Below are 68191 nucleotides of genomic sequence, written 5' to 3'. Positions count from 1 at the left end.
AGCACTCGATCCCCCACCCATACCCTCAGGTGTGTGCGCAGAGCAGGTGCATGAACACAGTGAAAACAAAATGACTGTTTATTCAAGTCTCCATTATCACCCAAACTTAGGCACACCATCAGATATTGTAGATCAAGGACTCTGATCAAACACCTCACAACAGGGGCTGGGGATATGGCCTAGTTGTGAGAGAGCTTGCCTCGTATACATGAGGCCAAGGGTTCGATTCCCCAGCACCACATATACAGAAAATGGCCAGAAGTGGCGCTGTGGCTCAAGTGGCAGAGTGCTAGCCTTGAGCAAAAAGGAAGCCAGGGACAGTGCTCAGGCCCTGAGTCCAAGGCCCAGGACTGGCAAAAAAAAAAAAAACCTCACAACAGCTGAAGGCCATCGTAGTGGCTTGACACACACTCTAATCCATGAGCATTTAACTCAAACATAAAATGTCTGGAGAAAACAAGACAAGAGAAAGAGGGGAGGGGAGGAAGTGGAGGAGGTGGGGGTGAAGGAGGCAGGGGCAGATGAGGGGGGAGCGGCAGCAGAGAAGAGAGGAGAGAATAAAGTTTTCAAATGAAATAGGGAATGAAATCCCATTCTATTTAAATCTTCTAATTAAGTCTTGGTACTACAACAGAACTAAAAAAGCGCCTTTTTAGTACCTTTTAGATAATAAAATTGAGCCAGGCAAGGTGGCAAATTCAGGTAAGCCCCAGAGTTGGTAGGATGAGACAGGAAGACTGAGAGTCCTGGTATAATGTAGAAATACAATATCTAGAGGAAAGAGAAAAGACAGAAAAGAGAAGGATGGGAAGGCAGGGGGAGGAGGACAAACCGAGGAGGGGGAGGAGAGGGGTAGAGGAATGGAGGGGAATAGGCGAGCAGGGAAGGTAGGAAAAGAGCTGACAGAAGAGAGGCAGTTTTCAAGTGAAAAAGTGAATGTGATGTGTTATGATGTCACGTGATGTAAGGATGTGTTGTGAAGATGTGACTTGTTATGACGTGATGTGATGTCATGATGATGTGATTGAGTCCTGTGACTTGGTGACGAGACTTGATGTGACGTGATCTAGTTATGTGAAGTGATGGTGTGATGTGATAATGTGGTGTGATTATGTGACATGTGTAATTGTATGATGTGATATTGTGTTGTGAAGCAGTGCGTTGTGTGGTGATGTGATGATGTGATGTGAGGATGCAATCTAATTTTCTAAAGCATAGCCAAAAATTGTAATTCCACCGAGTATCCTTAATAACACACAACCTAAACCCTAACCGTAACATCGACAACCCCATACCTGAACCTTAATCTCAATCATACAAACCCAGAAAACCCCAACCCACTCCATGACTTACTAGGCAGTGTTCTGTATCCCTGGAGTAGGTGGCCTTGTTCTCTCAAGCATGCTTAAGGAGTGTCCAAGTTTACACACAGAGACACAAAGCACTTGATTCCCCAACCCATACCCTGACATGTGTGGGCATAGCAGATACATGAACACAGTGAAAGCACAGCTAAACATTTACTGAAATCTCCATTGTCAGCCGAAATTAGGTACAGCGGGAGCACAGCATCAAACATGGTAAGTCAAGCACTCTGATCAAGCAACCCCATAACAGCTGAAGGCCATCAAAGTGGCCTGACAAACATTGTGAACCATACAGGTTTTGAATCATGAATACTAACAAGCACGTCAAATATAAAATGTCTGGACAAAACAGATGAGAGGAGAGGAGAGGGGGAGGGGAGGATAGGATAAAAGGACAGGAGAAGAGAAGGTGAAGAGAATAAAGTTTTCAAATGAAAACGGGAATTAAATCCCATACTATTTTATTCTATAGGTCTCTTGTTCCTAAAATAGAACTAAAGAAGTGCCTTTTCAAGAATTTTAGGTCATAAAATTAAACCAGGTAGGGTAGCACATTCAGGTGAGGTTAGCGTACTGTGATGATGTGGCGTGATCTAAGGATGTGATGTGATATGAGGATGTTATGTGGTCAGTTGATGAGATGATGTGATCTTTCTGGAGCATAACCAAAAAAACTTAATTGCAATTCACACCTGAGTATCCTTAACACCAAACCTTGACCCTATCCTTAATATCAACAATCCTACACCTGAACACTAATCTCAATCATACCAACCCTGAAAACAGTAGTCCTAAGAACTCCAACCGTTACCTCTTACCCCAAACACTAACAACCCAAGTACTTAAACTAAAGCCAAACCTACTCCATTGCTTAACAGTCTTCTGCATGCTTGGAGGTAGGTGGCCTTATTTTCTCAAACATGCTTAAGGGGTTTCCATGTTTACACACAGATACATAGCACTCAATCCCCCACCCATACCCTAACATGTGTATGCAGAGCAGGTGCATGAACACAGTGAAAGCACAGCTGACCATTTTTTCAAGTCTCCATTGTCACCCCACAGTTAGGCGCAGCAGGAGCACACCATCAGGCATTGTACGTCAAGGACTCTGATCAACAACCCCCACAACTCCACAACTGCTGATAGCCATCGGATTGGCCTGATACACATTGTAAACCACACGGACTTGGAATCATGAATGCAAACATGTACCACAAGCATAAAACGTCTGGAGAAAAGAAAGAGAAGGAGCGGTGGGGAGGAAGAGGAAAAGGAGTTGGAGGCGGAGGACAGAATACACTTTCCAAATAAAAATGAGAATGAAATCACATTCTATTTTATTCTATACGTAAGTCTCTTGCTACTAAAACAGAACTAAAAAAGTGCATTTTCAAGAACGTTTAAATCACAAATTGAGCCAGGTAGGGTAGCAAATTCAGGTAAGCTCCACAGTTGGTAGGCAGAGGCAGGAAGATTGATAATTCAAACCCCCCCCCCCCCGCCCCGGTCTAATGTAGAAATAGATCGTACGGAGGAAAAAGAAAATAAAGAGAAGATAGGAAAGAAAAGGATGGGAAAGGAGGAAGAGGAAAAATGGAGAAGGGGGAAAGGGGAGGAGGGGGGAAAGGACAGAGAGGAGACAGGGAGAGGAAGGGAGCAGAATGGGAGAGCAGGGGAGGGGAGGAGGGAGCAGAGAGGACAGAAGCAGTTTTCAAGTGACAAGGGGAATGATGTATTATGATGGAGGATATGATGTGATCTAATGTGATGGTGTGATGTGAGGTGACAAGATATGATGTATTATGAAGACGTGACGTATTGTGTTGTATCATGATTTGAGGATGTGATGTGATAGTGTGATGTTAAGATGTGACTTTATATGACGATGTTATGTGATGTCATATGATGTGAGGGAGTCCTGTGGCTTGGTCATCTGATGTGATGATGTGACGTGAGCTAATGAAATGGTGTGACATGATGTATGTGACGTGAAATGATGATGTGATGAGATGATGTGATATATTTTATGTGAGGATGTGACGTGTTGTAATGACAAGGTATGATGAGAAAAGGTGTGTTGAAGTGATGATTGCAGGTTGTGAAATGTGATGTGACATGACGTATATGATCTAATTTACTGCAACATGAATAAAAATTATAACTCACGAATATCCTTAAAAACACCCAACCTTAACACGATCCTTAACATCAACAGCCCTACACCTGAACCCTAATCTCAATCATACCAATCCTGAAAAAAGTAACTGTAAGACCTGAAACCCCTACCTCTAACAACAGACACCTAACAACCCAATTCATTACAAAAAGCCCAACCCCAACACACACCATGACTTAACAGTATTCTGCATCCTTGGACGTAGGTGGCCTTCTTTTGTCAAGCAGGCTTAAGGTGTGCCCAAATTTACACAGAGATACACAGCACTCGATCCCCCACCCATACCCTCACATTTATAGGCATAGCAGTTGCATGATCACAGTGAAAGCACAGCTGACAATTTAGTCAGGTCTCCATTGTCACCCAAAGTTGAGTGCAGTGGGAGCACAAGATCAAACATAGTAGGTCAAGCACTCTGATCAAGGAACCCCATAACTGCTGAAGGCCATGGGAGTGGCCTGACACACATTCTAAAACATGTGGGTTTGGAATCATTCAAACTAACATGTACCTCAGACATATAATGTCTGGAGAAAACAGAAGAGAGAAAACAGAGAAGAGAAGGAGAGGAGAGACAGAGGGGAGGGGAGAGGAGAGGACAAAAGGAAAGGAGAAGAGAAGGAGAAGAAGAGAGAATAGTTTTCAAATGAAAAGGGGAATTAAATCTGTAGCTACTAAAATGGAAATTAAAAAGTGCCTTTTCAAGAACTTTTAGATCATAAAATTGAGTCAGGTAGGGTGGCACATTCAGATAAGGTTGGCGTGATGTGATATGATAATGTGACATGAGGTGATGACTTGATGTGATGTATTTCTGCACCATAACTAAAAACTTAATTGTAATTCACACCCTGAGTATCCTAAACAACACCCAACTTAACCCTATCCTTAACATCGACAACCATACACCAAAACCCTAATCTCAACCATAACCCTGAAAACAGTAGCTCTAAGAACTATTAAACCCAGACACCTAAAAAACCAATACCTTAAAGAAGACAAAGTTTTCATATGAAAAGGGTACTGAAATCCCATTCCATTTTATTCTTCAGGTGTCTCTAGATACTAAAACATAACAAAAAAAAGTGCTATTTAAGGAACTTTTAGGTCAAAAAATTGAACCAGGTAGGGTAGCACATTCAGATAAGGTTGGCCTGATGTGATGATGTGGCGTGATCTGATGATGTGATGTGCTTTGAGGATGCGCCATGATGTGGCGATGTGATGGCATGATATGATCTGTTTTTCTGCAGCATAACCCCGAACTCTAACCACAGACACCTAACAACCCAATTCCTAAAAATAAAGCCCAACCAAACCCACTCCGTGACTTACCAGACAGTGCTCTGCATCCTTGGAGGTAGGTGGCCTTCTTTTGTCACGCATGCTTTAGGTGTGTCCAACATTACACACAGAGATACACAGCACTACATCCCCTACCCATATCCTCACGTGTGGGCATAGCAGGTCCATGAACACAGTGAAAGCACAGCTGAACACTTTTTCAAGTCGCCATTGGCACCCCAACTTAGACACAGCCAGAGCACACCATCAAGCACAGCAGGGCAAGGACTATGATCAAACAACCACACAACAACTGAAGACCATCAGAGTGGCCTGGCACACATTCTAAACCACATTCATTTGGAATCATGAATGCTAACATGTACCGGAAACATAAAATGTCTGCAAAAAAGAGAGAAGGAGCGGAGATGAAAAACTGGAGGAGGCCGGGGTGGAGGAGGTGGTGAGGAGAGAGCAAACTTTTCAAATGAAAAGGGGAATGAAATCAAATTCTATTTTACTCTACAAGTAAATCTCTTGCTACTAAAACAGAACTAAAAAAGCACCTTTTCAGAACATTTTAGATCATAAAATGAATACAGGTAGGCTGGCAAATTCATGTAAGCCCCACCGTTGATAGGCTGAGGATGGAAGATTAAGGGTTCAAAACTGGCCTGGTCTTATGTAGAAATACAATGTCTGGAGGAAAAAGAAAAGAGAAAAAATATAAAAGAAGAATGTGAGGGGAGGAAGAGGAATGGAGGCAGAGGAGGGGGAGGAGAGGGAGAGGAAAGGAAGGAACGGAGAGGAGAAAGGCAGTTTTCAAGTGAAAAGGGGAATGATGTGATGTGTTGTGATGATGTGACATGATGTGAATTGATCTGGTGATATGGTGTGATCTGGTGATATGATGGGATATGGTGATGTGAAGTGATGGTGTGATGTGAAGTGATGATGTGATGACGTGCTGTGATGTGAGGTGTAATTATGTGACATAATGCGGGGATGTAATCTACTTTTCTACAGCATAACTAAAAACTAGAATTCAAACGAAGTATCCTTGACATTGCCTTAACCCTATCCTGAACATTGACAACCCTATACCTGAACCCTATTCTCAATCATACCAATCCTGAAAACAGCCGTAAACCATGAAACCCCCACCTCTAACCCCAGACAACAACCCAATTCCTTAAACTAAAGCCCTACTCCAACGCATTCTGTGACTTACCAGACAATGTTCTGCATCCGTGGAGGTAGTTGGCCTTGTTTTCTCAAACGTGCTTAAGGGGTGTCCAAGTTTACACACCTAGAGACACAAAGCACTCGATTCCCCACCCATACCCTCGCATGTGTAGGCAAAGCAGGTACATGAACACAGTGAAAGCACACCTGACCATTTATTCAAATCTCCATTATCAAAGTTAGGCACAACACGAGCACACAATCAAGCGTGGTAGAGCAAGGACTCAGATCAAACAACACCACAACTGATGAATGCCATTGGAGTGGCCTGGCACACATTCTAAAACACATGGGTTTGGAATCATCAATAGTAACATGTACCGCAAACATATCTGGAGAAAACAGAGGAGAAAAAAAAAGAGAAGAGAAGGAGGGGAGGGGGTGGAGGAGGCAGGGACATAAGCGGAGAGGAGGAAAGGAGAGAATAAAGTATTAAAATGAAAAGGGGAATGAAATCCCATTCTACTTTGTCCTACAGGTAAATCTCTTGTTACTTAAAATTGAGCCAGGTAAGGTGGCAAATTCAGGTAAGCACCACAGTTGGTAGACTGAGGCAGGAAGATTGAGAGTTCAAAACAGGTCTGCCCTAGTGTGGAAATACAATCTGGAGGAAAAAGAAAAGAAAGAGAAAAGATACAAAATAGAAGGATGGGAAGATGTAGAAGAGGAAGAGAAGGATGAATGGAGGAGGAGGAGGAGGGGGAGGAGATGGGAGAGGAAGGGAGGAAGGAGAGGGGAGGAGGGGAAAGAGTAGAGGAGGAGAGAGAGGCGGAGAGGCAGGAGGAGAGGGGGAGAGGAAGGGTAGAGTGGGAAAGCAGGGGAGGGGAGGATGGAGCGGAGAGGAAAGAGGCAGTTTTCAAGTGACAAGTGGAATGATATCATGGGTTGTGATGATATGAAGTGACCGGATGTGGTGATGTGATGTGATGTGATGTGATGTGATGTGATGTGATGTGATGTAAAGTGACAAGATATGATGGTGTGATGTGATGATATGACATGATTTGAGGATGTGATGTGATAGTGTTATGTGAAGATGTGACTTGATATGAGAAGTGATGTCATGATGATGTGATGGAGTCCTGTGACTTGGTGACATGATGTGATGATGTGACGTAATCTGGTGATATGAAGTGATGGTATGACGTGATGTGATCATGGGATGTGATATGACATGGTGTGATGTGATGAGTGAGGGTGTGACATATCATATGACAAGATGATAAAACATGACATCTTAATGTGATGTGATGATGTGAAGTTATGTGATGTGATGTGAGGATGTACTGTAATTTTCTGAAGCATGACTAAAAATTGTAATTCACACCCTGAGTATCCTTAAAAACACCCAGCCTTACCCATATCCTTAACATCGACAACCCTATACCTGAACACTAATCTCAATCATACCAACCCTGAAAACAGTAGCTCTAAGAACTGAAAACACCTACCTACCACTAACCCCAGACAACTAACAACCCAATTCCTTAAACTAAAGCTTAACCCCAACCCACTCCGTGACTTACCAGAGAGTGTTCTGCATCCTTGGATGTAGGTGGCATTCTTTTGTCATGTATGATTAAGGGGTGTCCAAGTTTACACAGAGATACACAGCACTCGGTCCCTGGCTGAACACTCACATGTGTGTACAGAGGGAGCACACCATCAGCCATGATGAGCAAGCACTGATCAAATAACGCCCACAATAGCTGAAGGCTGTCAAGAGACACATTCTAAACCACACGGGTTTGAATAATGAATATTAACATGGGCCTCAAACATAAAATGTCTGGAGAAAACAGAGGAGTGGAGGGGAGGAGGAAGGGGCGAAAGCGGAAGCGGAGGAGGTGGGGGAGGGGAGGAGAAGGCGGAGGCAGAGATGAGAAGGACAAGACCCAACAATAAAGTTTTCAAAGGAAAAGGGGAATGAAATCACATGGTTTTATTCTAAAGCTAAGTCTCTAGCTACTAAAAAAGAACTAAAAAAATGCCATTTGAAGAACTTTTGGATCATAAAATTGAGCCAAATTCAGGTAAACCCCACAGTTGGTAGGCTGAGGCAAGAAGATTGAGATTTCAAAACTGGTCCGGTATAATGTAGAAATACAATGTCTGGAGAAAAAAAAGAGAAAAGACAGAAAATACGAGGATGGGAGGGGAGGAAGGAGCAGGGAAGGGAGGGAAGGGGAAGAGGAGCAGGAAAGGAGGAGGGGAGGGGAAGAGGAGGAGAGTTTTCAAATGAAAAGGGGAATGAAATCCCATTCTATTTTATTGTTCAGGTAAGTCTGTAGCTACTAAAACAAAACTAAAAAAGTACCTTTTCAAAAACTTTAAGATCATAAAATTGAGCCAGGAAGCGTGGCACATTTAGCTAAGGTTAGCGTGAAGTGATGTGATGATGTGACATAATCCAAGGATGTGATGTGATGTGAGGTGGTGATGTGATGGGAGGGTGGGATCTTTCTGCAGCGTAAATAAAAACTTAATTTTAGCTCCGACCCTGAGTATCCTTAACAACACCCAAAGTTAACCCTATCCTTACCATCGACAACACTACACCTAAACCCTAATCTCAATCATACCAGCACTGAAAAAAGTATCCCTAAGAACTCCAACCCTTACCTCTAACCAGACACCCAACAACCCAATTACTTAAACTAAGGCCCAACCCAAACCCACTCCATGACTCACTAGACAGTGTTCTGTATCCCTGGAGGCAGGTGGCCTTTTTCTCTCAAGCATGCTTAAGGAGTGTCAAAGTGTACACACAGAGATACACAGCACTCGATCCCCCAGGTGCATGAACAGTAAGAGCACAGCTGGCCATTTACTCAAGTCTCCATTGTCACCCAAAGTTATGTGCAGCTAGAGCACACAATTAAGCATGGTAGGTGAAGCACTCTGATCAAGCAACCCCCCAACAGCTGAAGGCCATCCGAGTGGCCTGACACACATTCTAAACCATACAGGCTTGGAAATCATGAATACTAACACGTACCTCAAACATAAAATCTCTGGAGAAAACAGAAAAGAGAGGAAACAGAGAAGGGAAGGAGAGGGGAGAGAATACCAAAAAAAAAAAAAAAAAAAAAGGAGAAGAGAAGGTAAAGAAGAGAGAATGAAGTTTTCAAATGAAAAAGACAATGAAATCCCACTGTATTTTATTCTACAGCTAAGTCACTTGCTACTAAAACAGAACTAAAAAAGAGCCATTTCTAGAACTTTTAGGTAATCAAATTGAGCCAGGTAGGGTATCAAATTCAGTTAAGCCCCACAGTTGGTAGGCTGAGGCAAGAAGAATGAGAGTTCAAAACTGGCTGGGTCTAATGTAGAAATACAAATACAATGTCTGGAGAAAAAAGGAATGAAAAAAACAGAAAAGAGGAGAATGGCAGGGCAGGGAGGAGCACAGAGGTGAGGGGGAAGGAGGAAGAGGAACAGGAGGAGGAGAGGGGGAGGCAAAAGGAAGGGCAAGGAGGAGGAGAAATGGAGGAGGGGGCGGGGCGGAGGTGTTTAGGAGGGGAGGATAAGAGGAAAGTTTTCAAATGAAAAGGGGAATGAGGGGCTGGGGATATGGCCTAGTGACAAGAGTGCTTGCCTTGTACACATGAGGCCCTGGGTTCGATTCCCCAGCACCACATATACAGAAAACGGCCAGAAGTGGCGCTGTGGCTCAAGTGGCAGAGTGCGAGCCTAGAGCAAAAAGAAGCCAGGGACAGTGCTCAGGCCCTGAGTTCAAGGCTCAGGACTGGCCAAAAAAAAATAGTGGGGGGGGGGGATGAAATCCCATTCTATTTTATTGTTCAGGTAAGTCTGCAGCTACTAAAACAGAACTAAAAAGTGCCTTTTTGAGAACTTTTAGATCATAAAATTGAGCCAGGTAGGGTGGGACATTCAGGTGAGGTTGGGTGATGTGATGGGATGATGTAACGTGCTATGATGATGTGATATGGTGTGAGGATATGCCATGATCTGGTGCTGTGATGTGATGATGTGATGTTTTTCTGCAGCATAACTAAAAACTTAATTGTAATTCACACCCTGAGTATCCTTAACAATGCTCAACCTTACCCTATCCTTAACATTGACAACCCTGCACCTGAACCCTAATCTCAATCATACCAACCCTGAAAACAGTAGCTCTAAAGCCTGAAAACCCTTCCTCTGACCCCAGACACCTAACAACCCAATTCCTTAAACTAAAGCCCAACCCCAACCCACTCTGTGACTTAACAGACAGTGTTCTGCATCCCTGGAGGTAGGTGGCCTTCTATTGTCAAGCATGCTTAAGGGGTGTCCAAGTTTACACACAGACACACAGCAGAAGATCTCCCACCCATACCCTAACATGTGTATGCAGAGCAGGTGCATGAACACAGTGAAAGCACAGCTGACCATTCTTTCAAGTCTCCATTGTCACCCAAAGTTAATCCCAGAAGGAGCACACCATCAGGGATGGAAGGTCAAGGACTCTGATAAACAACCCCCACAACTGCTGAAGGCCATCGGATTGGCCTGACACACATTCTAAACCACACGGGTTTGTAATCATAAATGCTAACATGTACCGCAAACATAAAACGTCTGGAGAGTAGAGAAGGAGCAGAGGAGAGGAAGAGGAGGAGGGGTCGGAGGCGGAGAGGAGAGAATACAGTTTGCAAATGAAAAGGGGAATGAAATCCCATTCTATTTTATTCTATACGTAAGTCTCTTGCTACTGAAACAGAAATAAAAAAAGTGCTTTTTCAAGAACTTTTAGATCATGAAATAGAGCCAGGTAGGGTGGGAAATTCAGGTAAGGTTGGTGTGAAGTAATGATGTGGTGTGATCTGAGGATGTGATGTGATTTGAGCACATGCCATGATGTGGTGATGTGATGGGATAATGTGATCAATTTTTCTGCAACAAAACTAAAAACTTACTTATAATTCACACCCTGAGTCTTCTTAACACCCAACCTTAAACCTATCCTTAACATTGACAACCCTACACCTGAACCCTAATCTAAATCATACCAATCCTGAAAACAGTAGCCCTAAGAACTCTAACCCTTCCCTGTAACCCCAGACACCTAACAACCCAATTCCTTAAACTAAAGCCCAACCCAACCACCTCTGTGACTTAGCAGTATTCTGCATCCTTGGAGGTAGGTGGCCTTGTTTTGTCAAACATGCTTAAGGGGTGTCCAACGTTTATACACAGAGATGCACAGCACTCGATTCCCCACCCATACCCTCACATGTGTGTGCAGAGCAGGTACATGAACACAGTGAAAGCACAGCTGACCATTTATTCAAGTCTCCATTGTCACCACAAGTTAGGCACAGTGAGAGCAGACCATCAAGCAAGGCAGGGCAAGAACTCTGATCAAACAACCCCACAACAGCTGAAGGCAATTTGAGGGGCCTAACAACCCAATTCCTTAAACTAAAGCCCACCCAACCCACTTGGTGACTTACCAGACAGTGCTCTGCATACTTGGAGGTAAGTGGCCTTCTTTTGTCAAACACGCTTAAGGGGTGTCCAAGTTTACACAGAGATACACAGCACTAGGTCCCTGCCCATACCATGTGTGTGCAACAGGAGCACACCATCAGGCATGGCAAGGCAAGGACTCTGATCAAATATGCCTAGGACTGCTGAAGGCCGTAGAAGACACATTCTAAACCACATGGGTTTTGAATCATGAATGCTAACATGTGCCTCAAACATAGAATGTTGGGAGAAAACAGAGAAAAGGAGGAGTGGAGAGGAGGAGGAGGAGACGGAAGCAGGGGCGGTAGAGGCAGGGGCGGGGCAGAGAGGAGAAGAAGAGGGGAGAATACTTTTCAAATGAAAAGGGAAATGAAATCACATTTTGTTGTATTCTACAGCTAAGTCTCTAACTACTAAAACAGAACTAAAAAAGTGCCATTTTAAGAACTTTTAGATCATAAAATTGAGCAAGGTAGGATGGCAAAATCACATAAGCCCTACAGTTAGTAGGATGATGAGAGGTCAAAACCGGCCGAATCTAAAGTAGAAATACAAAAACAATGTCTGGAGAAAAGGAAAAGAGAAAAGACAGAAAACAGGAGGATGGGAGGGGAAGGAGGAGCAGGGAGGGGAGTGGGGAGGAGAAAGAGGAGAAGCAGGAGAGGAGGAGGCAGGGAGGGGGAGGGGGAGGAGGAGAAATGGAGGAGGTGGGGCAGAGGTGGAGGAGGGGAGGAAAAAAGGAGAGTTTTCAAATGAAAAGGGGAATGAAATCTCATTCTATTTTATTCTTCAGGTAAGTCTGTAGCTACTAAAACAACTATAAAAGTGCCTTCTCAAGAACTTTCAGATCATAGAATTGCTTATGCTATTCATATGAGGAAATGCTGTATCAGGTGCTCCAATCATTAATGGGACTAATCAGTTTCCGAACCCTCCAATCATAATTGGTATAACTATAAAGAAAATTATAATAAATGCATGGTCGGTGACAGCTACATTGTAGATTTGATCATCCCCTAATGGAGCTCCTGGTTCACCAAGCTCAGCTCGGATGAGGATGCATAAACCTGCGCCTACTTTTCCGGCTCATGCTCCGAATATAAAGTATAGGGTTCCAATTTCTTTATTTGTTGAAAATAATCAATGATTAATGAACATAGTGCCTGGGGTAGACCCCTTTCTATCATAGTCCTGAGGTGAAATTTCATATTGAATTGCAAATTCAAATGAACACCTTCAATCCTTCCGGGACTTCTCCTGCCTTTTTTCTCGGGGGGGGGGAGTAGTAGATTGAAGCCAGATGATTTAGGGTATTTAGCTGTTAACTAATATTTTGTAGGTTTGATACCTATCAATCTAGTGAGGATTTAGCTTAAGAAAAGCGATTGGTTTGTTTCCAGAAGATGCACTATTCGTTCTGCAGTCCTTAGAGACAGAAATTAAACTTGAGTGTTTACTTAAGGTCTTTGGTTAACCTTAATTTCTAGAATATTGAGTACAATAATGGGGATAGGGGGAGTGAAATGAGGATAGAAAAAGAAGAGTTGGATGGGTCATAAGCTTTTGTATTTAGTCATCATATGAATTTCTTCTTTGGAAGGGGAAATAATGTAAGGGCAGATGAATAGATTCATCGAAGATAAAAGTAAAGGTTTAGTAGGGCTGATATGGCTATAAATATACTTGCTATAATATTTTTGTTTGACACTTTCTTTGATAATAAACCATTTAGGTAGAAATCCTGTTAGTAGGGTAGTCCTCCTAATGATATGTGTGACCAGCATAATTAAAGTAATTAATGGGCTAGAATCTCATGCTATGGTTAGAGATGTAGTGTTATTAGCTGATAGAAAGTCTAAGGAGATGAACATGTTAATTGTACATATGATGTAAATAAGTTAAGGGCTATTGCGGAGGGATTATAGATTGTTATTGCTGCTATCCATCCTACATGGGCGATGCATGAATATGCTAGGCTTTTTTGTATTTGACTGATTAAGAACTCCACAGCCCACAATAAGAATTGCTGATATAGCTATAAATATTATGTTTGTATTTAGGTTATTGGCCATTTGGTATATAATTGAGATTGGGGCCAGTTTTTGTCATGTTAGTAGGATTATACCAGAGAATAATGCCTTGAATGCCTTGAGTAACTTCTGGTACTCAAAGGTAGAATGGGGCTAATCCAAGTTTTATGGCTAGGGCAATTGGCAGTATACATAGGTATAGGTTGTCTTTAAGGTCAACTATGTTTCATTATCCAATCAAGGTTATTGAGGATATCGTATATAAGAACTATTGATGCTGTTGCTTGTGTTAGGAAATATTTTGTGGCGGCTTCTGTTGAACATGGGTTACTGTTGTAAATTATTATAGGAATAATTGCTAGTATGCTAATTTCAAGTCCTATTAATATGTATATCCAGTGTGAGGTTGTGAGAATTAATATGGATCCTATATAGTAAATATAACTAGTGAATATACAACAATATTAATTAGTATGGGAGGGGTTAAAACCAACATTTTCAGAGTATGGGCCCGAGACCTTTAATTAGCTGACCTTACTAGAATTTAGTGTAATAGGTAGCACGAAGAATTTTAGAGTTATGTTGGGTTCGAGTCCTATAATTCTAGAAATAAAAGGAATATAACCTTTATGTTTTACTATACCAAAATAACTCTTTAGTCAGACATATTTCTGTATTAGCGGTGGTATGCTCATCGTACATATAGGTAGTGAAATGTGCCACATACATAGGGCTAGGGTTAGGGGAAGGAAGTTTTTTCATATAAGACGCATAAGTTGGTCATATAGGAAACGTAGATATGATGCTCAGATCCATAGAAACGAAGAAATTAAAATTAATAACTTTACAACTAGGTTAGAAGTTATCATTTCTGTATTGAGTAGGTTGAAGCAAAAAATAAAGTAGCAGTTAGTGAATTTATTCGGATAATATTTATATATTCTGCCATAAAGAATAAGGCGAATGGTCCTGTGTCATATTCAACGTTGAAGCCTGAAACTAGTTCAGATTCACTTTCAGTTAGGTCAAAGGGAGCTGGGTTTGTTTCAGCTAGTATGGAGATAAATCACATTATAGCTAGGGGTCATGCTGGAACAATTATTCAGTTATATTCTTGAGACATTGATAGGGATAATATTGAGAATAGTCCAGATAGTAGTATTGTTGATAGGAGAATGATTGCTAGGCTTACTTCATATAAAATAGTTTGAGCTATAGCTCATAATGCTCCAAATATAGCGTATTTTGAATTGGATGCTCAGCCTGATCATAAAATTGAATATACTGATATGCTTGATGCTGCTAAGATGAATAAAAATCCTATGTTTATGTTAATTAGAGGATGTGGTATTGGAGGGGGAATTCATAGGGATAGGGCTAGTGATAATGCTACAATAGGGAAAATTGAAAATAGAATTAAGGATGAAGTGCCTGGGCATATAGGCTCTTTAATGAACACTTTTATAGCATTGGCGAATGGTTGAAAACCACTGTATGGACCTATGATGTTAGGACCTTTTCGTAATTGTATATAGCCTAGGATCTTGTGTTCTAGTAGGGTCAAGAAGGGTATTGCTGGGGCTGGGAATATGGCCTAGTGGCAAGAGTGCTTGCCTCCTACACATGAAGCTCTCAGTTCGATTTCCCAGCACCACATTTATGGAAAACAGCCAGAAGGGGCACTGTGGTTCAGTTGGCAGGGTGCTGCCCTTGAGCGGTACGAAGCCAGGGACGGTGCTCAGGCCCTGAGTCCAAGGCCCAGGACTGTCCAAAAAAAAAAAAGAAGGTTTTGCTAATAAAAGTGGAATAATAAATACAAGGAAATTTAAAATAAACATGCTGTTAAGAAGAGGAGTTGATGCTGGAGGGGGTGCGGAGAAAGAGGAACCCTTCTCCATTGTTGGTGGGAGTGCAAATTAGTACAACCACTTTGGAGAACAGTATGGAGGTTTCTCAAAAAGCTCATACCACTCCTAGGCATCTATCCTAAACAGCAAAATCCAAGATATCAAAAAGACATTTGTACTTCCATTTTTATCGCATCATAATTCACAATAGCCAAAATATGGAAACAATCCAGATGCCCCTCCACAGACGAATGGATCCAAAAAATATGGTACTTATACACAATGGAATACTACATAGCGATTAGGAATGGTGAAATATTGTTATTCGCAGGGAAATGGTCAGAACTCGAACAAATAATGTTGAGTGAGACAAGCCTAGAACACAGAAAACAAAGGGGCATGATCTCCCTGATATATGACTGTTAACAAAGGGAGACAGAGAGACAGTACAGACCAAGTCTGTGAATACTGAATATGTTCTTGATACATTGTATCTTGTATATATGTCTACCTGACCTAGAGAAGGGATAGAAAAACAGTACATAAGATATCACAAGAAATGTACACACTATGTAACTGTACTCTTTTTGCACAACACCTTGTCAAAAAATTTTTGTACAATTAATTAAAAAATTAAAAAAAGAAGAGGAGTTGAACCTTTGATTAATAAAGTATTAAATCTTATGCAATTACCGAGCTCTGCCATCTTAACAGTTCCTTATCCTGGAACTTATTTTGGGCATGCTAATTTATTTAAGAAATAAATAATTAAGCATTAAGGCGCTTTGGGAAAAGTTGGCCTTATTTCTCTGGTCCTTTCCTACTAGGAGAAATAGTAAATAGATAGAAACCGACAACGATTTCTCCAGTCTGAACTCAGATCACGTAGGACTTTAATCGTTGAACAAATGAACCTTTAATAGCTGCTGCACCTTTTGGATGTCCTGATCCAACATCGAGGTCGTAAACCTAATTATCGATATGGACTCTTTAATGAGATTGTGCTGTTATCCCTAGGGTAACTTGGTACCTTGATCAGAAATTCTGGATCAAAGATGATGTAGGTTAACTTCAACTTGTAAGTCCAGGACTAGGTCTTTCCGAGGATTATTTTTTCTCCAAGGTCACCCCAACGGAAATTTCCTTTCTAGCTTGTTACTGTTTACCTCTGTTAGAGTGAGTTTAAGTTTTTAGTAGAAAGTTAATTTAAGCTCCATAGGGTCTTCTCGTCTTATTATTTAATTTCTGCCTCTTCACAGAAAGGTCAATTTCATGGATTAAATGTTAGAGACAGTTAAGCCCTCATTATGCCGTTGATACAAGTCCCTAATAAAGGAACAAGTGATTATGCTACCTTTGCACCGTCAGGATCCCACGGCCGTTTAACGTTAGTCACTGGGCAGGCGGTGCTTCTAATAGTTGTAATGCTAGAGGTGATATTTTTGGCAAAAAGGTGGAGCTTGTGTTTGCCAAGTTCCTTTTACATTTTTAAATCTTTCCTTGATGACATACCTGTGTTGGATTAACATTGATTTGTATGGGTTTAAGATTAATATGGGGGGCTGGGGATATGGCCTAGTGGCAAGAGTGCCTGTCTCATATACATGAGGCCATGTGTTCGATTCCCCAGCACCACATATACAGAAAATGGCCAGAAGTGGCGCTGTGGCTCAAGTGGCAGAGTGCTAGCCTTGAGCAAAAAGAAGCCAGAGACAGTGCTCAGGCCCTGAGTCCAAGCCCCAGGACTGGCCAAAAAAAAAAAAAAAAAAAAAAAGATTAATATGGGGTTTTTTCAATGTTAATTATCAGTGATTTATTCGGGTGGATATACACTTATGTCAGGAGAAATTATTCTTATTACTTATACTAACATTGGTGCATCTAATGTAATTAAATTGGCCCAATGTATTTCTAGGAATTGTAATTAGGTTTTAGTAATATTTACATTTAACTCGTGTTGAGCTTGAACGCTTTCTTAATTGGTGGCTCCTTTAAGGCCAACTATGATTATTTATTCACTAGAAAAAGTTGAATCCTAATTCTGAAGAGCTGTACCTCTTTAGATTAACATTAAAATTTACATTTAATTTATTAATATTTTAGGTAAATTTTAAGTTTAACTAAAATTCTTTGACTGGGCAACCAGCTATCATCAGGCTCGGTAGGCTTTTCACCTCTACCTTTAAATTATCTATTTTGGGACATAGACGAGTTGGCTCTGGTTAGCTATTTAAACGTAGGCTCGTCTGATTTCAGGGTGTTTGGCTAAAACATTTCTTGTCAAATTTATTATAGTTAGTCCATTATGCAAAAGGTAGAAGGTTTTATCTTTGCTTTGTTATACTTTAATTATATCTTTCATCTATCTCTTGCAGTAATGTTTCTATAGCTCTAGTAATAAATTTTCTATCTCCTATACTAGTTTAGGGGTGAATGATTTTATACATTAAGAATAGTTTAGTTTATGGAAGGCTAGGCTAGCAATAGTTCAAAGTATTCAAGTATTTTGAAGTCTTCTGAGTGTAAGTCAGATGCTTTAAACTACACTTTGATTAACCAAAGCGCACTTTCTTGTACACTTACCTTGTTATGACTTATCTCCTCTTAATTCTTGTAGTTAAAAGTTATGTACTTATCTGTATCAAATATTAAGGAGGGTGACAGGCGGTGTGTGCATGCTTCATTCCTCTATTCAACTAAACACTAAAAATATTTAGTTCACTACTAAATCCTCCTTTATCTTGTCTAGTTCAGATAAGGTTTTGTATGTTCTAAAGCAGAAAATGTAGCCCATTACATCCATTTCATGAGTTACACCTCGACTTAACTTTTTTGTATAATATAATTAGGATTACATGTGAGCCTTTTTAGGGTTTCCTGAAGATGGCGGTATATAGACGGAATTAGCAAGAAATGCTGAGGTATATCAGGGTTTATCGATTACAGAATAGGCTCCTCTAGATGGATATAAAGCACCGCCAAGTCCTTGGAGTTTTAGGCTGTGGCTAGTAGTTCTCTGGTGAATAGGCTTGTTTTAAACCTATTTATGTTTACAACTATATGTAATGGGTTATCTAATCCCAGTTTGTGTTATAGTTTTAATGTTTAAATTAGATAAAATTTCTTTTGACACTTTTTCATAAAAGCTAGGACTTTGTACAGCTTAGCTGTACTTTAATTTTACTGAATATTTAATTCAACACTCTTTACGCCGAACTTTATTTACTTGGGCCATTCGTATGACCGCGGTGGCTGGCATGAGGTTTACCAACCCAATGTCATTATAACTTACTCAAACTTTCGTTCATAGCTTAATTTTTATCACTGCTGTAGCCCATGAGGGTGTGGTTAAACATGGGGTTATGAGCTTCAATTGTTATATTGAGAGCTTAAAACCTACTCCTTTTATTCTAACTTTAATTTTAGGGTAAAAGTCAGCGGCATACGGATATTTGCATGTATAATTTTAGTGACAGCAAATCAAAAGGCCAGGACCAAACCTTTGTGTTTATGGAATTAAACAATTCTTATAGGCATTTTCAGTGCCTTGCTTTGCTTATAAGCTACATTAACCCGGTGGGCTTAGGAGTTTGAGTGTCAACTAAGTTTTTAGTTATAGTTCAGATTAGGGCTATGTTGGTATTTGCATCTATTAATATTTAGGGAAATTATTGTTAATAAAGTGCTAATCTCCTAAGGGGGGAAGAATAAGTATTATTTCTGTGTATGCATTAGAGTACTATTTCAGTATAAAATGTTTTATGTCCTCGAGCATTAATATGTCAATGGCTTGATAATTATGGGGTCGTAGAATGTTAGTTAATAAGTCCAGCTACAGATCAATTGACTGCGTCCATGCCTTGACAACTTAGCTGAGTCACAGCATACCAAAAATTAAAAATACCAGGGTTATGACAGAGCAGTTATGTTGGTCATGGGCTGTAATCCATCAAAATGTCTTATTTAAGGGGAACATGTGGGTGATCTTAAATTTAAGGCCCTGCGCTAAGAACCAGATGTCAAGTATAGTTTCACAATAGCTACCCACAAGTTTTATGGGCCCTGAGCAAGAAGGGTAGGCAGAGTGGGCGGGTTGATGGTTTCACGGAGGATGGTAGATTGAGACAACAAGTTGTAGGAGATATCCATGTGTTCAAGGAATAACGAAATTTAATGGACTAATGTGGTTGTGGTATTATGGTTGACAAGCATTAACTTATTATACTGTACAATATTCATATTGGGGAGCATTTAATGTGGATATAACATAGGATATAAATGTACTTTATGGGGGTTATTACTTGCTTATAAACATGTATTAAATGTGGAATAAGCACTTAATGGTTTATGAATGATTAACCATAATATGCACGGTAATTTTTTTTTGGAGAGTTTAAGATTAAGCATGATGAAACAGTTTAAATTTACTAAATCTCCCAAGTACAAGGAATAGTTTAAGAATTCCAGCTTTGGGGGTTGGAGGTAGGATTGTACTTTCCCTGCATGCTTTAAGAAGATAAAATCTTCGTCTTAGGTTTACAAGACCTATATAATTCTTATACTATTAAAGCAGTCTTCATTTAAGTATTTTATTTTCAATTAATCTGGCAATTGGGAGAAAGAGAAGGATAACAGAAAAATAGAGAATGGATGAGATTTGTCCAATAATGATAAAGGCTGGTTCTACTTGTTGTCCTCCAATTCAGATTAGAATAAATAAATCTGAGACTAAAATTCAAAGGAGGATTTGGCTAATAGGTTGGAATATTAATCCACATTGGTTACATGTATGGAGGAGTAGGAATAGGGCAAGAATTAGGATTGACAGGATCAGGGCAAGTACTCCTAGTATATTTGGAATGGAGCGTAAAATACCATAGGCAAATAGGAAATATTCTGGTTTAATATGAGGTGGTGTATTAAGTGGGTTAGCTGGTATACAATTATCTGGGTCTCCTAAGGCATATGGGAAGAATAAAACGATCGTAAAGAAAAAGGCTAGCAATGCTACACCTCCTAAGATCTTTGAACAAGTAGTAAGGATGGAATGGAATTTTATCAGAATCAGATAGGATGCCTAGTGGATTATTAGATCCTGTTTCGTGAAGACATAAAAGATGAACTATTGCCATTGCTGCAATAATGAATGGTAAAATAAAATGGAATGCGAAGAAACGAGTTAAAGTAGCTTCATCAACTGAAAACACCCCTCAAATTCACTCTACTAGGTCTGAACCAATATAAGGGATTGCAGATAATATATTGGTAATTACGGTGAATCCTCAAAATGACATCTGTCCTCATGGAAGTACATCTCCTATAAAGGCTGTAGCTATTACTAGGAATAGAAGAATAATTCCAATATTTCAGGTTTCTTTGTGGAGGTAGGAGCCATAATAAATAAGTCATCCGATGTGCAGATAAAGGCAAATGAAGAATAATGATCCTCCATTAGCGTGTATATGTCGGATTAATCAACCATAGTTAACATCTCGGCAAATATGGGCAACTGAAAAAAATGCCGTGAGTGTATCAAATGTGTAGTGCACAGATAATAAGCCGATAGAAATTTGGATAATTAAGCATGCTCCAAGAAGGGATCCAAAGTAATCATCCTGAGATGTTAGAGGGAATTGGAAGGTCAATGAAAGCATGGTTTACTATTTTTATGAGAGGATGAGACTTTCGTATGATTGTCATTATAAACTGTTTTTATAGTTGAATTAACAATTTTTCATGTCATTGGTCATAGTTTAAGTCCATGCGAAAATTATGACAAATTTACTTAACTTTAATCTTAATGGTTTTAGTTTTTGTTGGTGTGGCTGTTAAACCTTCACCTATTTTTGCAGGTGTAGGATTGATAGTGGGGCTGTTGGGTGTGGTCTAATAATTCTAAATGATAGCTCTTATAATGGTATGATTGTATTTTTTATTTATTTAGGATGGATGTTAGTAGTATTTGGTTATACAACTGCTATATCAACTCATGAATATCATGAAACTTGAGGCTCAAATTTATGACTATGATTTTTACTATTATCAGGAATCTTACTAGAAGTTTTAGTAATTACTGTTCTGCATGTTGAGGAGTTAGAAGGTGTAGGTGAATTATATAATTTAGATGATATTTTAGCATTTGGTGAAGATGATTTATTAAAAGTTCGGGATGATTCACTTTGGGTGGCGGCTATTTACAGTTATGGCAGTTGAATTATAGTAGTTGGTGGTTGAACTCTATAGCTGTTTATCTTATAATTGAAATTACTTGTGGCGTTTAGTTAACAATAACGAGTAGAAGTAGGGTGGATAAGATGAATGATGAAAAATTAATAGGCCTTTATGATTTGACACAGAGCTAGAAGCAGATGTATTAATGGTAGCTAGGGTTTTAGGTATAATTTTTTCAGTTCATATAGACTCTATAGTTGATGTTGCTAATTTTTGGATAAATGTGAGACCTATATTAGGAACGAGTCGATGTATGATGGTTGGAGAAAATCCTAGCAGGTTAGAAAAGTTGAATGAATATGATTTTGGATATAATTTTAAATAAGATGATATAATGTTTAGCTCTATTGCAGTAATAAAACCTACGATAGTTACTGTTAGAGCTGTTAATTTGATTATAATAGGCATAGTTATAGTTTGGGTGTTGGTAGGATTAATAACGTTGGAAAATAGGAAACCAGCGAAGATGCTTCCTATTAGAAGGCTTTTGTTTTTGTTCTTTTTTTTTTTTTTTTTTTGGCCAGTCCTGGGCTTGAACACTGTCCCTGGCTTCTTTTTTTTGCTCAAGGCTAGCACTCTGCCACTTGAGCCACAGCGCCACTTCTGGCCATTTTCTGTATATGTGGTGCTGAGGAATCGAACCCAGGGCCTCATGTATACAAGGCAGGCACTCTTGCCACTAGGCCATATTCCCAGCCCCTATTGGAAGGCTTTTGATCAGATTAATTAGGCTTGGATTATTTTCATTGATGGAATTAATTGGTAAAATTCGGGGATGTCCTATGAATGGAAAGAAAATAATTTGTGAGCTGTAGATAGCTGTAAAAGATGTTGCAATTAGGGTGATTAGGGCCCAAGAATTAGTATATGATAGATTTATTGCTTCAATTATTAGGTCTTTTGAGTAAAATCATGTAAGGAAGGGTGTGCCAGTTAAAACTAGGCTACCTACAATTAGAGCAGATGTTGTAAATGGTAGACATGGGGCGATTCCTCCTCTTTTTCCAATGTCTTGTTCACCGTTTAAGTTGTGGATAATTGAGCCAGAACATATAAAGACAGCTTTGAAGTGTGTACAGATGTGAAGAAATGATAAATAAGGCTGATTAATGCCTAGAGTTACTATTATCAGACCTAGTTGGCTTGAGATACAGAATGCAATAATTTTTTTAATATCGTTTTGGGTCAGTACAAGATTGCTGTGAATAAGGTTGTAATGGCCCCAAAACAGTAACATAATATTTGGGTGATTGGCTATAAGGGGATAAAAACTAGTTAGCAGACACATTCCTACTACAAGTATATTACTTGAGTGTAGTAGAGCAGATACAGGTATAGGACCTTCTATGGCACATGGAAGCCGAATTGAGTTGACTTACCAGTAGCTGCTAGAATTAAACCCAGTAAGGGTAAGGCAGTTTCATTACTTAATAAAAAAAAAAAAAATTGTTGAAGTTCTCATGAACTACAATTATTTTAAAATCATGCTATAGATAAAGCCAATGTCTCCAATATGGTTACAGATAATAGCTTGTAGAGCTGCAGTGTTAGCATCTGTTCAACCATACCATTATCCGATTAATAGAAAGGATATAATTCCTACACCCTCCCACCCGATAAAGAGTTGGAACATATTATTAGCTGTGACTAGGATGATCATAGTGATAAGAAATATAAGGAGGTAGGTCATAAATCAGTTTAGGTTTGGATCTGAAAGTATATATCATGTAGAACATTCAATGATGGACCAAGTGACGAATAAGGGTGTAGATAAAAAAAAGCATAAATATCTAACGTAAAGCTTATGTGTAATTCTATGGAGTGAATAGTTATTCAGTGATAGAGATGACTGTCTCTTTATTTATATAGATGAATAGGAATAGTGGAATCAGACTAATAATTAAAGCTCATTTTATAGATTTACTAATTTGATCAGAATACGTTACTGTTGGTAGACCTATTAAAACTTTTGTTAGGGGTTTTAGGAGAATAGGTAATATGAATATAAATGATAGGGTAAGCATTATAGGCTACTTAATCTTGGATTTGCACCACATTTTTGGCTCCTAAGGACACTGGATTACTATTAGCCTAAAAAAGTTAATAAAAAAGCCATACTTTTATGTATGGGTGGAGGAGTTATAGCAGCTCCTCTTTACTTTTTCGGGTAATTAAAAGAACTATAATTCTTTGTTTCTAGATTCAAAGTCTAATGTGTTGTTTAAACTATAATTACAGCATGTAGGGCCAAGAATAGGGCTTGGGTAAATTGTAAGAAGAATGAGTGGCATTAAGTGAAGAAAAATTGAGGTATGTTCTCGTGTTAGCGATGAAGTGGAGGGAGGAAGAAGGCAGAGGAAGAAACAGAGGAGGTGGGGACACAGAGGAGATAAGAAGAGGAGAATAGGGGCTGAGGATACGGCCTAGTGGCAAGAGTGCTTGCCTGATGTACATGAGGCCCTGGGTTCAATTCCCCAGCACCACATATACAGAAAACGGCCAAAAGTGGCAGTGTGGCTCAAGTGGCAGAGTGCTAGCCTTGAGCAAAAAAGAAGACAGGGACAGTGCTCAGGCCCTGAGTCCAAGACCCAGGGCTGGCCAAAAAAAAAAAAAAGGAGAATGATGCTTTCAAATGAAAAGGGGAATGAAATCCCATTTTATTTTCTTCTACAGGTAAATCTGTTATTAAAACAAAACTAAAAGAGTGCTGGGGGGGGGGCAGTCTTTGGGCTTGGATTCAGGGATAGAGCACTGTCCCTGGGTTTTTACTCAAGGCTAGCACTCTACCACTTGAGCCACAGCACCACCTCTGACCCTTTATATATATATATGTGGTGCTGAGGAATCGAACCCAGGGCTTCATGTATAAGAGGCAAGCACTCTTGCCACTAGGCCATATTCCCAGTCCCTAAAAGAGTCCCTTTTCAGGAACTTTTAGATCGTAAAATTGAGCCAGGTAGGGTGGCAAATTCAGGTAACCCCACAGGTGATAGGATGAGGCAGGAAGATTGACAGTTCAAAATCAGCTTGTTCTAATGTAGAAATACAGTGTATGGAAGAAAGGGAAAAGAAGAAAAGAGAAGGGGGAGAGGTGGAAGGAGGAGGGAGGGGGAGAAGGAATGGAGGAGGAGGGGGAGGAAACAATAATATTGAGCCAGGTAGGGTGGTAAATGCAGGTAACAGCAGTTGGGAGGCTGAGGCAAGAAGACAAGTTCGAGACCCGCCTGGTCCAATGCAGCAATACAATGTCTAGAGAAAGAAAAAAGAGGAGAGGAGGGGAGGAGAGAAGGAGAGAAGAGAGGGAAAGGGGAGAGGAGAGAGCCACTTAAGTGAGCCATTACATTAGGTGGCACAAGTGCAGTTTTCTTCAGTGTACTAATTTGTAAAAGCTGCTAGTCTACAAGAATCCAACATCAACTGTATTTGCATGTTAACAACCCAACACTTAGTAAAATAAGGCCAATCATACAAATATCTAACCACCAAAACTGTCCCTAAGAATCACCATCAACACAAGGGATTTGCACATATGAATCTGAAAAAGAATTAACAGTCACGTGTGCCACTATTGAAAAATCAATCATATACAATTTATAGAGATTCAACAGTTACTTGCATCTCCTTCCGTGTTCACATGTTTGGACCATGTGTCTCTAGGATCATTCAGTGGTCTGTTCTTTTGTTGTTGTCAATCATGGGCTGTCCTTGAGCCAGTGCCACTTCTGGTTTTCTGGTACTTAATTGGAGGTAAGAATCTCAAGGACATTCCTTCCTGGGCCGGCTTTGAGCCATGATCCTCAGATGTCAGCCTCCTGAGTAGGTAGGATTACTGGTGTGAGGTACTGGTGCTCTGTTCTTGATTTATTGAACCTCTGTACTTGGGAATTAATGGGTTCTTTGACTCTGAAGAGTTTTGCTTGGAGCTTAAGTTTAGAATCTTAGGAGGTTAGTACAGATTTCCTTTAAAGGATTTCAATTTATCAGACATTTCTTTAATGGCTTGTGGATTTTGTGTCATCCACCATAGCGCCTACTAATCTCCAGGCTTCAGCCTTATCCAGGCCAAGCATCATGGTGGCCTTTCAGGCCTGAGTCTACAGTGCTCAGTATGTGCCTGGGACACCCCACTGTCTACCATCAGACAACCCTCGTGTTGATCAAGGGAGGCCCCTGCTTCTATTACTTCAAAGAGGACAGTGTCTGATCCTCAAATGTGCCTGAAGTGTCATCTCAAAACCCCAGACCTGGGCTGAGAATGTGGCTTATTGGTAGAGTGCTTGCCTAGCATGCATGAAGCCTGAGTTCGATTCCTCAGTACCACATAAACAGAAAACCCCAGAAATGGTGCTATGGTTAAAAGTGGTAGAGTGTTAGCATTAAGCAAAAAGAAGCTCAGGGACAGCTCCCAGGCCCAGAGTTGAAGTACCCGGAGTAAACAGCCAGTCCACATGTCATCCTTTATGGCTAAAATGTGTTTTCCCAAGTCTCATTGTGCATCCTTCCTCATAAAAGGAATTGAGGCCCCAAGTATCTGTGTGGCTACTTAGGTGGAGTGCCTGTCTGAAAATGCGCACTAATGAGCATAATGGATAGTTCCCAGGGTTTGAGAGACCATTTGCCTGGTGACACCATGGCACTACTTCAGCATAGCTTTCAAGTCCCTCCACCGCCCAGTACTACCTTGGCGCATGGCCAGCCAGGCTTCAGTCCCAGCAACACTGATTGCTGAGCTCCTAAACTAAACCCACTGGCCACCATTTCATACCAGGTCCTTGTCAGCTTCTCCCTGATGCCTCCTCATATGATTGTGATTCAATGATTAGAGGGTCTTACAACCTTGACCTACAGTGATGACAACCTCAGAATGTTTTTGAATGGGTGTCACTTCTTCAGGGGAGGGATGTCATTCAAGCCACTTTTCTACATTGGGTCATACTTACAGATACTACACTCAAAATCCCAAGTGTATGTTCTCCATGTTTTCTTCTGATATTAGACACATTTTGCACTCAAATTACTTACAGTCAGAAGAAATCAACAGGCAACAAAGGATGGGCATGCTGGAACTACTCCACAGGGAAGCAAAATCCTATATAGGCGACAGGGGAAGAACAAAACAGAAACTTACACTGAAGCTCCTTACTAGAAAACTGGAGTGACACCAGTCTAAAGGAACTGACTGGGCTATATTAAGTGGGTGAGGTTCAGTGTTGACTTGCTTGCCTAGGTTGTGGGAGGTCCTGAAACACAATAAATTTTAAATTCACCAAAAATAAATTTAAATGCCTTGATATGCTGAACAAAATGTGTGTAAGACACACGTAATAAAAATATGTATGTATGTAATAAAAATAAAATATTTTCCACACAGCCACTCAGTCCCTAACCCACAATTACAGAGCAGGACATACCCAAAAGCAGAACTGAATGCATAGCAAAGACTCAGAGGCTTGGGCAGGGGCCTAGGGTCACTGAAGTTGTTCTGATCAGCACCAACATATGAAGCAGGAAAAGATAGACTGCCCTGCCCTTCCTCATACATGCCTTCCCATCCTTCTCCAGGCCACAGGATGGATAAGAAAGTATAAAGGAAAACTTGATGTAGATTTGAACAGAGGCCAGGGGCCTGGGCAAGGCATGAGTTCACCAGAGCAGGTTCTAATGGGGGCCATCCACAATATCCTACCTTGGGCTATAGAGCCAGAACCTCTACTCATGATTCCAAGCTTCCAAGCTTTACACATTTTATTCTGACACTCTGTGCATTTTGTCTTCAAAATGCCTACAAAGGCTGGAAATCATGAAAACCAAAGGTGGCATAAAAACAACCAGGGCTAACAGATGAGGTACTTGCCTAGCTTGTGGAAGGCCCTGGAACACAATACCACTGGAACTCACAAAGAAAGTGAAATACTTTTGTATGCCTAATAAAATGTGGCTCAGTCCAGTCATCCTAGCTACTCAGGAGGCTGAGACAAGAGGATCCAGGATCAAAGCCAGCTCAGGAAAGTTCACAAGACTGTTATCTCCAGAAAACCAGAAGTGGAACTGTGGCTCACGTGGTAGAGCACTAGTCTTCAACTGAAGACCGCAAGGACCGAACCCAGGCACAGAGTTACTACACCACATCCGGAAAAGAAAAAAATTTAAATAAATAAAAGTAAAAAAAATAAATGTGTGTAAGACCTAAATGATAAAAAGGAAAATCTTTTTTTTTTTTTGCCAATCCTGGAGCTTGAACTCAGGGTCTGGGCACTGTCCCTGAGCTTCTTTTGTTCAAGGCTAATCTCTACAACTTGAGCCACAGCCCTACTTCCTGCTTTTTCTGTGTATGTGGTACTGAGGAATCAAACACAAGGTGTCATGAATGCTAGGCGAGCATCCTACCACTAAGCCACAGTCCCAGCTCCATAAAACATTTTGGGGCTGGTCCTGGGGCTTGCATGGGCACTCTACCACTTGAGCCACAGCTCTACTTCTACTGGAGGTTTCATTTTTGTTGATGATGGTCGATAAAGAGCCTCATGGACTTTCTTACCAGTGCTGGATTCGAACTGCAATCAACAGATTTTGGCCTCCTGAGTAGATAGGATTACAGGCATCTGGAAAGAACATTTTCCACACATCCCCTCCACCCTAAAATCCATGCCCTATACAAGACCTGGATTGGGGTCTATGTTCTCCTAACCAAGATTTGTTGGGGTCCACTGAGCTCATCCTACATTTGACTGGACACCGAGATCCAACACCTACCATTCCAATGCTCAGCACTTAGGACTATCCTCTTTTGAGTGGGATCAGAGCCATGACTGATGGAAGGAAACACAGTTAAAGGTCATTTAGACCACACTTTCTGCTCCTGTCTTCTGCTACCTCCATCCAGCTCCTAATGAGACAGATCTCAGGCCAGGCCTGGAGGCAGTGATGGTCCACTGAGACCACCAGGGGACACGACTCAGTATAAACGTGCTTGCCTGGCTGGCAAGGCATGATCCAAAACTATACAAAATACCTTGGTATGCCAAGTAAAATGTGCAATAAACTAGAGAGGCAGGCAGAACTTTTCCACACACTTTCACAAATATTCCCACAACCATGCCCTGTGCCTGCCTAGACTGAAAGCACCATCTAAAGTCTCTGCAGTGACTGGAAGCTGGATCCAGAAGCCTGGTTTGGGCCTGTTATAATGTAAATTATCAGAGAAACCACATTTTGAAGGATCAAATCTTGGAGTCTTTATTAGAATTCTAGCAGTCTATGGGCAGCCAATTGTTACAAAGGCCTACTGCCCCCAAATATATTTATCACTGTTAGAAAACAGACCAGAGAGGAAAGAAAAAACAAAAAACAATACTAACAAACCAATTCAGCCCCAAGAGCTGATTTGGGACACCATGATGACCAGAGATAAGCCAAGAGACAGGACACAGGATGCAAACACGGAGATGTGTGGTATGGTGTAATGGCACAAGTGCTTGTCTGGGCCTAAATAAGGTAAAGTCAGGGGACAGGATAATAGGAAGCTCCTAATACCAAGCATTGGACTGACAGGTTCAGTCACCTACAAGTGAAGTGCTCACACCTGTCTCCAGAAATTCAGACACAACCATCAACAGGGGGTCAGAATTCCCTCCCTCCACCATGAAGAAGAGATGCCAGACCCTACAATTCAACATGTGTGTGGCCAAGATGGCGCCGGCCAGACCTGACCTCCTTCCTGCGGGGCTTGGGCACCCTGAAGCCACCACAGGAAGTGCACAAGCAAGCAAGCAGGGAGGCGGGCCTCGCTCTCCCACACACAGTCACACTTACCCCACACCAGTGCCCCGGGCCACACCTGACAGGAGGTTCCCCTTCCTTGGCTGCACTCAGATTGTCCCCTGGAGTCGCCTCAAGGTCGGCAGGCCCAGTGCTCCCAGGCTGCTCTCCACGGGCCTGGGCTCTCCTCCCGCCCACAGCTCGGCCAGCCGGCCTCCATTCTCCGCAGGCCTGGGGCTCAGGCCTCCTCTGTCCACAGGCTCCGGCTCACCTCCTGTCCTCCGTCCTCAGGCCTGGAGACTTGCTCTCCTCCCGCCCACGGGACTGCAGGTCGCTCCTGTTGCAGCTCAGCTGCACGAGGCTCTCCTGGCTGTGGCTTTCCCGCGCCTCTGCTCCCTTTCCCGGAAGTCCCGCCCTCCCAGGGTGGCGGTGGAGGTTCCAATCCCCTCCAAGTGAGGCAGGGCCTCTTCCCATGCTCTGCAGGGCCCCCCCCTGATGCCATGAGGGGTGGGGCCGTGGTGATGGCATGGGAAGAGGCCATGACGCCACCAGGGGCGGGGCCAGGAAGACGAGTGGGGCGGGGCTGTGCGGCCACTGTGGGGCAAGGCTGAGACACTGTCAGGGCAGGGATCTCCACATTTGGTGTTAGGACTTTGGACCCTTGACCAGTGCAAATGCACTTGTCCACGCCATCACCATCGCCACTGCCCTCAGGGCGGCATGCTCGGGGCCTGGCACTCACCCCGCGGGGCCTTGCCCTCGGGCCGGGCCTGGCGGTCAGACCAGGCCTTCACTGTCCCCGCCCCACCGCTGAGCCACAGCTCTTCTCAGGCCTACAGCGCACTAGCATGCACAGGAAGGTGAGGACGGGCACGTGTGTTGGAGGCCGTGCTCCACCCACAACCAGCCCTCGCTGCCACCTGCACGAGTTCAGTGTTCCCGCGCGTGTGTGACAGAAGGGGCTGGTGATGTCACGGGTGGTACGTGCGGGAAGGAGGCATGTTCATCAGCAACGTGCCAGCAGTGCCCTGACCCCTAACACAACCCCACCACCCTCCCTGCCACCCAATCAAATCCCAGACCCAGGCCCTAGGATGGACATGAAAGTATACATGAAAACTTGACACAGACTTGAAAAGAGGACAGGGGCCTGGGCAAGGCATGAGTTCACCAGAGCAGGTTCTAATGAGAGCCATCCACTATGTCCTACCTTGAGCTATAGAGCCAGAATCTCTATTCAGGATTCCAAGCTTCCAGGCTTTACACATTTTATTCTGACACACTGTGCACTCTGTGCATTTTCTCTTCAAAATGCCTACAAAGGCTGGAAATCATGAAAACCAAAGGCGGCATAAAAACAACCAAGACTAAGAGCTGAGGTACTTGCCTAGCTTGTGGAAGGCCCTGAAACACAATACCACTGGAATTCACAAATAAGAAAGTGAAATACTTTTGCATGCCTAATAAAATATGGCTCACTCCTGTCATCCTAGCTACTCAGGAGGCTGAGACCAGAGGATCCAGGTTCAAAGCCAGCTCAGGCAGGAAAGTTCACAAAACTGTTATCTCCAATGACCCACCAGAAAACCAGAAGTGGCGCTGTGGCTCAGGTGGTACAGCACTAGTCTTCAGCTGAAGACATCAAGGACAGAACCCAGGCACAGAGTTCACACCCCACATTCGGCAAAGAAAAAAATTTTAAAGAAAAGTTTAAAAACAAATGTGTGTAAGACCTATATGATAAAAATGAAAATCCTTTTTTGCCAATCCTGGAGCTTGAAGTCAGGGTCTAGGCACTGTCCCTGAGCTTCTTTTGCTCAAGGGTAGTACTCTACCACTTGAGCCACAGCACTACTCCCTGCTTTTTCTGTGTATGTGGTGCTGAGGAACCAAATACAGGGTTTCATGAATGCTAGGGGAGCACCTTACCCCTAACCCACATTTCCACCCCAAAAATTCTTTTATGCTGGTCCTGGGGCTTGAACTCAGGCAAGAGCACTCCACCACTTGAGACACAGCTCTGCTTCTACTACAGGTTTTTTGTTGTTGATTGATGATAAAGAGCCTCATGGACTTTCCTACCAGGGCTGTTTTCGAACTGCAATCAACAGATTTTGGCCTCCTGAGTAGATAGGATTACAGGCATCTGGAAAGAACATTTTCCACACATCCCCTCCACCCTAACCTCCGTGCCCTATGCAAGACCTGGGGGTCTTGGGGTTGATGTTCTAATAACCAAGATTTGTTGGGGTCCACTGAGCCCATCCTACATTGGACTGGACACCTGGATCCAACACCTACCATTCCAATCCTCAGCACTTAGGCCTCTCCTCTGTTCAGTGGGATCAGAGCCATGGCTGATGAAAGGAAAAACAGGAAAAGGCCATTTAGACCACACTTTCTGCTCCTGCCTTCTGCTACCTCCATCCAGCTCCTAATGGGACAGATCTCACGCCAGGACTGGGGGCAGTGATGGTCCACTGAGACCACCAGGGGACACGACTCAATCTAAATGTGCTTGCCTGGCTGGCGAGGTATGCTCCAAAAACTAGACAAAATACCTTGGTATGCCAAGTAAAATGTGCAATAAACTACAGAGGCAGGCTGACCTTCTCCACACACTTTCACAAATACTCCCACAACCATGCCCTGAGCCTGCTCAGACTGAAAGCACCATCTAAAGTCTCTGCAGTGACTGGGAGTTGGATCCAGAAGCCTGGTTTGGGCCTGTTATAATGTAAATTATCAGAGAAACCACATTTTGAAGGATCAAATCTTGGAGTCTTTATAAGAATGCTAGCAGTCTATGGACAGCCAATTGTTACAAAGGCCTGCTGCCCCCAAATATATTTAGGAAACAGGCCAGAGAAGAAAGAAAAAACAAAAACTATATATACTAACAAACCAACAGAGCTCCAAGAGCTGATTTGGGACACCATATTGACCAGAGATAAGCCAGGAGACAGGACACAGGATTCAACACGGAGATGTGTGGTATGGTGTAATAGCACCAGTGCCTGTCTGGGCCTAAATAAGGTAAAGTTAGGGGACAGGGTAATAGGAAGCTCCTATTCCCAAACACTGGACTGACAGGTTCAGTAACCAATAAGGGAAGTGCTCACCCCTGTCTCCAGGAATTCAGGCACAACCATCACCTGGGGGTCAGAATTCCCTCCCTCTAACATGAAGAAGAGATGCCAGACCCTACAATTCAACATGTGTGTGGCCAAGATGGCGCCAGCCAGACCTGACCTCCTTAATTGAGGGCTTAGCCACCCTGAAGCCACTGTAGGAAGGGCACAAATGAACAAACAAGAGAGGAAGGCCACACTTCTCCACACACAATCACACCCCACACCCATGTTCTGGGCCTGAAAGTGCAAGCTAAAAGCTCGACAATGACTAGAGCCAGCTTCAGAGGCCTGACTTGGGGACTGGCCTCACCCAAACCACTTTAGGAGAAGCAAACCGTATTTCTCCACACTGTCCCTCACCTGTATCCATGCCCTGGGCCTGCCTAGACTGAAAGTGCCAGCTAAAAGCCAGCTCCAGAAGCCTGGTTTGGGGACTGGCCTCACCAAAACCACTTCAGGAAGGACACAAACCAACACAGAGAGGCAGGCAGGCAGGCAATAAAAACCAACACCCACGCCATGGGCCTGCCAGGACTGAAAGCACTGGCTAAAAGCTCTGCACTGACTGGGAACAATATCCAGAAGACTGGTTTGAGGCATAGCCTCACCGAAGCCAACAGGGAGGCAGGCTGCGCTCCTCCACACACTTTCACAAGCACCCCACAACCATAGCCTGGGCCTGCCAAGACTGAAAGCCACCTAAATGCTCGGCACGAACTGGAATCCGGCTCTGGAGGCCTGGTTTGAGGCGTAGCCTTACCAAAGCCACTTGAGGAAGGGCCCAAAGGAGCAAACAGGAGAGGCAGGCCATGCTTCTCCACACACATTCACAAGCACCCCATACCCATGCCGTGGGCCCCACCTGCCAGGAAGCTCAGCTTACTTAGCTCTGCTTGTCTTCTGGAGTTGCCTTGGTGGACCTGGGTCCAGCCTTTTCCACATACAAGCGGCATCTGCACACGCAGTCCTCCAGGCTTCCCCACACAGAAAAGCGGCTGATGCCTGATAGGACAGGTGTACGAAGGCCAACCCACCAGCAAACCACAGTGAGCCGGACCAGCTTTGTAGGCCTGACCCAACTAGAGGACCCTCAGAGAAAGGAGCTCTTCCTAGCCTCCTGGCATGTCTGTTTGTTCCAGGCAGAAGGGACCTAAACCAATCCAGGGCCCAAGCCACACCCCTTGACCGCTCACTTCCTCCCCTTGCCCCTCCCTACTCCTTCCATGTTGTCCCATAAGCCCAGTCCTTTCACTTCTCATTTCCTTGCCCTCACCCCTCCCCTCTCCTACAGTGATGACCCACAAGCCTCACCCCTGCACCTCAGGCACAACTCCTCTACCCACTTTCACAGCCAGCCTCAACCATTGCCTGGGCCTGCCAAGACTGAAAAACCACAGCTAAAAGGATCAGCACTGAAGAAGCCAGCTCCGGAAGCCTGCTTTGAGGCCTAGCCTCAACCAAAGCCAATTCAGGAAGGTCACAAACAAGCAAACAGGAAGGAGAGGCCGCACTCCTCCTCACACTTTCACACCCACCCCACAACCATGGCCTGGGCCTGCCAAGACTAAAAGCACCAGCTAAAATCAATGCAATGACTCGAAGCCGGCTCCAGAGGCCTGGTTTGAGGCCTAGCCTCACCTAAGCCACTTCAGGAAGGGCACAAATGAGCAATCAGGAGAGGCAGGATGCGCTCCTCTACACAATTTCACAAACACCACACAACCACAGCCTGGGCCTGCCAAGACTGAAACCACCAGATAAAGGATAGGCAGACACTGACTGCAAGCTGGCTCCGGAGGCCTGGTTTGATGCCTAGCCTCACCGAAGCCACTTCAGGAAGGACACAAACAAGTAAACAGGAGGGGCAGGCCGCGATTCTCCACACACTCTCACACCCACCCAACAACCATGGCCTGGGCCTGCCAAGACTAAAAGCACCAACTAAAAGCTCGGCACTGACTCAAGGCCAGCTCCAGAGGCCTGGTTTTAGACATAGCCTCACCAAAGCCACATCAGGAAGGGCACAAAAAAGCAAGCGGGAGAGGAAGGCCATGCTTCTCCACACACTTTCTCAGCTCCCCACACCCATGCCCTGAGCCCCACTGCCACACAGCTCTACTTGTCTTCCAGAGTTGCCTCAAAGACAGCTTGGTGCACCTGGGTCAGGCCTTCGCCACACACAAGCCGCATCTGCGAATGGTCAGTGTTCCTCCAGGTTTCCCCACACAAAGAAGGGTATGGTACCTGATAGGACAGGTGTACAGAGGCCCAGACCCACCACCAAACCACAGTGAGCCTGACAGCTTTGTAGCCCCAAACCCAAAGATGGGGGCTACTGGCAGGACTACTAGTCCCAGACATAACCAAAATAAACCAGTCCACTGCCAGGTCCATGGCCCTTACTTCTCACTTCCTCCTGCTTTCTCTGCCCCTCTTGTGCTGTAAGGCCCCATAAGTCCTGCCCCTGCACCTCTAGCTTCCTTGCCCTTGGCCCTCCCCTCTCTAGCTGTGATGGCCATAAGCTCCAGCCTGCACCTCTAGCTTCCTGGCTATTGCCATGCCTCTCTTGTGCTCTGAATCCCCATAAGCCTCGACCCTGCACCTCTAGCTTCCCGAGGCCCCACCTGCGGACCTGCTGCCTAGCAGAAGGCCTTTGCTCCAAACCAGGGCCTGGTGCAGGACACTCCACAAGCCTTCAGGGTCTCTCCTGCATCTAGAACTATCAACCCACTGGCACAAGCAGGCTTAAGGGGACACCTGCTAGGGACAGCGGCTAGGGGCATCACATGGCAACTTCCATTCATCCCAGATTACTGTCACAATCAGACTTGACAGATAAGGGGGCCAGGGGAGGGAGAACAGAGAGAAGGACAGACAAGACCAGAGAGCAAAACAAAACAAGAATAAACAGGCTAGGTTTTTACTGATGTTTACTTATTATTCCGTTTTCCAGGTAGAAGGGGGAAATACCTTTGTTATCACATGGGTCTCTGTTAGACCTTTACAGCAATCTACTTGGTGAAGGATGAATTTAAATTAAAACATTCAAACTTCTCCTGACTTCATCAAAAAAGTGTCTTAAATACAAAAAAAAAAAAAAAAAAAAAAAACTTCTCCTGACTTCATCAACCAGTATTTCCGTCAAAAATTTAAAGCGGGCAGGCAGGCAAACAGCCATGGAAAACAATGGCCAGGAATTCATAGGAAACAAGTGCTATCTTCACAAAAAGCTTCCATCCAAGATTAGTTTATTTGTAGCTTCATGCTCCCTCATAAACTACAAAAACGAATTAAAAACCTGTACTCTCCCTCTCCCTCCCTGCCTTCTTCCTTCCCTCACTCTGACCTCATCCCTGCTTGCCCAAATAATACTCTAGAAACAGAGTAAAGAAATCTTTAAAGATGAAATTCATGCTGGAAAACACAGACAAAATAACACACACACACACACACACACACACACACACACACACACACAGTGTGTGAAGCCAGAATATGGGCTGAAACTCAAGCAGTGCAGCACCATCTTCAGTAGAAAAGCTAAAGAACAGCACCCAAGTCCTAAATTCAATCCCTATTAACAGTGCGCACACACAAACACACACACACACAACTAAGGAAAAAAACACTTCCACACACATACATGTCACACCTGTCATTTCCCAAGTAAACAGCAGAGGGCGCCCTAGCACTTGGGACAGCACCACAGAGCCCAACTCTGACTATGTATGGACAATTTCCACAGGTTCCTACTGATGCCTTCTCACTGAAGCACTGAGGGAGTCATTGAGCATAGGGCAGAGTCCAACTATTAGAGAAATACCTAAAGGAAGAACGAATGGGTCACAGCATAAGATACCTGTTTTTGAGCCTGGTAGGGTGGAAAATGCAGTTAACCACAACAGTTGGGAAGCTGAGGCCAAAGACTACAAGTTCGAGACCGGCCTGGTCTACTGCAGCAATACAATGTGTGGAGAAAGAAAAAAGAGAAGGGGAGGAGAGAAGAGAGGGAAAGGGGAGAGGAGAGAGCCACTGTTTTCTTCAGCATACTAATTCATAAAAGCGGCTGGTCTAGAAGAATCCAACATCAACTATATTCTGCATGGTAACATTCCAACACTTACTAAAATAAAGCCAATCCTAGAAATAATGAACCACTAAAAATGTCCCTAAGAATCACCATCAACACAAGGGATTTGAACATATGAATCAGAAAAAGAATAAACAGTCAACGTGTGCCACTGTTGAACAATCAATGACATACAATTTATGGAGATTCAACAGTTAGTTGCATCTCCTTCCCTGTTCACATGTTTGGACCATGTGTCTCTCAGGTTATTCAGTGCTCTGTTCTTTTGTTGTTGTCCATAGCGGGCTGTCCTTGAGCCAGTGCCACTTCTGGTTTTCTGGAATTTAATTGGAGATAAGGGACTCAAGGACATTACTGCCTGGGCTGGCTTTGAGCCATGATCCTCAGATCTCAGCCTCCTGAGTAGCGAGGATTACTGGTGTGAGCCACTGGTGCCTGGCTCTATTCTTGATTTATTGACACTCTACTTAGGAATTAATTTTTGCAGCTTAGATTTGGATTCTTAGGACGTTGATACTGATTTCCTTTAAAAGATTTCAATTTATCAAGACTTTCTGTTAAAGACTTGTGGATTTTCTGTCAACCCTGGTAACACCTACTAATCTCCAGGGTTCAGTCTTATCCAGCCCAAGCATCATGGTGGCCTTTCTAGCCTGAGTCTACAATGCTCAGTGCATGCCTGGGACACCCCATTCTACCATCAGACAACCCTCGTGTTGATCAAGGGAGCACCCTGCTTCTGTTGCTTCAAAGGCGACAGCATCTGATCCTCAGATGTGCCTAAAGTGTCATCTCAAAACCCAAGACTGGGGCTGAGAATGTGGCTTAGTGGTAGAGTGCTTGCCTAGCATGCATAAAGCCTTGAGTTCGACTCCTCAGTACCACATAAACAGAAAACCCCAGAAATGGTGCTGTCGTTAAAGTGGTAGAGTGCTAGCATTAAGCAAAAAGAAGCTCAGGGACAGCTCCCAGGCCCAGAGTTCAAGTACCAGGAGTAAACAGCCAGTCCTCATGGCATGCTTTATGGCTAAAATGTGTGTTTTGCCAAGTCTCATTCTGCATCCTGCCTCATAGCAGCAATTGAGGCCCCAAGTATCTGTGTGGCTACTTAGATGGAGTCCCTGTCCGGAACTGCGCACTAATGAGCATTAGGAATAGCTGTCAGGGTGTGAGAGGCCATTTGCCTGGTGACACCATGGCACTACTTCGGCATAGTTTTCAAATCCCTCCATTGCCCAGTACTACCTTGCAGCACGGACAGCCAGGGTCTGGGTGCTTCAGTCCCAGCGACACTGATTGCTGAGCTCCTAAATTAAACCCAGTGGCCATCTTTTCATAACAGATCCTTGTTACCTTCTCCCTGATGCCTCCTCATATGATTGTGGTTCAATGGTTAGAGGGTCTTAGAACGTTGACCTACAGTGATACCAACTTCAGAATGTTTCTGAATGGGTGTCACTTCTTCAGGGGAGGGGATGTCATTCAAGCCACTTTTCTACATTGGGACATACTTACAGATACTACACTCAAAATTCCAAGTGTATGTTCTCCATGTTTTCTTCAGATACCAGACACATTTTGCCCTCAAAGTACTTACAGTCAGAAGTAATCAACAGGGCTGGGGATATAGCCTAGTGGCAAGAGTGCCTGCCTCGGATACACGAGGCCCTAGGTTCGATTCCCCAGCACCAGATATACAGAAAACGGCCAGAAGCGGCGCTGTGGCTCAAGTGGCAGAGTGCAAGCCTTGAGCGGGAAGAAGCCAGGGACAGTGCTCAGGCCCTGAGTCCAAGGCCCAGGACTGGCCAAAAAAAAGAAGTAATCAACAGGCACCAAAGGATGGCCATGCTGGAACTACTCCCCAGGGAAGCGGGATCCTATACAGGTGACAAGGGAAGAACAAAACAAAGTCACGCAGAAGCTCCTTACTAGAAAACTTGAATAAAACCAGTCTTAAGGAAATGACTGGGTTATATTAAAGGGGTGAGGTTCAGTGTTGAGTTGCTTGCCTAGGACGTGGGAAGCCCTGAAACACAATAAATTTCAAATTCACCAAAAAAAAACAATTTAAATGCCTTGGTATGCTGAACAAAATGTGTGTAAGACCTATGTAATAAAAATATTTTCCACACAGCCCCTCATCCCCTAACCCACAATCACAGAGCAGGACATGACCAAAAGCAGAACTGAATGCATAGCAAAGACTCAGAGGCTTGGGCAGAGGCCTAGGGTCACTAAAGTTGTTCTGATCAGCACCAAGCTACCAAGCAGTAAAAGATAAGCTGCCCTTACTCACACATGCCTTCACCTCCTTCTCCAGGCCACAGGATGGATATGAAAGTATAAATGAAAACTTGATGCAGACTTGAACAGAGGCCAGGGGCCTGGGAAAGGCATGAGTTCCCCAGAGCAGGTTCTAATGGGAGCCATCCACTATGTCCTACCTTGAGCTATAGAGCCAGAACCTCTATTCAGAATTCCAAGCTTCCAGGCTCTACACATTTTATTCTGACACTCTGTGCACTCTGTGCATTTTCTCTTCAAAATGCCTACAAAGGCTGGAAATCATGGAAACCAAAGGCGGCATAAAAACAACCAGGACTAAGAGCTGAGGTACTTGCCTAGTTTGTGGAAGGCCCTGGAACACAATACCACTGGAACTCACAAAAAAGAAAGTGAAATACTTTTGCATGCTTAATAAAATGTGGCTCACTCCTGTCATCCTAGCTACTCAGGAGGCTGAGACCAGAGGATCCAGGTTCAAAGCCAGCTCAGGCAGGAAAGTTAATATGACTGTTATCTCCAATGACCCACTAGAAAACAGAAGTGGTGCTGTGGCTCAGACTAGTCTTCGGCTGAAGACCTTGAGGACAGAACCCAGGCAGAGTTCACAACCCACATTCAGCAAAGAAAAAAATTTTAAATAAATAAAAGTTTAAAAATAAATGTGCAGGCGCCAGCAACCACACAGGCAGATAGTGGTACAGAGTCCCAAATCTGTACTATTTGTGTATCTAGGTAACATTTGCTGGTCACCCATCACAGAAGCAGTTTTCAGAAAACATGTAGCTGACCAAAATGTTTCAGATAATTGGGCCATTGACAGCGGTGTTGTTTCTGACTAGAACGTGGGTCGTGCCCCAGATCCAAGAGCTATGAGCTGCCTAACAAATCATGACATTAGCACAGCCCATAAGGCAAGACAGGTCACCAAAGACGACTTTGCTACATTCTAATACATGCTGTCTATGGATGAAAGCAATCTGAGATTTGAAAAGAATAAGTAATCAAGTTAAAAACTGCAAAGCTAAAATTGAACTACTTGGGAGCTATGATCCACAAAAACAACTCATGATTGAAGATCCCTATTATGGAAACGACTCCGACTTCGAGCTGGTCTATCAGCAGTCCCTCCGGTGTTGCAAGGCCTTCCTAGAGAAGGCCAACTAGGTTAGCCACCCACTAGTCCTGTGCATAAGTGTAGAAGCTTTCATTAGCCCCAGCCCCTGTTGTTTCTTCAGCTGACTTACTCTTCAACATAATTGTAGGTGACAAATTAGTTTTATTTAACCAAGAAGTTAAATGACTTCTCATTTTCTCCTGATTATAAAACAGTGGAACAAGGAAATAGGGAAGAACAAAATACAACCCTGTGAAGTAATAATGACCTGAGCTCAAGAAGACCTGGACAGTGGGGTCTACTTGGCACGTTGCATGCCTAGCACTGCCCAGTACACCTGCTTACCTTGTACCTTGCTGACCTGGGCTCTTATAGAGTCACAATAGCTCTACTGATAGCAGCTCCTCTGCTCTCAGAAATGTTTTAACTCAGTTTACTCGTAGAGCACATTTGTATGTTTAAGATAGAAGCAAGGAATGGTGGTGACTGTAAATCCAGCACTAGGGAGGATGAGGCAGGAGGATCATAAGTTCAAGGCCAGCCTGGGCTACAACATGCCTCAAATTACAAAAAAACACAAAATAAGAGGAAGACTGGTGGAATAAATCTTTAGTATTCTTACTACTTGTTGCTTTGTATTTAGTTTATTTCAAGGGGGTCAGCTTATTTGTTCCAATTTGAGCCACTTTGAATTCTATATTGGAAGTACACTTGTATGCAAGTAACCTTCAGTCAGTGGAAAGAATGTTTTCCATACACATGCAACTCTAGTGTCCAATCAAAATTGACCAGCCATGAAGTTTTAAAAATTGCAGAGTGCCATTAGGTTGGTGTGCAGTAATGATATGTTTGTAACTATTCTTTCATCAGCATTTAGTTAATTCCAGGAAAACAGGTACCTTTGGTGTACCATCAATTAGCTCACCTCAAATAAGGATATTTCAGAAAATATTATTTTCAAAATAAACAACTATGGAGTTATATAAGATAAAAAGTAAATAAATGTGTGTAAGACATATATGATAAAAAAAATGAAAATTATTTTTGCCAATCTTGGAGCTTGAAGTCAGGGTCTAGGCACTGTCCCTGAGCTTCATTTGCTCAAGGGTAGTACTCTACCTACCACTTGAGCCACAGCACCACTTCCTGCTTTTTGTGTGTATATGGTACTGAGGAATCAAACGCAGGGTTTCATGAATGCTAGGGGGAAATCCTACCATTAACCCACATTCCCACACCCAAAAAACTTTCTGTGCTGGTCAGGGGCTTGAACTCAGGCATAAGCACAGGCTGGTGACATCATGGGTGGCACCTGCAGGGAGGCGTGTGCATTAGCAGCGCCCTGACCCCTGACCCCTGACCCCAACCCCACAAACCTCACCCCAACCCAATCCAACCACCATGACCCAATCCAACCCCGACCCCTAACCCAGGCCCCAGGATGGACATGAAAGGAACAGAGGCCAGGGGCTTTGGCAAGGCATGAGTTCTCCAGAGCAGTTTATAATCCGGGCCATCCACACTGTTCTACCTCGGGCTATAGAGCCAAAACCTCTATTCAGGATTCCAAGCTTCCAGGCTCTACACATTTTATCCAGACACTCTTCAAAATGCCTAAAAAGGCTGGAAATCATGAAAACCAAAGGTGGCATAAAAACAACCCGGGCTAAGAGATGAGGTACTTGCCTAGCTTGTGGAAGGCCCTGGAACACAATACCACTGGAACTCACAAAAAAGAAAGTGAAATACTTTTGTATGCCTAATAAAATGTGGCTCACTCCTGTCATCCTAGCTACTCAGGAGGCTGAGTAGCTAGGTTCAAAGCCAGGTTCAAAGCCAGCTCAGGAAAGAAAGTTCATAACACTTATCTCCAATGACCCACTAGAAAACCAGAAGTGGCGCTGTGGCTCAATTGGTAGAGCACTAGCATTCTGCTGAGGAGCTCAAGGACAGCACCAGGCCCAGAGCTCAAGCCCCACAGCCAGCAAAAAAAGAAAAAATATTTTAAATAAACAAAAAATAAGTGTATGTAAGAACTATAAATATGATGATAAAATAAAAATCTTTTCTTGTTGTTGTTGTAGCTGTTTTTGCCAGTCATGGAGCATGAACTCAGGGTCTGGGCACGGTTCCTGAGCTTCTTTTGCTGAAGGCTAATACTCTTACCACTAAAGCCATAGCCCTACTTCCTACTTTTTCTGTGTATGTGGTACTGAAGAATAAAACACAGGGTTTCATGACTGCTAGGGGAACACCCTACCACTAAGCCACATTCCCAGCACCATAAAATCTTTTGGGGCTGGTCCTGGGGCTTGTATAGGCACTCTACCACTTGAGCCACAGCTCTGCTTCTACCAGAGGTATGTTGTTGTTGCTGATTGGTGATAAAGAGCCTCATGGACTTTCCTACTGCCATCAACAGATCTTGGCCTCCTGAGTACATAGGATTACAAGCATCTGGAAAAAACATTTTCCACACATTCCCTCCACCCTAAACTCCGTGCCGTATGCAAGACCTGGGTTGTGGTCTATATTCTCCAAACCAAGATTTCTTGAGGTCCACTGAGCCCATCCTACATTGGACTGGACTCCTAGATCCAACACCTACCATTCCAATCCTCAGCACTTAGGCCTCTCCTCCGTTGAGTGAGATCAGAGCCATGGCAGATAGAAGGAAAAACAAGAAAAAAGCCGTTTAGACCACACTTTCTACTCCTGCCTTCTGCTACCTCCATCCAACTCCTAATGAGACAGATCTCACGCCAGGCCTGGGGGCAGTGATGGCCCACTGAGACTACCACGGGACACGACTCAGTATAAACGTGCTTCCCTGGCTGGCAAACCATGATCCAAAAACTATACAAAATACCTTGGTATGCCAAGTAAAATGTGCAATAAACAAGAGAGGCAGGCTGAACTTCACCACACACTTCCACAAATACCCCCACACCCATGCCCTGAGCCTGCCTAGACTAGAATCAGACTCTAAAGTCTCTGCAGTGACTGGGAGCTGGATCCAGAAACATGGTTTGGGCCTGTTATAATGTAAATTATCAGAAAACCACATTTTGAAGGATCCAATCTTGGAGTCTTTATTAGAATGCTAGCAGTCTATAGGCAGCCAATGGTTACAAGAGCCAGCTGCCCCCAAATATACTTATCACTGTTAGGGAACAGGCCAGAGAGGAAAGAAAAAACAAAAACTATACTAACAAACAAATTCAGCTCCAAGAGCTGATTTGGGACACCATGTTGACAAGAGATAAGCAAAGAGACAGGACACAGGATGCAAACACGGAGATGTGTGGCATGGTGTAATGGCACCAGTGCTTGTCTGGGCCTAAATAAGGTAAAGTCAGGGGACAGGGTAATAGGAAACTCCTAATGCCAAGCATTGGACTGACAGGTTCAGTAACCTACAACGGAAGTGCTCACACCTGTCTCCAGGAATTCAAACACAACCATCAACAGGGGGTCAGAATTCCCTCCCTCCACCATGAAGAAGAGATGGCAAACCCTACGATTCAACATGTGTGTGGCCAAGATGGCGCCAGCCACACCTGACCTCCTTACTTTCAGGGCTTAGGCACCCTGAAGCCACTACAACAAGGTCACAAATGAACAAACAAGAGAGGAAGGCAGCACTTCTCCATACACAACCACAAACACCCCACACCCATGTTCTGGGCCTGCATAGACTGAAAGTGCCAGCTAAAAGCTTGACAATGGCTGGGAGCCGGCTCCAGAGGCCTGGTTTGGGGACTGGCCTCACCCAAGCCACTTCAGGAGAAGCAGACCGTATTTCTCCACACTGTCCCTCACCTGTATCCATGCCCTGGGCCTGCATAGACTGAAATTGCCAGCTAAAAGCCAGCTCCAGAAGCCTGGTTTGGGGACTGGCCTCACCAAAGCCACTTCAGGAAGCACACAAACAAACACAGAGGGGCAGGCATACAATAAAAACCAACAGCCATGCCATGGGACTGCCAAGACTGATAGCACTGGCTAAAAGCTCTGCACTGACTGGGAGCCAGCTCCAGAAGACTGGTTTGAGGCCTAGACTCACTGAAGCCAACAGGGAGGCAGGCCGCGCTCCTTCACACACCCCACAACCATGTCTGGGCCTGCCAAGACTGAAAGCCAGCTAAATGCTCGGCACTGACTGGAAGCCGGCTCTGGAGGCCTGGTTTGAGGCCTTAGGCTCACCGAGGCCACTTCAGGAAGGGCCCAAACAAGCAAACACAAGAGGCAGGCCACGCTTCTCCACACACTTTCACAGACACCCAACAACCGTGGCCTGGGCCTGCCAAGACTGAAAGCCCCAGCTAAAGGCTGGGCACTAACTGGAAGCTGGATCCAGAGGCCTAGTTTGAGGATTAGCCTCACCAGAGCCACAAACAAGCAAACAGGAGAGACAGGCCACGCTTCTCCACACACTTTCACAAACACCCCACCATCATGACCAGGGCCACACCTGGCAGGAAGCTTAGCTAGCTCTGCTTGTCTTCCAGAGTTGCCCCAAGATCAGCCCAGTGCACCTGGGTCTGGCCTTCTCCACACACAAGCAGCATCTACACACAGTCAGCATTCCTCCAGGCTTCCCCACACAGAAAATCTGCTGGTGCCAAATGGGATGGGTGTACAGAAGCCCAGCACAATCACTGACCACATTAGCCAGACCATACCCAAAGCCAAAGATGGAACTCCCAGTTAAAGGAGCTTCTGGCAGGCCTGTGTGTTCCCCACAGAAGTGAGCTAAACCAGTTCAGTGCTCAGGTCACACCCCTTGAGTTCTAACTTCCTCCTCCTTGCCCCTTCCCTTTTTTGCTGTGATGCCCCATAAGCACCTCTACCTTCCTGGCTCTTTCCTGCCTCTCTCATGCTGGGATGCCCCCGTAAGCTTAGCTCCTTGACCTCCTCCATTTTACCCCTCCCCTCTCGTACTGTGATGGCCAAATAAGGCCTGCAACTCTACCTTCCTAAATAAGGTAAAGTCAGGGGGCAGGGTAATAGGAAGCTGCTATTCCTAAGCCCTGGACTGACAGGTTCAGTCACCTATAAGGAAAGTGCTCACACCTGCCTCCAGGAACTCAGGCACAACCATCACCTGGGGGTCAGACTTCCCTCCCTCCACCATGAAGACGAGATGCCAGACCCTAAAATTAAACATGTCTGTGACCAAGATGGCGCCAGCCAGAACTGACCTCCTTCCTGCGGGGCTTGGGCACCCTGAAGACACCACAGGAAGGGCACAAGTGAGCAAGCAGGGAGGCGGGCCGTGCTCACACACACTGTCACACTTACCCCACACCCGCACCACACCTGACAGGAGGTTCCGCTTCCTTGGCTAAGCTCAGATCGTCTCCTGGAGTCGCCTCAAGGTCGGCAGGCGCAGTGCTCCCAGGCTGCTCTCGGCGGGCCTCGTCTCCACAGACCTCAGCCCTTCTCCCGCCCACATGTGGCTTGGCCCTCCTCTGTCCGCAGGCCCTGGCTCACCTCCTGTCCTCCGGCCCAGGGACTCGCTCTCCTACTGCCCGCGGGCCTGCAGGTCGCTCCTGTGGCAGCTCAGCTGCACGAGGCTCTCCTGGCTGTGGCTTTCCCACGCCTCTGCTCCCTTTCCTGAGCCTCTCCTCCCTTTCCCCGGAAGTCCCACTCTACCAGGGTGGGGGTGGAGGCAGAGGTTCCGGTCCCCTCCACGTGAGGCAGGGCCCCCCCACCCCCCCACCCCGCGACGGAGTAGGGCGGGGCTGTGACGCCATGAGGGGCGGGGCCGTGGCGATGGCATGGGGAGGGGCCGTGATGCCACCAGGGGCGGGGCCAGGAAGACGAGTGGGGCGGGGCTGTGCGGCCACTGTGGGGCAAGGCTGAGACACTGTCAGTGCAGGGATCTCCCTTTGGGGTTAGGACTTTGGACCCTTGACCAGTGCAAATGCACTTGTCCACGCCATGACCATCGCCATTGCCCTCAGGGCCGGATGCTCGAGGCCAGGCGCTCACCCCGTGGGGACTCGCCCTCAGGCAGGGCCTGGCGCTCAAACCAGGCCTTCACTGTCCCCGCCCCGGTGCTGAGCCGCAGCTCTTCTCAGGCCTACAGTGCGCTTGCATGCACAGGAAGGTAAGGACAGGACCCGGAGTTCGTGCGTGCGAGGCCGCGCTCCACGCAGCTTGAAATCAGGGTCTAGGCACTATCCCTGAGCTTCATTTGCTCAAGGGTAGTACTCTACCACTTGAGCCACAGCACCACTTCCTGCTTTTTGTGTGTATATGGTACTGAGGAATCAAACGCAGGGTTTCATGAATGCTAAGGGGAAATCCTACCATTAACCCACATTCCCATCCCCAAAAAATCTTTCTGTGCTGGTCAGGGCTTGAACTCAGGCATGAGCACAGGCTGGTGACATCATGGGTGGCACCTGCAGGGAGGCGTGTGCATCTGCAGCGCCCTGACCCCTGACCCCAAACCCGCCAACCTCGGACCGGACCCAATCCAACCGCCATCACCCAATCCAACCCCCACCCCTAACCCAGGCCCCAGGATGGACATGAAAGGAACAGAGGCCAGGGGCCTGGGCAAGGCATGAGTTCTCCAGAGCAGGTTATAATCGGGGCCATCCACACTGTTCTACCTTGGGCTACAGAGCCAAACCTCTATTCATGATTCCAAGCTTCCAGGCTCTACACATTTTATCCAAACACTCTGTGCATTCTCTTCACAATTCCTACAAAGGCTGGAAATCATGAAAACCAAAGGTGGCATAAAAACAACCAGGGCTAAGAGATGAGGTACTTGCCTAGCTTGTGGAAGGCCCTGGAACACAATACCACTGGAACTCACAAAAAAGAAAGTGAAATGCTTTTGCATGCCTAATAAAATATGGCTCACTCCTGTCATCCTAGCTACTCAGGAGGCTGAGACAAGAGGATCCAGGTTCAAAGCCAGCTCAGGAAAGAAAGTTCATAACACTTATCTCCAATGACCCACTAGAAAACCAGAAGTGGCGCTGTGGCTGAATTGGTAGAGCACTAGCGTTCTGCTGAGGAGCTCAAAGACAGCACCAGGCCCAGAGTTCAAGCACCATAGCCAGCAAAGAAAATATTTTAAATAAATAAAAAATAAATGTGTATAAGACCTATAAATATGATGATAAAATGAAAATCTTTTTTTGTTGTTGTAACTGTTTTTGCCAGTCATGGAGCTTGAACTCAGGGTCGGGGCACTGTTCCTGAGCTTCTTTTGCTGAAGGCTAATACTCTTACCACTAGAGTCACAGCCCTACTTCCTACTTTTTCTGTGTATGTGGTACTGAAGAATAAAACACAGGGTTTCAATGACTACTAGGGGAACACCCTACCACTAAGCCACATTCCCAGCCCCATAAAATCTTTTGGGGCTGGTCCCTGGGGCTTGTATGGGGTACTCTACCACTTGAGCCACAGCTCTGCTTCTACCAGAGGTATGTTGTTGTTGTTGCCTGGTGATAAAGAGCCTCATGGACACTGCTACCAGGCAGGATTCGAACTGCAATCAACAGATTTTGGCCTCCTGAGTAGATAGGATTACAGGCATCTGGAAAAAAACATTTTCCACACATTCCCTCCACCCTAAACTCCGTGCCGTATGCAAGACCTTGGTTGTGGTCTATGTTCTCCAAACCAAGATTTCTTGGGGTCCACTAAGGGCATCCTACATTGGACTGGACACCTAGATCCAACATCTACCATTCCAATGTTCAGCACTTAGGCCTCTCCTCTGTTGAGTGGGATCAGAGCCATGGCTGATGGAAGGAAAAACAAGAAAAAGTCGTTTAGACCACACTTTCTGCTCCTGCCTTATGCTACCTCCATCCAACTCCTAATGAGACAGATCTCACGCCAGGCCTGGAGGCAGTGATGGTCCACTGGGACCACCATGAGACATGACTCAGTATAAAGGTGCTTGCCTGGCTGGCAAACCATGATCCAAAAACTAGACAAAATACCTTGGTATGCCAAGTAGAATGTGTAATAAACAAGAAGGCAGGCTGAACTTCACCACACACTTCCACAAATACCCCCACACCCATGCCCTGAGCCTGCCTAGACTAGAATCAGACTCTAAAGTCTCTGCAGTGACTGGGAGCTGGATCCAGAAACATGGTTTGGGCCTGTTATAATGTAAATTATCAGAAAACCACATTTTGAAGGATCCAATCTTGGAGTCTTTATTAGAATGCTAGCAGTCTATAGGCAGCCAATGGTTACAAGAGCCAGCTGCCCCCAAATATACTTATCACTGTTAGGAAACAGGCCAGAGAGGAAAGAAAAAGCAAAAACTATACTAACAAACAAATTCAGCTCCAAGAGCTGATTTGGGACACCATGTTGACAAGAGATAAGCAAAGAGACAGGACACAGGATGCAAACACGGAGATGTGTGGCATGGTGTAATGGCACCAGTGCTTGTCTGGGCCTAAATAAGGTAAAGTCAGGGGACAGGGTAATAGGAAACTCCTAATACCAAGCATTGGACTGACAGGTTCAGTAACCTACAACGGAAGTGCTCACACCTGTCTCCAGGAATTCAAACATAACCATCAATAGGGGGTCAGAATTCCCTCCCTCCACCATGAAGAAGAGATGCCAAACCCTATGATTCAACATATGTGTGGCCAAGATGGCGCCAGCCAGAACTGACCTCCTTACTTTCAGGGCTTAGGCACCCTGAAGCCACTACAAGGGCACAAATGAACAAACAAGAGAGGAAGGCCGCACTTCTCCACACACAACCACAAACACCCCACACCCATGTTCTGGGCCTGCGTAGACTGAAAGTGCCAGCTAAAAGCTTGACAATGGCTGGGAGCCAGCTCCAGAGGCCTGATTTGGGGACTGGCCTCACCCACGCCACATCAAGAGAAGCAGGCCTATTTCTCCACACTGTCCCTCACCTGTATCCATGCCCTGGGCCTGCATAGACTGAAATTGCCAGCTAAAAGCCACCTCAAGAAGCCTGGTTTGGGGACTGGCCTCACCAAAGCCACTTCAAGAAGGACACAAACAAACACAGAGGGGCAGGCAGGAAATAAAAACCAACACACATGCCATGGGAATGCAAAGACTGATAGCACTGGATAAAAGCTCGGCACTGACTGGGAGCCAGCTCCAGAAGACTGGTTTGAGGCTTAGACTCATTGAAGCCAACAGGGAGGCAGGCCGCGTTCCTCCACACTCTTTCACAAACACCCCACAACCATGTCCTGGGGCCTGCCAAGACTGAAAGCTAAATGCTCAGCACTGACTGGAAGCCGGCTCTGGAGGCCTGGTTTGAGGCCTTAGGCTCACCGAGGCAACTTCAAGAAGGGCACAAAGGAGCAAACAAACATGAGAGGCAGGCCGCGCTTTTCCACACACTTTCACAGACACCCCACAACTGTGGCCTGGGCCTGCCAAGACTGAAAGCCCCAGCTAAAGGCTGGGCATTGACTGGAAGCTGGATCCAGAGACCTAGTTTGAGGATTAGCCTCACCAGAGCCACTTCAGGAAGGGCACAAACAAACAGGAGAGAGAGGCTACGCTTCTCCACACACTTTCACAAACACCCCACCATCATGCCCAGGGCCACACCTGGCAGGAAGCTTGGCTAGCTCTGCTTGTCTTCCAAAGTTGCCCCAAGATCAGCCCAGCACACCTGGGTCTGGCCTTCTCCACACACAAGCAGCATCTACACACAGTCAGCATTCCTCCAAGCTTCCCCACACAGAAAAGCTGCTGGTGCCAAATGGGATGGGTGTACAGAAGAAGCCCAGCACAACCACCGACCACAGTAAGCCTGACCAGCTTTGTACACCCAAAGCCAACGATGGGACTCCCAATGAAAGGAGCTTCTGGCAGGCCTGTTTGTTCCCCCCAGAAGTAACCTAAACCAGTTCAGGGCTCAGGCCACACCCCTTGACGTCTAACTTCCTCCTCCTTGCCCCTCCCCTTTTTTGCTGTGATGCCCCATAAGCACCTCTACCTTCCTGGCTCTTTCCCTACCTCTCTCATGCTGGGATGCACCCATAAGCCTAGCTCCTTCTCCACTTTGCCCCTCCCCTCTCATACTATGATGCCCAAATAAGCCCTGTAACTCCACCTTCCTAAATAAGGTAAAGTCAGGGGGCAGGGTAATAGGAAGCTGCTATTCCCAAGCATTGGACTGACAGGTTCAGTCACCTATAAGCAAAGTGCTCACACCTGTCTCCAAGAACTCAGGCACAACCATCACCTGGGGGTCAGAATTCCCTCCCTCCACCATGAAGATGAGATGCCAGACCCTACAATTCAACATGTGTGTGACCAAGATGGCGCCGGCCAGACCTGACCTCCTTCCTGCGGGGCTTGGGCACCCTGAAGCCACCACAGGAAGGGCACAAGTGAGCAAGCAGGGAGGTGGGCTGCGATCTCCCACACACAGTCACACCCCACACCCGCGCCCCGGGCCACACCTGACAGGAGGTTCCGCTTCCTTGGCTGCGCTCAGATCGTCCCCTGGAGTCGAGGTGCAGTGCTCCCAGGCTGCTCTCCGCGGGCCTCAGCTCTCCTCCCGCCCACAGCTCGGCCAGCAGGCCTCCATTCTCCGCAGGCCTGGGGCTCGGGCCTCCTCTGTCCGCAGGCCCTGGCTCACCTCCTGTCCTCCGTCCTCAGGCCTGGGGACTCACTCTCCTCCCGCCCGCGGGACTGCAGGTCGCTCCTGTGGCAGCTCAGCTGCACGAGGCTCTCCAGGCTGTGGCTTTCCAGAGCCTCTGCTCCCTTTCCCGGAAGTCCCGCCCTCCCAGGGTGGAGGTTCCAATCCCCTCCACGTGAGGCAAGGCCTCTTCCCATGCTCTGCAGGGCCCCCCACCCCCCGCCCCCGCGAAGAAGGCATAGGGCGGGGCTGTGATGCCATGAGGGGTGGGGCCATGGTGATGGCATGGGGAGGGGCCATGACGCCACCAGGGGCGGGGCCAGGAAGACAGTGGGGCGGGTCTGTGCGGCCACTGCGGGGGCAAGGCGGAGACACTTTCAGGGCAGGGATCTCCACGTTTGGGGTTAGGACTTTGGACCCTTGACCAGTGCAAATGCAGTTGTCCACGCCGTCACCATCGCCATTGCCCTCAGGGCCCCATGCTCGGGGCCGGGCACTCACCCCGTGGGGCCTCCCCTCAGGCTGGGCCTGGCGGTCAGACCAGGCCTTCACTGTCCCGGCCCCGCCGCTGAGCGGCAGCTCTTCTCTGGCCTACAGTGCGCTAGCATGCACAGGAAGGTGAGGATGGGCACGTGCGTTGGAGGCCGCGCTCCACCCACAACCAGCCCTCGCTGCCGCACGCACGAGTTCAGTGTTCCCGCGGGTGTGTGACAGAAGGTGCTGGTGACGTTACGGGTGGCATGTGCAGGGAGGCGGCCTGTGCATCAGCAACGTGCCAGCAGTGCCCTGACCCCTAACACAACCCCACCACCCTCCCTGCCACCCAATCAAATCCCAGACCCAGGCCCTAGGATGGACATGAAAGTATAAATGAAAACTTGACACAGACTTGAACAGAGGCCAGCGGCCTGGGCAAGGCATGAGTTCACCAGAGCAGGTTCTAATGGGAGCCATCCACTATGTCCTACCTTGAGCTATAGAGCCAGAATCTCTATTCAGTATTCCAAGCTTCCAGGCTTTACACATTTTATTCTGACATGCTGTGCACTCTGTGCATTTTCTCTTCAAAATGCCTACAAAGGCTGGAAATCATGGAAACCAAAGGCGGCATAAAAACAACCAGGGCTAAGAGCTGAGGTACTTGCCTAGCTTGTGGAAAGCCCTGAAACACAATACCACTTGAATTCACAAAAAAGAAAGTGAAATACTTTTGCAGGCATAATAAAATGTGGCACACTCCTGTCATCCTAGCTACTCAGTAGGCTGAGACCAGAGGATCCAGGTTCAAAGCCAGCTCAGGCAAGAAAATTCATAAGACTATCTCCAATGACCCACCAGAAAACCAGAAGTGGCACTGTGGCACAGGTGGTACAGCACTAGTCTTCAGCTGAAGACCTCAAGGACAGAACACAGGCACAGAGTTCACGCCCCACATTCGGCAAAGAAAAAAATTTTAAATAAATAAAAGTTTAAAAACAAATGTGTGTAAGACCTATATGATAAAAATGAAAATCCTTTTTTGCCAATCCTGGAGCTTGAACTGTCCCTGAGCTTTTTTTGCTCAAGGGTAGTATTCTACCACTTGAGCCACAGCACTACTTCCTGCTTTTTCTGTGTATGTGGTGCTGAGGAACCAAACACAGGGTTTCATGAATGCTAGGAGAGCACCTTACCCCTAACCCACATTTCCACCCAAAAAAATCTTTTTGTGCTGGTCCTGGGGCTTGAACTCAGGCATGAGCACTCCACCACTTGAGACACAGCTCTGCTTCCACTAGAGGTTTTTTGTTGTTGTTGATTGATGATAAAGAGCCTCATGAATTTTACTAGCAGGGCTGGATTCAACTGCAATCAACAGATTTTGGCCTCCTGAGTAGATAGGATTACAGGCATCTGGAAAAAACATTTTCCACACATCCCCTCCACCCTAACCTCTGTGCCCTATGCAAGACCTAGATTGGGGTCTATGTTCTCCTAACCAAGATTTCTTGGGGTCCACTGAGCCCATCCTACATTGGACTGGACGCCTGGATCCAACACCTACCATTCCAACGCTCAACACTTAGGCCTCTCCTCTGTTGAGTGGGATCAGAGCCATGGATGATGGAAAGAAAAACAGGAAAAGGCCATTTAGGCCACACTTTCTGCTCCTGCCTTCTGCTGCCTCCATCCAGCTCCTAATGAGACATCTCAGGCCAGGCCTGGGGGCAGTGATGGCCCACTGAGACCACCACTGGACAAGACTCAGCATAAAGGTGCTTGCCTGGCTGGCAAGGACTACTCCAAAAACTAGACAAAATACCTTGGTATGCCAAGTAAAATGTGGAATAAATAAGAGAGGCAGGCTGAACTTCACCACACACTTTCACAAATACCCCCACAACCATGCCCTGTGCCTGCCTAGACTGAAAACACCATCTAAAGTCTCTGCATTGACTGGGAGTCTGGATCCAGAAGCCTGGTTTGGGACTGTTGTAATGTAAATTATCAGAGAAACCACATTTTGAAGGATCAAATCTTTGAGTCTTTATTAGAATGCTAGTAGTCTATAGGCAGGCAATTGTTACAATGGCCTGCTGCCCCCAAATATATTTATCACTGTAAGGAAACAGGCCAGAGAGGAAAGAAAAAGCAAAAACTATACTAACAAACCAATTCAGCTCCAAGAGCTGATTTGGGACACCATGTTGACCAGAGATAAGCCAAGAGACAGGACACAGGATGCAAACACGGAGATGTGTGGCATGGTGTAATGGCACCAGTGGTTGTCTGTGCCTAAATTTGATAAAGTCAGGGGACAGGGTAATAGGAAGCTGCTATTCACAAGCACTGGACTGACAGGTTCAGTAACCTACAAGGGAAGTGCTCACATCTGTCTCCAGGAATTCAGGCACAACCATCACCTGGGGGTCAGAATTCCATCCCTCCATCCACCATAAAGACAAGATGCCAGACCCTACAATGCAACATGTGGCCAAGATGGCACCGGAGAGACCTGACCTCCTTACTTCAGGGCTTAGGCACCCTGAAGCCACTACAGGAAGGGCACAAATGAACAAACAAGTGAGGAAGGCTGCACTTCGCCACACACAATCACAAACACCCCACACCCATGTTCTGGGCCTGAAAGTGCCAGCTAAAAGTTTGACAATGACTGAAGCTGGCTATGGACGCCTGGTTTGGGGACTGGCCTCGCCCAAGCCACTTTAGGAGAAGCAGATGGTATTTCTACACACTGTCCCTCACCTGTATCCATGCCCTGGGCCTGCCTAGACTGAAAGTGCCAACTAAAAGCCAGCTTCAAAAGCCTAGTTTGGGTACTGGCCTCACAAAAGTGACTTCAGGAAGGACACAAACCAACAGACAGAGGCAGGAAGGCAGGTAATACAAACCCACACCCATGCCATGGGCCTTCCAAACTGAAAGCACTGGCTCTGCAGTGACTGGAAGCCAGCTCTGGAGGCCTGTTTTGCGTCGTTAGCCTCACAGAAGCCACTTCAGGAAGGGCCCAATGGAGCAAACAGGAGAGGCAGGCCATGCTTCTCCACACACATTCACAAGCACCCCACACCCATGCCCTGGACCACACCTGCCAGGAGGCTCAGCTTAGCTCTGTCTTCTGGAGTTGCCTCAAGGTAAGCTCAGTGCACCTGGGTTAGGCGTTCTCCACAAACAGGCTGCACCTGAGCATGGTCAGCGTTCCTCCAGGCTTCCCCACACAGACAAGCGGCTGCTGCCTGGTGGAACAGGTGTACAGAAGCCCAGGCCCACCACCGAACCACAGTGAGCCTGACCAGCTTTGTAGGCCCGAACACAACTAGAGGACCCTCAGAGAAAGGAGCTCTTCCTTAGCCACCTGGCAGGTCTGCTGTTCAAGGCAGAACAACCTAAACCAGTCCAGTGCCCAAGCTATGCCCCTTGACCTCTGACTTCCCTTCCCCTCTTGTTCTGTGTCGCCCCATAAACCCCGCCCCTTCACCTCTCACATCCTAGACCTTGGCCCTCCACTCTCATGTTGTGATGCCCCATAAGCCCTGCCCCTGCACCTCTAGCTTCCAGGCTCTTGCTCCACCTCTCCCCACAACCCCCCCACCCCCCACCGCCCCCACACTCCACTCTGATGCTCCTTCCACCCCTGCACCTCTCACTTCCTCACCCTTACCCCTCCCCACAAGCCCCACCCCTGCAACTCAGGCCACACTCCTCCACACACTTTCACAGCCAACCACAACCATTGCCTGGCTTTGCCAAGGCTGAAAGCACCAGCTAAAGGCTCCAAAGGCCTGGTTTGAGGCCCAGCCTCACCAAAGCCACTTCAGGAAGAGCACAAACAAGCAAACACAAGAGGCAGGCCGCGCTCCTCCACACATTCACACCCACCCCACAACCGTGGCATGGGCCTGCCCCAGCTAAAGAAAGGTTCGGCACTGACGAAGACAGCTCCGGAGGCCTAGTTTGAGGCCCAGCCTCACCAAAGCCACTTCAGGAAGAGCACAAACAAGCAAACAGGAGGGGCAGGTCGCGCTTCTCCATACACTTTCACACCCACCCCACAACCGTGGCATGGGCCTGCCCCAGCTAAAGAAAGGTTCGGCACTGACGAAGACAGCTCCGGAGGCCTAGTTTGAGGCCTAGCCTCACCCAAGCCACTTCAGGAAGGGCACAAACAAGCAAACAGGAGGGGCAGGTCGCGCTTCTCCATACACTTTCACACCCACCCCACAACCATGCCCTGGGCCCCACCTGGCAGTAAGCTTGGCTTAGCTCTGCTTGTCTTCCGAAGTTGCCTCAAGGTCAGCTCAGTGCACCTGGGTCCGGCCTTCTCCACAAACAAGCCCCATCAGTGCAGCATTCCTACAGGCTTCCCAACACAGAAAATCGGCTGCTGCCTGATGGGACGGGAGTACAGAAGCCCAGACACACCACCAAACAATGCTAAGCCTGACCAGCTCTGTAGGCAAAAATAGGACCTCACAGTAAGGAGCTGAGTGACTGGCTTGTCCCAGGCAAAACCGACCTAAACCAGTCCAGTGCCAGGGCCATGCCCCTTAACCACTCACTTTCTGGCCCTTGCCCCTCCCCTCTCCTGCATTGAAGCCCAATAAGCAGCGCCCCTTCACCTCTACTTCCTTGCTTTAGCAGACCTGTCTACTGCTGTGACGCCCCATAAGCTCAACACCATAAGCCACCCCACAACCATGGCCTGTGCCTGCCAAGACTGAAAGCACCAGCTAACAGCTCTACACTGACTGGAAGCCCGCTTTGGAGGCGTGGTTTGAGGCCTAGCCACACCACCTAAGCCACTTCAGGAAGGACACAAACAAGCAAACTGGAGAAGTAGGCCGTGATTCTCCACATGCTCTCACACGCACCCAACAACCGTAGCCTGGGCCTGCCAAGAGTAAAAGCACCAGCTAAAAGCTCTGCACTGACTCCAAGGCGGCTCCAGAAGCCTAGCCTCACCAAAGCCACATCAGGAAGGACACAAACAAGCAAACAGGAGGAACAGGCCGCACTTCTCCATACACTCACACCCACCCCACAACCATGCCCTGGGCCCCACCTGGCAGGAAGCTTGGCTTAGCTCTGCTTGTCTTCCGAAGTTGCCTCAAGGTCAGCTCAGTGCACCGGGGTCAGGTCTTCTCCACATACAAGCCGCATCTGTGCAGGGTCAGCGTTCCTCCAGGCTTCCCCACACAGAAAAGCGGATCGTGCCTGATGGGATGAGTGTACAGAAGCTCAGACCCACCACCAAACCACAGTGAGTCTGACAAGCTTTGTAGGCCCAAACCCAAAGATGGGGGCTACTGGCAGGACTGCCAGTCCCAGGCAGAACCCACCTAAACCAGTCCAGTGCCAGGGCCACACCCCTTGACTTCTCACTTCCTTCAGCTTTCTCTGCCCCTCTCCTGCTGTAAGGCCCTATAAGTCCCGCCCCTGCACCTCTAGCTTTCTTGCCCTTGCCCCTCCCCTCTCCAGCTGTGATGCCCCATAAGTTCCAGGCCTGCACCTCTAGCTCCCTGGCTCTTGCCCCACCTTTCTCCTGCTATGATGCCCCATAAGCCCCGCCCCTGCACCTCTAGCTTCCTGAGGCCCCACCAGCAAACCTCCTGCCAAGCCTGCCTAGCAGAAGGCCTTTGCTCCAACCCAGGGCCTGGTGCAGGACAGTCCACAGCCTTCAGGGTCTCTCCTGCCCCTAGAACTATGGAACCCACTGGCACAAGCAGGCTTGAGGGGACACCTGCTAGGGACGGCGGCTAAGGGCATCACATGGCCACTGCCATTCATCCCAGATTACTGTCACAATCAGACGTGGCAGATGAGGGGGCAAGGGGAGAGAGAAGAGAGAAGAGGACAGACAACAAAACAAGAAGAATAAGCAGGCTGGGTTTTTAGTGATGTTTATTCATTACTCGTTTTCCAGGTAGAAGGGGAAAATACCTTTTTTATCATATGGGACTCTGTCAGACCTTTACAGCAATCTAGTTGGTGAAGGATGAATTAAAATTAAAACGTTCAATCTTCTCCTGACTTCATCAACCAGTATTTCTTTCATAAATTTAGAACAGGAAGACAGGCAAACAGCCATGGAAAACAACAGCCAGGAATTCATAGGCAACAAGCACTATCTTCACAAAAAGCTTCCATCCAAGATTAGTTTATGAGGGAGCTTCATGCTCCATCGTAAACTACAAAAACGAATGAAAAACCTGTACTCTCCCTCTCTCTCCCTCCCTGCCTTCTTCCTTCCCTCACTCTGACCTCATCCCAGCTTGCCCAAATAATACTCTAGAAACAGAATAAGGAGATCTTTAAAGATGAAATTCATGCTGGAAAACACAGAGACAAAATAACAAATACACACAAACACACACACACACACACACACACACACACACACTTAGACAAAATGAAGCCATAAGACGGGCTGTGGCTCAAGCAGTGCAGCACAATCTTACGTAGAAAAGCTAAAGAACATCACCCAAGTCCTAAATTCAATCCCTATCAACAGCAACCACACAGAATTAAGGGAAAAAAAAACACTGTTCCACACATGTTCACACCTGTCATTTCCCAAGTAAACAGCAGAGGGCACCCTAGCACTTGGGACAGCGCCATAGAGCCCCACTCTGACTCTGTATGGACAATTTCCACAGGTTCCTACTGATATTCTCTTGGGTGCCTTCTCATTGAAGCACTGAGGGAGTCACTGAGCATAGGGCAGAGTCCAACAATTGGGGAAATACCTAAAGGTACAACGAATGGGTCACAGCATAAGATATCTGTTTTAATTCTACAATGGCTTCCCAAATTTTACACTGAGAATGTGGAAATTAACAAAATATAAAAGTCATTCAAGACTTGGTTACCACGTGTGAGTGGCCATGATTCAATAGCCAACCCTAAAATAAAGTATAGAAAGTAGAAATGGTAGATGAACTCAGAACTCCTGGGCAGTTTCCTTACTAATACCTAAAATACACTATGGAGATTCAACACAAGTAGTTACATTTCTTTCCTTGTTCACATCTTTGGACTGTGTGTCTCTCAGGTCATTCAGTGGTTTACTATAAATTTATTGAATCTCCGTTCTTAGGAATTAACGTGTGCTTTGTCTCTGGAGGGTTTGGCAGCCTATCTTGGGTGCTTTGGAGATTTTGGCAACTTCTCTTCTTGGAAATCTTAGGAGGTTTGTACTGATTTCCTTTGAAGCAGTTCAATTTACCGGACTCTTCTTCAATGGCTACTGGATTTTCTATCACCCATCATAGCACCGAATAATCTCCACGCTTCAGCTTTGTCCAGCACAAACATCACAATAGCCTTTCCTGACCTCTTCTGTTTAGCCTCTCAAGCTTCAGTGCTCAGTGGGCTCCGGTAGAGGCTAGATGCTCATGGATGCCCTTCTGCAGATTGTGCTCCAGATGGACAGCATCTCCTTACAGCCAGATACTGTGAGCCTCTACCTCCATGTCTCTGGGGGTGGACATGGTGTGGCTATCTGCACAGATTCAGTGATCCTCCAACACCAGTGGCTTCACACAAGCCTTTATATATATACATATCCTGGCAGGCTGTAGAGAGCCTCTATCAGCCCCTGCCCAGGCCTGAAGCAAATGACAGGGTGCAGGTAAGGATTCAGGCAGCATGCTGTGACCCACTCTGACAATAGCAGCCTGCTCTTCTCTAGGAAGCTCTTTCCATGTCCAAATCCACTGCTGAAGTGTCACCAATACCCACAAGACTCTATATCCCTCAGAAGATGTCAGCCTGGTCTCAGTCAAGAAACGAGTCCCGTCAAGTCCCTCTCTGCTCCCCAGCCCTAGCTCAGTAGTCTGTACCTGGGTGCAAACGTTTACAGGTACCAAAGAAAAGGAAGACCACGGATGAAGAACTGTCCTCAGCCTTCTAGAAGCAGCAACAGAAAGTGGATACCTATCCCAGTATACACACAAGACAGGAAACAAAGTCAGGATACTTCTGTGGAGGCACATGAGGTCCTGCAACTGTAAGGGCTAATCTGAGAACCTGAGTGACTAAATATGAGTTTTAGTGTTACAATTATAACAGCTTCTAAACCATGGTGATGACTCCATGCTAGAAGGCTGGACCCCCACCCGTGAGAATAGTTTTTTGTAGCTGACATTTAAAAATATAGGGAGCCCTTGTTCCCCTCTGTACATAGGTAACAACCATGGTAATGGACAGTAAAAAATGATCATAGTCATAGACTATAGAAATAACAATAATAGTAGTAGAAATGCCATGGTAACTGTTGGATTAGTTTACTTATGATTGACTACTGGATTGTTTTAGCCCACTCTAGCTTGCTTAGTGGTAATGGGAAAACATGGTAGCAATTGTTAAAATAAAGTTGGTAAGGGCTGGGGATATGGCCTAGTGGCAAAGAGTGCTGGCCTCGTATACCTGAAGCCCTGGGTTCAATTCCCCAGCCCCACCTATACAGAAAATGGCCAGAAGTGGTGCTGTGGCTCAAGTGGCAGAGTGCTAGCTTTGAGCAAAAAAAAAAAAAAAGAAGCCAGGGACAGTGCTCAGGGCCTGAGTCCAAGCCCCAGAACTGCAAATAAATCAATAAATAAAGTTGGTACTAAGTCAGCCTGACCGCAGAATTCTGATTCTGTAAATGGCTTGCTTAACCCATTTGTGACTTGCTCTACCCCATGCATTAACCCCCTGCATCACTGCTATGTGACCACCTGATGTCAGTTCCCGATATCAAGGCCAGTTCCCATTATCAAAGCAAAAATAGAGGCTGGGAATCTGGCCTAGTGGCAAGAGTGCTTGCCTGGTATACATGGGGACCTGGGTTCAATTCCCCAGCACCACATATACAGAAAATGGCCAGAAGTGGTGCTGTGGCTCAAGTGGCAGAGTGCTAGCCTTGAGCAAAAAGAAGCCAGGAAAAAAAAAGCCAGGGACAGTGCTCAGGCCCTGAGTTCACAGCCTGGGACTGGTCAAAAAAAAAAAAAAAATAGATAACTGAAAGGACAAGACTTGCTTGCTAAATGCCATCCAATAAAGTATCTGCCAACTTGGAAATACCCTGCCCCTGTAGTAATCACAATAAAAACTCTCCTTATCTGAGGGGGGGAGGTCTCAATGCAGATCCGCTGGGTCAGTGGTGGTTTAGAGTCCAGGCTCCAACTTGCAATGAAGACTTGCATTTGCATCGGAATCGGCTCCTTGGTGGTCTTTGGGGACGCGAAATCTGGGCATACACCAAAAAAAAGGAAACTGGTCCCTTGGGGTACCAGCAACTCCACCAAATGTTATCCACAGACCGAACCCTCCATCACTATACTGCTCCTGAGAGGTGAACCATACATACAGAACCAGACCACCCAAGGGTCTGGGTCACCCTAGCAGGTGCCGTATTACCATAGGGAAGAGTACAGGGCCTTTAAACAGGATGACACAGTGCAGGGGAAACAACAACCTATCCTCACAGCTTCATACTCACCTATGTAGGTTCTTCAGAGGTATTTCTAAGAGTACAGATGGGCTTTGTTCAAAGGTAGGACCCTTGTCTTAAGCTTTAAATTATTTGCTTACACAAAAGTCCTCAAAAGCAGGCCTTCCAGTGAGAGGAAATGGACTTTTTTGCATAATAAGTGGGAGACACAAGATGAAGACAAATACATGGGGAAGACAAGCCATGGGACAGCAGAAAGAAGGGCATGGGAAAGAGCAGGGCTAGTAAACCAAGACCCTGGGGAGGATCTTGAGGCCACTCACAGACTCTAACCCCTACCCTATCTCCTACCCCATACTAAAACACATGTCCTAACCGTAACCATAACCCTACACTCACATGTACCCTAATTGTAATACAGCTTCAACCCAACCTTAACCCTACCCCTACCCCATACCATAACATGGATCCCCATTGTGCACACTAACTCTAGCCAGTACTCACACCCTAATGTGCTCCAATCCAACCCCACACCTTAAGCTACTCACCAACCTCATGCCTCACCCTAAGCCATTCACTAACCAAAATCCATACAATTGTGTACCTAACACATTCATATTGAACACATGGCCTAACTCTCACCCTAGCCCCTTCCTTAACACGTTCTTAATCCTTACCTGTTCCATAAATTGTTTTGTAAACCACTCCATAACACATCTCATAACTCAAACTCATTCCACAAAGTTAATTCTCACCCATTCCCTAACCCTCAACCCTTCCTAAACCCTGATCCTAAAATCTTCCCTAACAGGCTCCCTAACCCCATCCTTTGTCTACCACATTCCCTAACCCTAAGCCTGACTCATTCCTTAACCATCATTTACTGTTTGTAATAGTGATCCTAATCCTAACTTAGTCCCTAACACTCACCTGCTCTGTAAGGTTAATGGAAAACCCAACACCTGCCTAATCTATTTCCAAACCATTAACTAAATCTTAATGCTGATGCCCACTCTGAGTAGCCCTACTACCACCAGTCCTTATTGACATCAACAACCGACCCCTAACCCAGTCATGTTGTTAGATATGTGTAAATTATCTAAGAAGCCACATACTGAAGGAGGGAATCTTGGAGTGTTTATCAGAGCATTAGCATCTGCAGGCAGCCAGCTGATACAAAGGCCTGCAGCCCACACAGACCCTCTACACTGTCGGGAAACAGGCCAGAGAGGGAGGAAAGAACAAAAACCACACCAGCAAACCAGTTCTCTCTCCCAGCTTTGAGGACTGGGTTAGGGTTGCTGTGTTGGGCACAGTTATTGTGTGGGTTTAGTTAATGAAACGTTTCAACTAAGGCATAGGATTCCTGAGTGGCTTAGGGTATGGATTAGGGTTTGCTTACCCTAATCAAATTTTAATCCTACCATTGACACCGAGCCCTACGCCTGCAGCGTACCCCAAATATAGCCTATCTTGACAAAGTTCATTTTCAACAGCATGTGGTTTTAGGCAGCGTGTTGACTCACCAAAAGCAGATGTCCAGTTCGCCTCCTTTCGGTCTCTTTGGAGCACACTGAGAGCCGGGAGTCCTTCGGAGACTCCGCTCCTCCTCCGCCCGCGCGTGGTTCAGCGGTGCTGCCTTCCGGGCGGCGCCAGGACCCTCGCTCCAGGCCAGGGCCGCCTGCTGTGCTGCAGAAGGGAGGAGAGCTGCGGCCGGCGCTGAGGGCGAGAAGCGCGGCTCGGGGCTGCGCCGGCCCTGGGCTCTGATCCGGGAGAGCCGGGCGGGGTGGAAGAGGCGCGCGCACCTGCCGGGCCCAAGGCGGGGAGGGGCGGCGCCCGGCGCCCAGAGGCCTCCAATCCCGGGGCGGTGCGCCCTCGGCCCGGCGCCGCCCGTCCCCGAGCGGGAGTTTCAGGTGGGCACGCCCAGCACCCCAGAGCCTGCGCCCCGGAACCGGGAGGACCCGGACTCGGTGCGGCGCGTGCCGACCCACAGGTCCGTGCCGGCGGCTCGGGGTCGCGCGGCCGCCGGGAGCGGGGGCTGGGAGCACGGCGAGGGGAGGGCTGATCTCCCCGAATCCGGGTGGTGATGGGGGCGAGGGTGGCCCCTTCCAGACCCGGGTTCCCGCGCCCTGCCTGGCGGCACCCGCAGTGCAAATGCGGGTCGGTCACTAGGAAGAAACCAGGCGGGCGAGGCTGCGGGTAAAGACCCGTGGACTCCACCGGAGAAGCCGCGGCGGCTCCGCGTGGACTTCTCACCTGGAGTTGAGAGCCTCGGTTAAACTACTCCAAGTTCACTCCAGATCCCAGACACTAACCGCCCGAAAGTTCAAGAGCCCTCTAAGGAGGATGAGAACCTCCGCCTTCCATCACGGTGCATTCGTTACCTGATAGGTGTGTACAGCAGGGAGCCGGGAAAGGAGGACGCCACGCAGTCTCAGGCCGAAGAGGAGAGCTCATTCCCTGACCAGCGGCCACACTAATGGAGCAAGCGGCCCCGGCCGAGGCCTTCTGTAGGGCGGGGATGGGGAGGTGGGGCCCGGATGTGACCTCGGGGGCGGGGAGACTACCGCCCCCAGGTGTGCGGGTCACCTAGGTAACCGGGCGGAGACAGGTGGGGCATCTAACAGCACTGTAGCCCTCCGGGGGAGGACCTTACAGCTGTGAACTGTGCATTGATTACCCCACAGTACCTCGTCCTACCTTTTATGCAAAACAGGTGAAAACAAATATTAATACCTGAGGTGAAGAAGGTGGGTTTGTAAAAGAGAAAGAAATAAGAATCCCCATGGAGAGCCAAGTCTCTTTCCATGATCAGTGAGAGCTGAGAAAGCAAAGTGTCAGTAAGGCATTGCTATTCCAACTATAGGAAGGCTTGGCCTTCAAACAGTTGTTTTTGTTTTGTTTTGTTTTGTTTAACAGTTGTTTACCCAACTCCAGACCCTTCAAGACAGCTGCTACCACATAAAATAACATATAACCAGGCACACAACTACATTCCCAAGGACAATCCCCTTGCACTGAGAGATTCTGTTTCAGGAAAATTCCAAGAAACAGTACTAGAAATTCATTCACAGATCAACAGTGGTAAAGCTGGGAAGGATCTTTCATTTAAATTATCAAGACCCTGCTGAAACAATTTATTCATAATTTTTATGTTTTAAATGTCTAATGTCAAAAATATTCCAACTTAGGGCTGGGGATATAGCCTAGTGGCAAGAGTGCCTGCCTCGGATACACGAGGTTCGATTCCCCAGCACCACATATACAGAAAACGGCCAGAAGCAGCGCTGTGGCTCAAGTGGCAGAGTGCTAGCCTTGAGCGGGAAGAAGCCAGGGACAGTGCTCAGGCCCTGAGTCCAAGGCCCAGGACTGGCCAAAAAAAAAAAAAAAAATATTCCAACTTGATGAGCAGTACAAGGTTTCAAAACCAAAACACAAACCTATCTGAATAAACCAGAACAAAAGAATGCTTACACTGAGAGGATACTTAGTATTACAATGAAAAGCTACAAATAACTGCTCCTGTATGCGCACCAATAAACTGTATTTTTATAGTTATTATAAAAGTGATGTGTAGAGGAGTTCCATTTGCATAAGTCAGGTAAAGAGTACATTAACTGATTTCTTTTTAACAGTACACACAAATCTTTTTGTTTAGGCATTGCATTGTTTTGCATTACTGACTTAATTGTTTAATATTTTCACAAACGCTTCTTTAAAACTTGACTCAGGGGGCTGGGGATATGGCCTAGTGGCAAGAGAGCTTGCCTCATATACATGAGGCCCTGGGTTTGATTCCCAAGCACCACATATACAGAAAACGGCCAGAAGTGGCACTGTGGCTCAGGTGGCAGAGTGCTAGACTTGAGCAAAAAGGAAGCCAGGGACAGTGCTCAGGCCCTGAGTCCAAGGCCCAGGACTGGCCAAAAAAAAAAAAAAAAAAATTGACTCGGCTTTTATGAGACTCTTATCTCCAATTAACTACTAGAAAACAGGAAGTAGTGATGTGGCTCATGTGGTAGAACACTAGCCTTGAGTGAAAAAGCTCAAGGACAGTGCCCAGGCCCTGAGTTCAACACCCATGACCACCACCAACAACAATAAAAAGTTACGTTTGTCTCTCTGAAACTGACTTACTTCACTTACCATAATTTTTCTAGGTGTATCTGTTTCCCTGCAAATGATATAACATTTTTCTTCCTAGCAGGTGAGTAAAATTTGTATCTATCTATCTGTATCCAAATATCTTATTTTCTTGACTCATTGATCCATTGTAGGGCATCTGGTCTAGTTTCATGCCTTGGCTGTCATGATTAGTGCCATAAGGAGTATGCATGTTCAAGTGTCTTTAACATACCCTGACTTGCAATGTTCTAGGTAGATACCCCAAAGTGCTATCATTAGGTCATAGGGAAGTTCTATATTTAGTGTTTTGAGGAATCTTCAAAGTGCCTTCCAGTGTGATTTCACTAGTTTATATCCCCTCCAACAGTGCAACAGGGTTCCTTTTCCCCCCAGAATCCCCACCAAGATTTTTTAGTGCTTGTTTTCTCCATGCTGCCCAAACTAAGTGGGATGAGATGAAATCTAAACATAGTTTCTTTATTTAATTAAATTTTATTGTAAAGCCTATGTACAGAGGGGTTACAGTTACTTAAGGTAATGGTTACATTTCTTGTCAAACAGTGTTACTCCCTCTTCATTTGTTCCCACTAAATACAGTTTTGATTTCCATTTTCTTTATGGATAGGGATGTTGAACATTTTCTCATGTATTAAGAGGCCATTCTTACTTTTTCTTCTGATAAGTCTCTACCCCTTTTTCCCATTATTCTTGGGTAATTTATGGAGGGGCTAGCTCCTTGTACCTTCTGGATATTAGGCTCTTATGAAAAGGTAAAGATCTCCCATGCTGTAGGCTGCCTTTTTAGCTTAGTAACTATGTCTTTTGCTGCGCAGAAACTTTTCAGTTTCATTGTCAATTTGTTGAGCCCCAAAACTGCCCAGAAAGTTCCTGTACTGTGTGTGTGTGTGTGTGTGTGTGTGTGTGTGTGTTGTGTGTCACTCCTGAGGCTTATACTCAGGTCCTAAGCACTGTCTCTGAGCTTCTCTGCTCAAGGCTAGCACTCTACCACTTGAGCCACAGCTCCCTTCCCACCTTTTAGGTGATTAATTGGAGCTAAGATTCTCACTGTCTTTCCTGCTGGTGCTGGCTTTGAACCACAATCCTCAGATCCCAGTCTCCTGAGTAGCTAGGATTAAAGGCCCCTCCCTCCTCAGGGAACCAGCTCTGTCATGGCTTACTTTAAAAAAAAAAATTTCCAAAACTTTCATGCTTTCCTTGTAAAACTAATGCCTTGTAAGTTATCCACAAATTTTTTGCAATTGCATTAAAGAGACCAGTGGCCTTTGACTATAGAAAATTATAGAAAAAGGGCTGGGAATGTGGCCTAGTGGTAAAGTGCTCGCCTCGTATACATGAAGCCCTGGGTTCGATTCCTCAGCACCACATATATATATAAAAAAAAAAAAGGCCAGAAGTGGCGCTGTGGCACAAGTGGCAGAGTGCTAGCCTTGAGCAAAGAGAAGCCAGGGACAGTGCTCAGGCCCTGAGTTCAAGCCCCAGGACTGGCAAAAAAAAAAAAAAGAAAAAGAAAAAGAAAAGAAAATTATAGAAAAAATGAGAATTCTATTTTATTTTTACATTTTTAAAGGGTAACTTTTCTGGATATCCATCCTTAATGACATATATATTCTTGGTTGCAAATATGTTTTTAACTTTGTAAAGCATTAAATTTCTGTACTTTTAAAAGAGATCATTCAGTCAAAATGAAGTTAATGTACAGTTAGAAATATGTCTGTACATACATTTTAACTTTAAAATGTCATTTTTGTAGTGACACTTTATGAGCAAAAGCAAAAAATAGGCAAAGATTTGCTGAGGTCTGTTTCTGGCCAAAATTTCAGTATTGCATTTCTAAGTTACTTTTTCTTAAATAAATTAACACTTGTGTCATTTTTATTATAAAAACTAATCATTATAGCAAAAATATCTTAAAACCTGATGTGTGCAGTTACTGCAATGTCACCCTTCCCTCTGAATCTTGTTTGTGTAGTACATGACTCTTATGACTCAGAAACATTTTTAACTTCTGTACATTTTCCTGTTTTTTTATATGATAATACATATCTCGCATAGTAGGAATTCCAGTGTTTGATGACATAGAAGTGTTTTTATAAGAGTACAGTTTGGTTAACTATAAGTGATTATGTTAACTCTCCTATACTAAAACTACATACACTATGATAGTGAGCCTAAGAGACGCTAAGACGACTCAGTTGAGTGCTTTTGTTGAAGGCTTGCTGGCTAATAAAAAGCCCTGGTCTGAGACAAAGTGCTAATTATTTTTTGACACCTACATTTAATTACAATTTGCTGGAAGTAATTCCCTGAAAATGTTTCAGGTTATAAATTTCATATTCTTCCCCACAGTAAAATTTCACATATCCCAGTACTTCAAATATTATCTAGAACTTTCAATAACAAAAGTATACCTGATTAACAACATGATTAATGGGAGTATAAAATAGCTCTTCAAACTCGAAAAGTGAAAATAACAAAACAAAAACATTTTGATAATATAGCATGAAGTGTACACTGGTCCGCCTCCCTGCCCAGGTCCTTGGGCTTTGTTTTCTGTTGGTTGTGGGGCTCAAACTCAGGGCCTGGGCACAGTCCCTGAGCCTCTTTGTGCTCAAGGCTAGCCTTCTACACTTGAGAAACAGCACCACTTCTGGATTTTTCTGAGTAGTTTATTGGAGATAAGAATATCAGAGGCTATTCTTCACCAAGCTGGCTTCTAACCAGGATCCTCAGATCTCAGCCTATTGAGTAATCAAGATTACAGGTGTGAGCCACCAGCACTAGACTTACACTGTAAGTGCAGTGTAAGGCACTAGATACAAGAGTAATTACATTTTACTTTTAGCAGCCCTTTACAGTGAGCAGAGAGATTATTTGTTTATAGCTGAGGAAACTAGCTCACTGTTTAATTAGACATTAGTCACTCTGATTCTCTTTCTGGGGAATTCATTGCTCTTATGAATTAGCAAGCACTGTGGCTATTGTCAAATTATTTGATTTGACACTGATTCCAATTTTTCTTTCTTTTTTTTTTTTTTTTTTTTTTTTTTTGGTCACTGCACTTGAACTCTGGCCTTGGGTGCTGTCCCTAAACTCTTCAGCTCAAGGCTAGTGCTCTACCACTTAAGCCACAGTGACACTTCCGGCTTTCTGGTGGTTAATTGGAGATAACAGTCTCCAGGACTTTCCTACAATCAACAACAGTCTGAGGTTATTATTGTTACGGGGTTGGAGGTTCCACGTCTCCCCAAGAGTTTCCCTAATCAAGATGGAGTCAGCTGCTCCCTACAACAGTTATCTCTTGCTTTAGGGGAATATCTTTCCTCCCAACAACTCATGTCAGTAGAACAAGTCACTGAATTTGTTATAATATGAAAATGAAGAACTACAATGAAAACTTTTGGCAATCTACTATGCTTACATGTGTGCCCA

At 45.6% G+C, this 68191-nt stretch overlaps 1 long non-coding RNA gene across 1 annotated transcript; it reads right to left on the bottom strand.

Moving 5' to 3' along the window:
- Positions 1 to 18295: 18295 nt before the first annotated feature.
- Positions 18296 to 40340, bottom strand: LOC125341465. The gene is made up of 4 exons (XR_007208987.1): positions 40331 to 40340; positions 34654 to 34663; positions 21664 to 21678; positions 18296 to 18467 (listed from the first exon to the last, which is right to left on the bottom strand). It is a non-coding gene; the product is annotated as an uncharacterized LOC125341465 (long non-coding RNA).
- Between the last annotated feature and the right edge of the window lie 27851 nt (positions 40341 to 68191).

Source organism: Perognathus longimembris, chromosome 24, assembly GCF_023159225.1.
Source record: "Perognathus longimembris pacificus isolate PPM17 chromosome 24, ASM2315922v1, whole genome shotgun sequence".
In the NCBI taxonomy this organism is placed as follows: Eukaryota; Metazoa; Chordata; class Mammalia; order Rodentia; family Heteromyidae; genus Perognathus; species Perognathus longimembris.
The sequence above is the reverse complement of the archived record's forward strand: the minus strand, read 5'-3'. Positions and strand labels throughout refer to the sequence as shown.